The sequence below is a fragment of the Triticum aestivum genome, chromosome 1A (genome assembly GCF_018294505.1).
Source record: "Triticum aestivum cultivar Chinese Spring chromosome 1A, IWGSC CS RefSeq v2.1, whole genome shotgun sequence".
Classification (NCBI taxonomy): Eukaryota; Viridiplantae; Streptophyta; class Magnoliopsida; order Poales; family Poaceae; genus Triticum; species Triticum aestivum.
This window is the reverse complement of record NC_057794.1, coordinates 51,260,311-51,332,399: the sequence shown is the minus strand read 5'-3', so window position 1 is coordinate 51,332,399 and position 72,089 is coordinate 51,260,311. Positions and strand designations below refer to the sequence as shown.

The following is a 72,089-nucleotide window of genomic DNA, read 5'->3' as shown; positions in this document are numbered from 1 at the left end:
ATATGACATTCTTTCTTCGGCATGGCAGGTTCTCACAATGATATCAACGTGCTGCAGCGTTCTCCAGTCTTCGCGAGGCTTGCAGAAGGCCACTCCCCACCTGTCAACTTTGAGATCAACGGCCACCATTACAACAAGGGATACTATCTAGCAGATGGTATATATCCTCAGTGGTCAACTTTTCTGAAGACAGTCTCGAAACCCCAAGGTGAGAAGAGAAAGAGATTTGCCCAAATGCAAGAGAGTGTTAGAAAGGATGTGGAATGTGCTTTTGGTGTGCTTCAATCCCGGTGGGGTATCGTTCGAAACCCTGCACTGTCATGGGATGAAAGGAAGCTTTGGGAGGTGATAACTGCTTGTGTGATCATGCACAACATGATCGTCGAGGACGAGCGTGATGAGAGTATCTTCGACCAAGGATTTGATTATCAAGGTGAAAATATTGAGCCCCTGCACCAAGACCCGGCCACATTTGAACAGTTTGCCCAATTCCACCGTGAGATGCGTGATTGGCACACTCATGTGAATCTTTAAAATGACTTGGTTGAGCACGTGTGGGATCACGTTGGCAACCAATACATGTATTTGTCCATTTTATATTCAGTCAAGACAATTTCGATTTAGTTGTAAAACTATTTTATTAAAGACAATTTCAATTGGGTTGTAAAACTATTTTAATTTTTAGACAAATATTTGGGTTCGAAACTAGTTTTAATGCAAATTTGGGCAATTCTTGGCTCTGACGGACAGGATGGGGCAAAAGGATGCGGCCGCGCGCTGGGTGCACGGCCACTGCATCCCAGAACAGGCCCGGACACGACCCCAAATCCCTACCTAAAGAGACAAAAACAGAACAAAACGGACATCCGTTTGGAGTCGGGCGGTGTAGTTGGCCTTACCACCATGTCTCCGCGACGTACCTGCAAATACAGTGCCAGCCAAGTACGCAACATAGCTGGTAGTACGTACGTGAGACGATCACGTGGGGGATGGATTGATGGGCTGTATTGCTACGACTCTAGCTTGTAGTCCACCCTATACAAGTAGTATACCGTAGAGACTGGAGGTTTGGGTTGTGAGATCCGCGGCGCGTGGGTACAGAGTGGAGGATGCATGTTTGCGTGAACTGCACTTGGAACCATTGGGATAACATACAATACTCCGGCGGGCGAGTGAATAATCTACTCCGGTAGAGTAGACGAGACACCCTTGGATTGGCAAAGGTTGGCTCTGATTACCAGGCCACACGTTACCATCACACCACTAACGACGACGACACTTTCCGCACAAATCCATCATCGATCCCGTGCAGTGTTATACTATATGCCAGCTTTATACGTGTTCTACCACACAGCTGTTATGGTGAGACGGATACGCACAGGGCACACAGGCTAGGGCAGACGGCAGGCATCACAATTGTGAAGGATGATAAACCCATCTTATCTCATTTGTCTCAAAAACCAACAAGGCTACAAAGGCCAGAGCCCAGAGGTAGAATGATTATACTCCATAAATAAGGCTAGAAAATACTGTACTACGTACTCCGGTAGGGGATGTTCCAAGTGACACTCTCCATGTCTGGATATAGTACAGTACTAGTGTATTTTTCAGTACTGGGGTACTTGATTACTCTTCGATCTTAAGCAAGTGCACTTGTTTAACCAGCTAGGGGTAGCTCGGTAGGTTGGTTAGTACCAGTACGTACTCCGTCATCCCGGTCCGTATATCGGTTGCACTGAAGTGAACTACTGTAGTACCTACAGGCTACAGTAGCCTATCATTCCTTGCTATTTCCGAGGGAGATCACGAGAGTGCAATCAGCAAAGTAGCCTACTAAGTTAATCTTCCCGAGATCAAATCTTGAGCACCGCTGGCACGAGCGAGATTGCTACCACCGGCAGGTAAAAAAACATTTCTAGGGTTGTACTCCTACCAGTAAGCAAGCAATGGGCGATGCACTGATGCACACATGCCAGCAGAATAGTAGGACACACACATCATACCAGCAGGGTTGGCATTTCTTGAGAGGTGGAGTAATTAGCAGGAATCATCAGCAAGAAGGCGGGCATATAGTAGTGAGATAATGTGCTGTCGGGTGTCTTTATGCTGCATCTCGATGGCGCCTTGCGAGACACATACACATGCTTGTTGTTATTAACCATAATGTAGTATCAAGTTTTTCCTTAGTCAAAAACCATATATAGCCCTAAAGAAACTATATATACTCTATCATGTTTTTCCTTAGTCGAAACTATATATATATATATATATATATATATATATATATATATATATATATATATATATATATATATATAGGACGGCAGTTTGGGACACCTAGGTGCCCAGGCTCCTAGCCTTTCGACCGCTCGATTGCATTTAGATGCCTGTTCATGTATTACATTACAATTGACTGATTTGGAAATAATTATGACAGAATAACTACCATAAATATGAACCATTAGTAGCATGCAAGGCTATAATTATGTAGTAGTAGCAAATAGGAAAGAGAATTCCACGCATGGCAACATTCCATATTTGACAGCTATTAATAGAAATATGAGAGACACAAATAAGAAATTAATGCGTATGAAGACATTTTTCATATATATATTAGTAAAAGGTACGTTGTACTCATCCGTGGAAATGTTTTTTTTTATAATAGGAATACAATATATTAGGTATATGAGACAATGGGTATGACCCGGTCTTAATTTTTTTTAAATGCCATATACCTTGGAAATTAATTCATTAGAAACAGACATACGAACATCCATTTGGTATAACCATAGGTATATCCAATATATACCTAATAGGTATATATGTACAATTTGGACATTAGGGTATACGATAAATTGGGTAAATAAATAGGAGGTATGTTTCACTCTTATCGCCGTAGGGTATATTATAGCGTGGGTATCATACATTAGTCATATGATATATTGAATATATATTAGAAACATACATACGAACAAAATGTCCAAAAATAAATTATTAAATATATATAGGTATCTGCGTATATATATATATATAGTTTTGTTGGTAGGTATTAGATACCCGTATTAGGAAACAAAAATACACGTATTAGACACCCGCGACAGTTCAAAACAAATCAACATTAATACAATTTATTATATGGCAAGTCTTGCATGTCTAATATTAAAAAAAAACAAAAACAAAATGTAAGCATGGAAAGTCTTGCATGAAGAATAGTTAGGAAACAAATTAAATATACCACGGTTTTCAAAATAATCAAGGTGCCTGGGCACCTAGGTGCCCCATCTATTTTACCTATATATATATATATATATATATATATAACTATATATCAATTTGTATGGCTTATTGGCCCTGCACACGACACGTGGCACTCACTTGATTCATGGGGCACGCTTAGATTGTCATCTTAATCATTGTTAATTATACAAGACAAAGATCGACAGCCACGGTGAGTGAACCTTTAGCGCGCAATTAAATAGCAAGGATACCATTTTTTATTTTGCATCTTGCGATGAACTGATATGAAGAGGAAGTCTGATAGTTTTTTCTTTCATTTGATATACCATGAATTGCATTCATATGCTTCCATTTTGGACTCGGCGGCGGCCTCTGGCGGAAAATAAGGCACGTGAAAGGACACGCGGAGATGGCAAACGGGCTCGCCGGTGGTGGCGTGGCAGTTTCAGGTGGGAAATGCACGTGTAGGGTCTAGAATGGCCTAACTAGGTGCGCGGCGGTAGCTGGAAGAGAAGGAGCTCGAGCGCTGATGTTGGCTCTCATATTCATAGTTGACAACATGGCCAAATGATGGCCAACACATCGAATGGATGTTTCATATGAGTCTCCCCTCCGTTATTGCCAGCATTGAGACTCACAAAAGAAAAGATGGGTCAAATGAGGTGAAAACTTGGTGGCAAACGCACAGGGCTTCTGCCCAATTTATTTGCAATCGTTAGTGCACAACCACAATTTCAAAAGAAAAGTGGCGGGCATCAAATATCAAGTTGGATAGTGGCCAGACCTAATTTCCACATAAAAAATGAGTTGAACCCAATTGCAAAGGAAGAACTCAAGGGCACTCTACAAATCTACATCATCGTTCATTCGTCTTAAGCGCGAATGAGAAATTACTCACCCAACGACCATATTTTTCGAAAAGGGGCGCTTTATTACTTAAAGGATTTAAGCATTACACTCGGCCTCTGCATAATTAAGATGCACACAGCCAAATAAGATCCTCTCACATAAAATAAAAATAAAGAGGTGAATTACAACGAAACATGTAGAGTCCGAATAACGCCTAATGTGGAGGGGGGTCAATCCTTAGATCATGCTGCCACCCATGTTGGGTAAAAGTATCCCTCGCCGTAGCCTCCAATCGTGTACACACCTCCGTAAACAAGTCTCGATTCTTCAGCGTTGTAAAGAGGACCATAAACGAAGAGTCCTGGTACATCTGTAGATAACCTGCAACAGAGAAGTACTTTTATCGTTAAAAACCTTATCATTTCTACATAGCCAAAGCGACCAAATAACGACAAGCGCTCCCACCCTGAGAAGAGTTCTAAACCTGTGATCAATCCCATGTAACCAATTGCCAAATACATTAGCAACACTATAGGGAGGATACAAGCCAGAAGCTATTTGGATGACTGACCATATAGAACGAGCCAATTTGCATTGGAAGAATAAATGTTTTATTGTCTCCCCATGGTGACAAAATACACACTGCGGGCTTTCACGCCAATTCCTCTTAATAAGGTTATCTTTAAAAAGAATGACTCCGCGACGAAGATACCATGCAAAGATTTTATTCTTAAGAGGTATCTTCATCTTTCAGATTTTCTTGTTATTAACAACTGGCACATCGGACTGGATTAATGCTCTTACATAGAATCCACTGAGAATTGTCCATTTCCATGGAGGTTCCATCAGAATACATCAAACCCATGTGACAATTGCACCGTGGACAACCGTTGGAGCAGGATATTCCACGAATGGAGTCTGGGTCCAATTAAGTCTCTTCTGAACATCACATTTGGCGGAAATGATTCCATTACCGTGGCGATAGTATCACCTTTGTGGCGCACAATGTTGTATAGAGCCGGATATTGTTCCCGAAGTGTGGCATTTCCTAGCCACTTGTCCTCCCAGAATCTAATTTTCGAGCCGTCCTTAATTGAGAAGGATCCATAGCAGAAGAAATATTTCTTCGTAGCCATTAGACCTGCCCAAAAGTGGGAATTCCCAGGCTTCCAATATACTTGGGATACCGCCTTGGAACCCACATATTTCCTCCTTAGGAAGGTTTGCCATACACCATCTTCCGTTAGTAATTTAAACAACCATTTGCCGAGGAGGGCCCTATTCTTAACCTCAAGGTCATGAATGCCCAATCCGCCTTGGTCTTTGGGACGGCAAACCACACTCCATTTAGCCAGTCGATATTTCTTTCTCTCGCTATCTCCTTGCCAAAAAATCTTGATCGGAAGTAATCCAATCTATGTAAAACTCCTTTCGGTAACTGGAAGAAGGAAATCATATATAGTACCATATTACTAAGTACTGAATTTATGAGGACCACTCTTCCACCCAGAGACAGCAGTTTACCTTTCCAACTGCTAAGTCTTTTTTGCAGTCTCTCCTCAACGTGTTTCCATTCAGCATTTGCGAGTCTCCGATAATGTATCGGTGTCCCCAAGTATGTGATCGGAAACTGACCCAACCCACATCCGAACAGTTTAGCGTACAGGTGGGCCTCGTCTTGAGCCTCGCCGAAGCAAAACAATTCACTTTTATGAAAATTGATCTTTAGACCCGAGAGTTGCTCGAATGCTGATAAAATCAGTTTCAGATTTCTTGCTTTCTCGAGGTCATGATCCATGAAGAGAATCATATCATCAGCATATTGAAGTATAGAGAGACCACCATCAACTAGATGATTTACTACCCCATCAATTTGGCCATCAACCTTGGCACGCTCAATCATGACCGCTAGCATATCCGCCACTATATTGAATAGCATGGGCGATATCGAGTCACCCTGTCGCAATCCCTTCTTTGTTTGGAAATAGTGTCCAATGTCATCATTGACCTTAATGGCAACACTACCTCCAGAAACGAAGCTATGGATCATCGTGCGCCACTCTGCAGAAAATCCTTTCATTCTGAGAGTCTGTTGGAGAAAAGGCCACTTGACTTTGTCATAAGCCTTTTCAAAGTCTATTTTGAGTACCACCCCATTTAACTTTTTCCGGTGTAATTCATGGACTATTTCATGAAGGATAACAACTCCATCTAGGATGTGTCTGCCTTGCATAAAAGCTGTCTGTGAAGGCCGAACCACATGTTCAGCAACCGAATTCAGCCTAATAGTCGCAACCTTCGTGAATATTTTAAAACTAACATTAAGGAGGCAAATAGGTCTATATTGTTGTATCCTTTCTGCCTCATTAACCTTAGGTAATAAAATAATCTCACCGAAGTTTAAGTGAAACAATTCTAGTTGGCCAGCATGTAGGTCGGTAAACAAAAGTAGGAGATCCGGTTTGATGACTTGCCAGAATTTCTGATAGAACTTAGCGGGAAAACCATCCGACCCGGGGCTTTGTTATGCTCCATTAGGAAAACCGCCTTTCTAAGTTCCTCCTCGGAGTATGGGGCTGTTAGAAGGTTGTTTTCCTCATCAGAGACCCGAGGGATGTCATCTGTTCGGGTCTCATCCATCAAGAAGTTTCCTTCCTCTGGGGCTCCGAACAGATTTTTATAATAATTAGTGATATAAGATTTAAGTTGCTCATGCCCCTCAATCACTCCCTCATCCTGTTGTAGGGAATGAATAATTTTCTTCCGGTGTCTGCCATTGGCGACTCCATGGAAATATCTAGTATTCGAATCACCTTTCAGGATAAATTGAGAGTTAGAATGTTGGTACCATTTGAGTTCCTCTTCACGCAGCATGTTAGCTATCTGTGCATTCGACTGATTCTTGATCTTGATTTCATGCTCAGATAGAGGTCTAACCTCTGCTAAAGCTTCTAATTCATCAATGATATGATTTTTGCAGAAGACAACACAAGTGAAATGGGGCCAATGGCACATAGAAGAATGTATTGAGCTGACCGTAGCCACCACACACTGGTGTTTACTAGGCTTAGTTAGCAAGTGAGTGATGTTTATGTCAGTGCAAACACAAATGAAAAACACATTGGTGTTTATTGCTATGGTGAGAATTTGTATCGCTACAATGAGAAACGAGAACCACTACCACATAGAATAGTAGTACAAATACGATAACATATGCACACTATCTAGATGAAGAATTCGCGAATGCAACTCGCAAAACAAAGTTCATGAAATTTCCAGAAAGGTAAACATATGAAACACAATGGACCTTTGTTGATATCTTATTGAGAAGACCATATATGGAAACATCAAAGTGCTACACACTCAATGATGTGTTTATTTTAGTCCATGAGCTAGTTTTGACATTAGCTCATGCGCTCTTAAGATGACTCTTCTTCGCTGGTAGGAGAACTATGGAAGATACTTTGACTGAATTTAGGAGCGAATACTCCCAGCTCCTCTTCCCTACTAAATTTGAGGCTTCGAGCTTCTGTCCTAGAGATGCCGTATGCATTGGCGATGACATCAACGGGCAAGGCGCCGAGGATTGAGCTCTTTCCCGCGATGTGACTAACCATGGAGTTTGCATTAGTCTTGAATTCAATGTACTTGCTTCCATCATGTTGTGCCTTCTTCATAATAACATAGTTCTGTGGTATGATTAATAGTTGCCCCGGGCTAAGAAGGCCATTGTACACATTTCGACCATGGTCATTGACAACCTGAACCCAGATATGTCCTTGGATCATGTACATCACACTATGAGCATTAATGTTCCATAATGGTGAAATAATGGCATTCTGCGATCGTAAATTATGTAAGGTATAACGTTAGAATTTCATTGTGAAGCTTTGAATATAAAAGAGTATGAAAAAACACAATATCATAATTACCTGATAGAGATGTACTCTTGTAGCACTCATTTGCACGATGTTAAGGATGGGGAACGTTTGGGTGTTGAGACGGGTTATTGTACCGGCACGCGGGTTGTATATGTCAGCACGACTGGGATCGTCGATGTTCACACTTAGCTTATGATCACAAAAGTTCTCCTCCAAACCATTCCAACCACCATAAGTTGATTGTGATGCATGAGATTGCCCTGCACGAGGTTGACATCCCGGATATGGCCCTGCCTGAGATTGTTCTTCTTGAGATTGCCCTTCCTGCCCTTCTTCAGGTTGGTCTCCTTGATAGTGTTTTGCCTGAGACTGCCCCATTTGAGGTTGCTCTCCCTGAATGTGCTTTCCCTGAGACTGCCCCGTTTGAGGTTGCTCTCCCTGAGACTGCCCCATTTGAGGTTGCTCTTCCTGAGAGTGTTTTGCCTGAGATTGCCGTTCCTCATATTGAGTGTGTGGGTAGGATTCTGGCTCTCGTTGTTGTGTAAAAACAGGCTTCAGAAATTTAAGGGTATGATTCACATGAATTATGTCATCATTTTGACTTTGAAGCCTTTGCGCTATTTTTCCACTTGTACCCAAGGCCTCAGCAAGCAATCGAACATCGAAACCACTGAATATGTTTTGACTAGAGTGAAGTTGGGAACTCCTATAGTTGCCAGCGAACAAAAATTCCTACAAGATTGATCAAGAAGAGAAATTAAACAACATGTCACTTTGTAAACTACATTAAATACAACAGGTTAGTTGAATAGACTTATTGACCCCACATAGATTTGTCTCAAAGATCATTTGTTACCTTATGCCTAGGCTCAAGTTGATTAGCATAGTTGTTTACGTCGAAAACATAGATAGCCACAATTGGCGCATCACCGTCATTGTAGAACCAATGTACAATGCCTGCCGGTAGTGCAATGACATCTCCTTGTCTGAAACGGTGAACTTTTTGGTGCTCATCTTTGAACTTTTGGCTTTGGCTTTGACCCTGTACGGATTGTGCTTGCCCATATTTTTGAAACTGCTTTTGGAATGTCTCTGGGCATCCAGGAAAAGACAATCCGGCGAAACCACTTCCTGGGTGACAACATATCTGCATGTTAGTATTAGAAACTTATTGACAAATAAAATACTAAAAATAGTAACCTTTATCTCAAGAAACTATTAGTAATATGAAATGGGAGTAGGGCGTTTTGGTGACCGAGCTCCATGGAGCCCTTTATTTTTGAAAAATTCAAAATTCAAACTTTTTGACTTCAAAAAATTCTGAAAATAAATATGTAACTATACACGGATGAAATGCATGTGTGTGTAAAAATTCAAGATGAAATACTTCGAAATGCGACCTATAGAAAAAAGACAAATTTCTGGACTTTGAGGATGAATAGTAACATGTGTTAAAAGGCCTCAGATTTTTCTTTTTTGCACAGCCTTCATTTCAACGTATTTCGTCCTAAAAATTTACACACATGTGTGTTATGCCTCCATGTATATCTGTAATTTTTTTCAGATTTTTTTGAATTGTAAAAATATGAATTTTCATGATTTTTGTATTTTTCAAAAACCGGCCTCCATGGAGGCCGAGCTCCAAAAGGCATTTTCGATGAAATGGTAACTATATTAATTAAATTACTACACAAACCTTGGATGATGTAGACTAATCCGTGAGTGTTGTGGTATCGTGGTAACAAATAACCACGAGGTTCGATTACACGGCGGATGACAAATACACCAGCACAACGAAATTGCTCATTTTCCTCATCAAAATACTCAGTCAGGCCTGCTTGTGACCTCACTTGACGAAGTGGTGTAGATGCTTGAAGCCTATTGAATGTACACTCTCTGAAACCCCCTTGGCGAGAGCTTTGCCATGGGTTAAAGCTCATGCCAAACAGTTGTGCCATGGAGCTATGGCACAAGAGCAAAATGCAAAAGTAAAAAAAGAGCGAAGCGAAACCAGTGGCTGCCATGGCTGTTTGAAGAGGAGAGAGAAGTTTTCTTGATGTTAGCGTTGGGAGATGTGTGTGGCTTTTATAGCCAAACAAAATCTACCTAGAACTTATGTAGAGACAAGATTTGTTAAGATAAATATGTAGAACATATGATAATTTCGACAATTGGAAAGTTGAGTGGCTCTAACCAACTCTCATGAGTTAAAGTTATATATGACTGCACGCAAACATAGAAAATCCTTTCTGTGTTGACTTTAACGATCATCTACATCATTATTTCTAGAAAGGTTTTCGTACACGTTGGTTAAGTGTTTCTTTTTCACGTAACTTACAAACTTCTTAAACATATCTGTACCAACTTCTGTCTAGTGCTCGCTTTTATGCTTGTTTGTTTACTGCACCGCTAACTGGAAACATCACTTTAGTTGCTGCATAACAAATACATTTGGATAGTTTTGCACTTGTGTGATGATGAGATTTTGCTTCGCCAAAGTAGTGTATACTGGATGACACACATCCACGTAGGCACACACTTAATACGTATCAGGATAAGGAAAAAAAGCAGCTTTCCATGATGATGCATTATCCATCTGGATACAAGGAGTGCAGATATGAAAAGTTCAGATAAGAAGAAAAAACACTTGTTGGAGCAAACTAATCACACCTTTTTTTGAGGGAAAGATTCACACTTGTTTTGTTCCCTTTTAAGAGAGAAGAGGCATCTCCACGCAAATGAGGCCGTATTAGTAATAGGTCCAGTCTTAATTATCTTATGGGCTGTTGACCCAACATTTCTACACTGATGGAGTGCCCTATTTAAGGCCGAACCCTATTCGGCGCCTTAAGCGCCCGTTCCAGGCGTTTTGGCAAACGGGCGCATACCCTCCCTGTCCGATGGGCCGGCCCATTTATACCTATTTTTTCTGTTTCAAACTGCAAAAGCCTGCGCCGCGGAAATTCGAACTCGCGACCTATCAACATCCCTCCAACTACCTAAGCTGCGGTAGCCCACTACGCAAGTACGTTGCTTTAATTTGCAAGATCCTTTTCATTCTTTTATTGCATTTTCCTTTCTTTTTCTTTCCCCTTTTTCCTTTTCTTGTTCCTTTCTTTTTCTTAAATGCATGATTTAACAAAAACTCCAGTGAACATTTTCCCAATTCTTGAACTTTTTCCTCAAAATTAAATGAAGTTTTCGAATTTGTGAACTTTTATCCGTGAACCTTTTTCAAAGAAGTGAACTTTTTAATCGAAATTTGCTGAACTTTTTTCAAACCCATGAACTTTTTTAAAAATTCCGTGAACTCTTTTCAAATTTGTGAACTTTTTTTGAAAATCCGTGAACCTTTTTCAAAGAAGTGAACTTTTTTATCGAAATTTGCTGAACTTTTTTCAAACCCATGATTTTTTTCAAAATTCCGTGGACTCTTTTCAAATTTGTGAACTTTTCTTATCAAAATTGATGAAATATTTTAAATCTATGAACTTTTTGATCGAAATTGATGAACTTTTTAAAAAATTCGGTGAACTCTTTGCAAATTTGTGAACTTTTATGAACTTTTTTCAAAAGTGATGAACTTATTTTTAAAATTGAGTTTTTTCAAATTCGTGAATTCTTTTTCATATTTCAATTTTTTTCAAATAAATTATACTGGGACTGAACCACGGGTCTCGTAGTGTGTGTTTTCGCATTGATATCGTCAAAGACAGTCAGGTGCGGTGGTTGTTGCGTCTACTGCTGCAGCGTTCGCATCCTAGTTTGAATCCCACTACTAGCAGAATATAGTTCCTTTTTGTCCGATTTATTTTAGCGAGCTATGCTGGGCCGGCCCATTACCGCTTGCCTTCGGGCGCCAGGTGGCCTAAGCGGCGCTGAGGGCGCCGAAGAGGAGCTCTCCTATTTAAGAGTACAGATGTCCAAACATTGGCTATACCTCGCCCGACACGAGATAGAAACCCCCCTCGCCTACAGCGAGCGTCTGGTTCGCCCGGCCCAAGTATCCTACTGCAGGTTACTTCAGTTTTATTTGTTTATTCATTCGATTTTATTTACTTTTGCTCATATTTTCGAAAACAATACCATACATTCAAAAAAAATGTTAATACAATATAAAAAATTTGTTAGCGTAAATTTTAAAAAATGTTGATAGCATAAAAAGAAAATGTTGGTAATATTTGAAAAGTGTTCACTCGTTACAAAAAATGTATATGACATTTTTAAAAGTGTTTATTAAATTTAACTAATTTTTAGAGATATTTAAAACTAATGTTTCATATCATTCAAAAAAATGTATGTCACATTTCAAAAAACGTACACACGTTCCCAAATAATGAACTAAAACATTAAAAAATGTTTAACATTACTTTTTTAATGTAAAAAATGTCCACATATGTTTTTACAAACATTTAACAGAAAAATGTTAACATGCTCTAAATAATGTTGAAAGCATGTATTGGGAAAAATGTTACCCATGTATCCAAAATGTTAATACATATAAAAATGTTTTATATGTATTAGAAAAAATGTACACCAAAACATGTAATTAAAAAAACGTTAATCTTGTATTTTAAAATTTAAAACATCTATAAAAAAATGTTACTGACGTATATGGAAAACGTTCAACGTGCATAAAAAAATGTTCCATGCGTACACTAAAAATACACATCTGCACTGAAAAAAGGTGTGTTGAAAAAAAGAAAAATATTAAAAAAAGGTAAAGAGAAAAATAAAAATAATAAACAAAAATGAAATCACAGAAAAACAAAAGAAACTGATTCATAACTGCGAAACATGGTATAAAATAAGAGAAAAATGAAGAAACCCGCTGAAACCCAAGAATGAAATAAAGAAAACCAAAGAAAAAAAGAAAAGGAAAAGGAAAAAAAAAGAACACAACTTTTAGAAAAAAATTGACAGAAACCCACACAGGAAACGCACACAAAAAAACCATACTAAAAACCCGTTGTACAGTTATCTCGCATTGGGCTGGCCCGACACTTTAGCTACCTGAAAACCCTTCGGGCGAGGGTAGCTTCTATCTACAAAATTGAAGTTGGTTGTTGTTGTTGTCCTCTATCCATCTACTATTTGATACGTTTTTTAGATTCTCAAGTGCGGTTACACTTGTGCCCTAAATTGGAGTAGCTAGCTTGCCCTCTACCGCTGGGGGAGTTATCTGCGTTGCAATCTCGCCATTACCTCATATACATTTATAGTGCTATGCAACTTTGTTTGGGAATGGGTAGCTTCGTGAAATCATTGGTTGCTGCGATCCTGGGATAGTCAAGGCGTCAACCTGGCTTAATTAGCATGCCACTGGCTCCTCTTTTATTCCCTCTTTTTTGTTTCACCACAATTATAGGTTGGTGAAATGACCAAACTGCCCCTGTGGCAAATAACCAAATTCTGTTTCGATCGGTGGAGTTGATTCATCTCCCCCGGGTGATGTCATGGATCGCCAGCCCACTATGGCTGATTACTCCGGTGCGCACCTCCTATCCCGGCATGTCCAGCCCCACTGGGCTACTCCTCGCACTCCGGCATGCGCTCCAAAGTTGCTAGGTTGCCACTCGCCCAGCACACCCATTCGCCACCGGGTCACCTCTCACGCACACTCAGTTCGTTAGCCGGCATCATGTTGCAAGTGAATATTTCCATCCGTATGGTTAACTCACTCTTCCTTACAATACATTACGCAGCAATCCAGTCAAATTCTTTTCAGAAGAACCTATTGAATCAGGAAGCACTCTAGGTTTGTATGCTATGTTGACCTGTTGAAGCTAGCGATGTCCTGAACACAGCGCTCCAGTCAATTTCATTTCGCCATGTTATGTTTCTCTCTTCTTTCTTGCCACTAAGTGCTACTGTTAATCCCATTATCCTTACAACATGTTTTCTCTTCTCAATCCTTCAATTATACATTGAATTTACAGCGCTCCAGTCAATTTCATTTCGCCATGTTATGTTTATCTTTTCTTTCTTGCCAATAAGTGCTACTGTTAATCCCATTATCCTTACAACACATTTTCTCTTCTCAATCCTTCAATTATACATTGAATTTCACTTGTAAGGGCTGGTGTTGTTTCAGGATTTTTTGCATCTACTTGCAGTTTACCCTTTGATTGTGTGGAGACACAGTGTCACAAGATGCAACCTGATGCTGCCGGAAGAGGTATACATACACTGGGTCGAATTGTATGCAAAGCACGGGACATTGTTCATGGCCTCCACCACTGTTCCAGACTGGCACCATTAGAGAGATCGCGTGAGTTGGTGCAAGGTTCACCTGGACTGATAACCAGGTGGACCTGATAACAAAGTGTGCTGGATCGGGTTCTAGTGTCCATCGAGTGGGAAGTCGCCTTCACACTTTGCTCTTGAATGAAAACTGAGTAACTCCCATTTTTGTTGTGCACATTCTATATAAACATAATTTAATCTATTTCTAATTGAAGGAACATAGTTATCTTTATGTTTTCCACAATGGGTATTAGTTTACAACTAGCGGAAGACTAGCCTAACCCGTTGATAATCTAACATTGCTAGTGGAAAGAACCAGGTTAAATGTATTACGTACATGTAGGCTGATTCATGTGCTTGACTTGCCAAATGAGCATCTTGAGTTTTTATGTCCACTTCAAATGAAGATCAGCTACAGATAAATCACCAGAAACTAATACCATGGCATGAATGGATTACTAATTTCGGAGCTACTTCTGTGACGTGAGATCAATACGTGCTACTTGGCTGCTGCATCAAGAGGTGGGAAAATTTAAGTAATTAAGTTGGTTGTTGTTATCCTCTGTCCACCTTTTATTTGGTACGACTTTTAGATTCTACAGTGCAGCTACACATGTGCCACTTAATTGACACTTGCATCGGTGCACATATATAAGTATATGCTGGACGTTTTCTAGCTCTTGTGCCCAAAATTGGAGTAGTTAGCTTGTCGTCTATCACTAGTAAACTTGTTTATCAATCTCACTAATTTCTCATATACATGTATGCTGTGCAACTTTGTTTGGAAATGGGTGGTATCGTGAATGAGCGCAACACAATTTCTTGAGTGGTTGCTACCAACCTAGGGCATCTAGCCAATAGCCCATATGACTATATACTTTTGGAGCATTTTAAGGTAGATAATGAGGCCATATAGTGTCCAAATATGAGTTGGCCGCAGTTTAGTTTCATAACAAATTTGGCAGATAAGTCTCCTACTTAATGAAGATTTGGTTGGACATTTGATTGCATGCAGGCACCCAGATGTGAGGCTATAGCTACACGATCTCAGCAACGGTCTCTGAAGGATGATGAATTTAAGAAGGTGATGATCAGTCTATGGGCGATATGGTGGGCTTGGCGCATGGCAATCCAAGAATAAGAATATCAGTCCTTGCCGTCGACCCTCTGTTTTACTTAGAAATATTTAAGTGATCTAGCCTTAATCCTTGAACGTTTTGTGGCTGCGAAGCCAGCTATCTGTATGGCAAGAGCCAAGCACTGGAAGCCACCTTCAGATAGTTTTGCAAAGATCAACATCGATGCTTCAGTCTAGGAAACATGAGAAGGGAGCACTTGCCGATGTGTGTCGAGATGACCAAGGAGGCTAAGGAATTTAAATGATCCAGAAATCCTAAAGGCGATTTTGAAGTGTTCAAGATCGAGCATGAAACTAGGGAGTCGAACTTTGAAGCACATGACCTGGAAAATGCTGCTGCCTCGCTTGAATCCCGCTGGTCCTATTGGATTAGACTGGTTGAAAGATCACATAACTGTATTTTTTAGAATCATCGGGGGAGTTCCGCCACCTGAATATATTACTCAAAGTAGCAGGTCACTCCGCAAGTATTACAAGAATTACATAAGCACGTTTGCACGTGAGGACATGAAGGAACGCCACGAGAAGACGTTTTCCTTACCTCCAGACTTGGAGAGACGATGTGACCATAAGTCTGGATCAGCAATGATCTCTTTTACCAAGAGAGAGGAGTGAACATCCATGTTGCGGAAAGCCATAGCGTTCCCAGCATCCCAAATTTTCCATAGAATCTCGAGAAGGACAAAAGGCCATGACCCCAGAGGAACACCCATAGCCCAAGGTCCCTCCCATAGCCTCTGGGTGTCGCTGTAAGCAGTGGCGGCGCCACGGTAGGGGCGACTATGGTCAGCCGCCCCGGGTAGCCAAATCCCGTATACTAAAATATGATTCGTTTTGTATACATGGGCTGATACATGTGAGGATTTGCACTGGATTGGGTTACACACAAGCCCCGTAGCAGCCCATAGCCCCAATAGTTAGCTCGGCAGCCAGGAAATCCACCGAACACGTACATGCAGTCCAGGAAACCCAAATAGTACTAAAAAAAGGAAATTCCCAAATCGAGCCAGGAAGCCAGCACCCAGCAAGACTAAAACCTAGCCGCCGTCGGCTCGCCGAAACAGACCTCCGCCTCGCCGGGCCGCCAGCCACCAACCGCCGGCCGCTGGGGACCTGATCCAGATCCACCGTACGCGGATGGGCGAACCAAAAGAAGATGTCCCCGGTGTGGGAGGAGGCAGCGACGGCAGAGCATCGAGCTCGTGCAAACGCGGACCTACAGTTTGCAAAAACAGCAAGTGCAATCAGCAGGTTGTCCAACTCCAATACATTTCCTTCTCGTTCTAAGACATATATTGATATTCAACTTGTTCACCTGCTGTAGGCATCTATTAGTCATGTAGTTGGACATTTTGGGCCACCGAATGAATCATTCAAAAACGGGAGTCCATGTTAGTAGTTCTCTATGATGTTCATGTTAGATTTTGTGGTTTTGGGTGGTTACATCACCTACTTGTTGAGTATATTGAACTGTTTAAATCATTGGTTATGTTAATTTTTGAATGCATCTAGCTTAATATTTGAATTTTATGGGATTTGGTTCAGCGGACTTGCATTTGTCAATCAAAAAATCTGTACCTCAAATGTTCCGCCCTGGCTAAGTTTAATTCCTGGATCCGCCACTGGCTGTAAGGGGGACAAAAACCAAGCCACTAACCAATCCTGAGCGCGAGAGGACAGGAGAGGAAGAGATGCACAGTGTCTTCATGAGGAGCGCCACATCTTGGGCATAGGTCATTCAGAATGATGTTTTTGCGGAGCAGATTGGCGCGGGTGTTGAGGCAGTTATTTAAGAGGAGCCAAGCGAAAACCTTCACTTTGTTTGGCACATGTGTGCCCCAGATCGGAGCAGCATTCCTGTCGAAGTTGTCAGTGCGAAGAACAAGTTCATAAGCTGACCAAACCGAGAAGTCCTTGCCGCCAATAAGAAATCTTGAGTCCGGCCCCGGAGATGGCATAAAATCTTGTGACACAGACAAAAGTGAAGCCAATTCCTGGGAGGCTGCGGAGGTTAGGCGATCCTGCATATTAGAGACTATACCGAGATGCAAAACACTAGCTACTATGACTAAGGGATTGAGCGCCAGAATTTTCCCGTTTACAAACATTGTTCCAAGCAATAAGACATTGAGCGCCAGAACAGGTCTCCTCGACAGTCCAAAAGAAAGCACTTCTAAGAGCATCAATTTTCTTCAGAACTTCTTTGGGAATTTTGAAGACCGACATAAAGTGCACCATTATAGAGTCCAGCACAACAGAAATAAGGATGATGCAGTCACCCTTGGAAAGTAACTTAGCATGCTAACCCGATAGAAATTTCTTGCAAGAGTCTAGGATAGGGTGCAATGCATTACCCGTTGGTCGTAGAGGAGATAACGGTAGACAGAGATAGGTTTGGGGGAAGGAAGAAATGGAACAGATAAGTGTGAGTGATATCTGTTTGGCGGCCTATGAGTCAACGTGAATACGAATGATGGTGGTTTTGGAGAAATTTATAAAAAAAATTGAACGTCTTTGGAGAAATTTATAATTAGCCCTGTAGCAAGAGCATAGTCGTCTAGAATTGTTTTGAGCTTAGCAGCCCCGACTATAGAGGCATTAGCAATGATCAGCGTGTCATCGGCGTACTGGAGAGTGACCGGCGGTAGATGGGAAAAGAGCAGGTGATGCAAGTGCGTGTCATCATAGGAGTTGAGGATCATTTGCTGAAGTACATCAGCAACAATGATAAAGAGGCAGGGTGAAAGCGGGTCACCTTGTCGCATGCCATTTTTATAGTTAATCCAACTCGCCAGAACTCCATTAAGGAGCACTGCATTCTCCTACTGGCCAGAATGTTGTTGACCCAAGAGTAGAACCGTTGTGGAAAACCCCGACTGACCAAGATCTTGTTAAGAGAAGCCCAAGCAATTGAGTCAAAGGCTTTCCTAAAGTCCAGTTTTAGGACCATAGTGGGGGCTTTGCAGGAGTGGTAGGTACTAATGATATCGGCGGCAAAGATGATGTTCTAAGCAATATTACGACCCGAAATAAATCCAATTTGATAGTTGTGCACGAGGGAGGGGATGAGAGATTTTAGCCAATTGGTGAGAGATTTGGTGATCGCTTTGACCGGACAGTTTTGCAGGGCAATGGGCCTAAAAGCATCAGGGGAACCAGCCTCATCCTTTTTGGGTAGAACTACAGTAAAGGCCCGGTTGATGCTCTCTAGGTCGGCAAGCCCTAGGTAGGAGTCATGGAAGACACTCAGGCTCGTGGGCTTGGCAAGATGCCAAAATTTCCTATAGAACGCCGGGCTGAAGCCATCTGGACCGGGGCTAGCGAGGGGGTCATATGAATGAAGGACTCTGTGATCTTTGTTTCAGAGAAGGTGTCATCAAGGGCAAAGAGGCCAAAGGTAAGGTTGGGGTAGAGGTTAATTAGATAGCGAAAAGTTCTAGGCAACAATATATGTGAGAGAGTGGGCAGCTTTTTGATCGTGCCAGAAGAATTGTTGTCCATTATGTGAGAGAGTGGATTGTTTTCTTCTGCAGGCGTTGAGAGGCAGAGGTTGCGAAATTCTTGTCCAAGCTCCGCGGATTGTTTACTTAAGCTAATCGTGTACATTATTAGTTAAAGTATTTAGAATTTTCACCCCCTTCCACAGTTGCCCTAACTTTTCCCCGAAGCCTCCAGAAGGTAGTTTTCTCTTTGATCGTGTTTTGGAGAATGGCAATAGCCACTTTCTTGGTTGAGTGCAACCCAAGTCTAAGTTGGTACTTGTAGCTACAAAGCCTGCAGGTGGGCAAACCAAGAACTTCTTTGTACAATACAATTGGAACTTACCAATTTTAATTACGGTGGGAGACAGGAAGCATGTGTTATATATTTTTCTGTCACATATGAGTACATTAGCTTAAGTAGTGCATTTAAACTAGTGTACACGATTCTACAAAAAGAGGTTGTAAAAACATAAACTAGTGTACACAGTTTTTAACTAATAAATGACTAAATTAGAGTGTATATATCCATCCAAAACACCATGCTCATCTCGAAATCACAACTAGCTAGTAAAAAATCAGAACGGTCAAAAGTGCTGAATCGTCTCTACCCCCAACATAGGGGGCCGCATGTGTATATATTGATTGTATGGGTGGAGTACAGGCTAGTTTGGTTGAGGTAACCGAAAGATATTTACATGAGGGAGAGATGGAGGTAAAAAATAGATGTAAACAAAAGAGAATCTATCTCTATCCTAACAAAATGTGACGCACAAGTCATGGTGTGGCTAATGCCAACAACCTGCCTATTTAACACCCTCCCATAATCATAACTTTCCTAAGTTAAGATCATGCTTAAACTCTTCAAATAATTTCATGGATAAGGCCTTTGTAAAGCCATCTGGAACTTGATCCCTTGAGTGAACAAATATGATCTCCAATTCCTTGCTCGCAACTCTTTCCCTTACAAAGTGATAATCAATTTCAATATGCTTGATCCTTGCATAAAAAACAGGATTAGCTGATAAGTATGTGTCACCAAGGTTGTCACACCAGAGACATGGAGTTTGAGTACTAATTATTCCAAGTTCTCTCAACATGGACTTCACCCAAATGATTTCTATTGTTGCATTCGCCAATGCCTTATATTCTGCCTCAGTGCTTGATCATGAAAATGTTGCTGGTTTGCTTCCACACCAAGATATCAAGTTTGACTCAAAGAAAATCACAAACACACCAGTTGACCTTCTATCATCCAGGCAACATGCCAGACAAAATCAGAAAAAGCACTGACAAGAGTGGATGTTGATTTACTAAAGGTTAGGCCAACACTTAATGTGTTTATCACATATCTCAATATGCGTTTGGCAGCAGTTCGGTGAGAAGTAGTTGGTACATGAAGAAACTGCCAGACCTTATTCACAGCAAAAGAAATATTAGGCCTAGTGAATGTCAAGTACTGAAGTTCACCTACCAACTCTTGTATTTGGTACCATCCTCTTGATTTAAAGGTTTTCCTTTTGTAAGGGAAAGTTTCTCTGAATTGGATAGTGGTGTTGATGAAGGTTTGCAGTTTTAATCCAGTTCTACTCAGAAGATCAAGTGCATACTTTTCTTGATATAGGTGAAGACGACCTTTTTTCTTGACCTCAATACCAAGGAAATAATGTAAGTCTCCTAAGTCCTTGAGAGCAAACTCCGACTTCAAATCTTTTAACAGAGCAACCACTGATTCATTGGACGACCTTGTAAAAATGATGTCATCAGCATATATAAGCACAAATATGGATGACTTCAATTTATTGTAAATAAATAGTGATGTATAAGACTTGGATACAACAAAACCAAGAGTTTGCAATTTTGAGCTCAAATGAGAGTACCATGCTCTCGGAGCTTGCTTCAGTTCATAGAGAGATTTATTGGAACATGACTTGTAGGGAAAATGCTTTAGAGTAGAAATCAAGAAACTATAGAGTTAGAGCATCTCTAGTTGACCCCCTCAAAACCACATAACTCCTTTAGTTTTTCGTTCTGAGGAGTTAAATTGAACCTAGCCAAACCCTTATTTGGTTTAATAACTCATGCAAAATTTTAAGCGGTGTGTCGGCTTACACTTATATTTGAGTGACCGCAGTCGTCTCAGTATAAATTTGGCCCTTCTACCCCACACCGGCCCTCCCCCGCCGCCCTCCCTCCGCTCGCACTGCGGCGCTGCTCAAAGCCACCTCGCAGCCCCCGTCGGCTCCCTTCCCACACCCAGACCTCGATTCCCCCACAAGCCTTTTTCCAATCGACCGTCGCCCCAGTGGTCCCGAATGACCGGATCCGGCTGTCGAGGGTCGCTGGTGCCGAATCGACGCGGGGCCATCGTCAGATCGGTGCTGCGACCGAAACAAGACTGCACAACCCCCTAAACATCCACCAGTGTGCCAAACTCCATATCCATGTGTGACCTGCCGCCGCCAAAGAAGAAGAAGAGCCATGGCTTGCGGCAGCGGCCGTTGGCGATGTTGGTGTGGAAGATTAAGGAATAGGACACGTGGAACTGGTACTAGATTGGCTCGGTCCATCAATGGGAGGCAAAATTGAAGTTGGTTGTTGTTGCTGTCCTCCATTCATTTACCATTTGATACATCCTTTAGATTCTCAAATGCGGTTACGCTCGTGCTACTTAATGTGCACATATATAAGTAAATGTTGGGCATCGGGTGGCTCTTGTGCCCAACATTGGAGTATTAGCTAGCTTGCCCTCTGCCGCTGGTAGAGTTGTCGACGTTTCAATCTCGCCATTAACTCATATACATGTATAGTGCTATGCAACTTTGGGAATGGGTGGCATCGTGAAATCATTGGTTGCCGTGATCCTGTGATAGTCAAGGCGTCAACTCGCCTTGATTAGCATGCCACTAGCTCCTCTTTCGTTCCTTTTTTTGTATCACAACAATTACAGGCTGGTGAAACGACCGAACTTCCCCTGTGGCAAATAACAAAATTATGTTTCGATCGACGGAGTTGAATCATCTCCCCGGGCGACGCCATGGATCGTGAGGTCACCGTGGCCGATTGCTCTGGCGCCCCCGCCTATCCCTGCATGTCCAGCCCCACTGGGGTTACTCCTCGCACTCCGGCGCGTGCCCCAAGGTTGCAAGGTTGCCACTCGCCCCGCACACCCATTCGCCATCAAGTCGCCGCTCACGCACGCTTAGTTCGTTAGCCGGCATCATGTTGCAAGTGCATCTTTCCATCCGTATGGTTAACTCACTCTTCCTTACAATACGTTACGCAGCAATCCAGTCAAATTCTTTTCAGAAGAACCTATTGAATGAGGAAGCACTCTAGTTTTGTATGCTATGTTGACCTGTTGAAGCTAGCGATGTCCTGAACACAACACTCCGATCAATTTCATTTCGCCATGTTATGTTTGTCTCTTTCTTTCTTGTCAATAAGCGCTCCCACTACTCCCATTATTCTTACAACACGTTTTCTCTTCTCAATCCTTCAATTATACATTGAATTATACATTGAATTATGTATGCTGTTTCGGGATTTTTTGCATCTCCTTGCAGTTTACCCCTCGATTGTGAGACACAGGGTCAGAAGCTGCAATCTGATGCTGCCGGAAGGTATCCAGGCTTTATAATTGTGAAAAGAACGGAAAAAGAAATGAATAGACTCACACGAGGATAAAAGCTCGGCAAATGGAACCTTCGTTGAATGCGGTTATTCAATGATTGCATTGCCTGGGTGGCCCTTAGAGAGATCCCATGAGTTGGTGCAAGGTTCATCTGGACTAATAATCAGGTTGACCCGATAACAGAGTGTGTTGGATCAAATTCTAGTGTTCATCGAGTGAAAAGTCGTCTTCCCACTTTGCGCTCTGCGGGCCAAAGTTGTTTGGTAAGTTGAACAAAACCGAGTAACTCCCGTGTTTGTTGTACGCTTATATACAAAAGTAATTTAATCTATTTCTAATTGAAGGAACATATTTATCTTTGCGTTTTCCACAATGGGGATTAGTTTATGACTAGCGGAACTGCGGAAGACTAGCTTAACCCGTTGATCATCTAACATTGCTAGTGGAAAGAACCAAGTAAAATGTTTCGCGTACATGTAGGCTGATTCATGTTCTTTACATCCACGGACGTGGATTTTTAGAACATCTGCACCCGGGCCCTGCTATCCTACCTGTCCAATATTGTTTTAAGATCTGTGCAACATAACTAACTTTTTATCTGAAATTTTCTCTTTTTTGTTTCTCTCGCATAAAACATGTTTTGAAATTCAAACATTTGCAGCGTGGCAAAGCTTTCTATCTAAAATCTAGGATAAATCTTTCAGATTTTTTGGTCAAAAATAAATATACAAAAAATGATTTTTAAATCTAAAAAACAGTTTTTGTATATTTATTTTTGACCAAAAAATCTGAAAGATTTATCCTAGATTCTAGATAGAAAGCTTTGCCACGCTGCAAAGGTTTGAACTTCAAAACATGTTTTATGCGAGAGAAACAAAAAAGAGAAATGTGTTTGCACGAATCGCGAAGCGCAGAATGGATGGCTAGATAGAAAGGGCCTGGGTGCATGTGCTCTATTATATATTTTCGTTACGTCCACTTCGAGTGAGGATCAGCTGTAGATAAATCATCAGAAATCTGTACCATGGCTTGAATGGATTACTGCGTGACGGTTTGGGCAGCGGGATGGTGGTCCTGTGTGAGCTCTCGTCGGCAGTCGTGGCAGTGCGGGCGGCGCGGCTGCCGGTCTTCTGGTGGGGGAGGTCCGGCCCCCTCGGCTGCGCAGTGTGGCGGCCTCCCTATGGCTTCCCGGGCGGTGCTTCCGCCGGCGGGCTGCTAGGGCACCCGCCTGCTCGGGGCTGCAGCGCCGACGGGTTGGATGGCTTCGGCTTGGCGTCCTTCCGGCGTGTGAGGGCGGGGTGACAGCCCACCTCCTGGAAGTTTGGTGGTCTCTGTGCAGTGGTGGGCGCTGGAGGTTTGAGGTGGCTCTCATGTGTGGTCGGCGCAGCGACGTCATGGGAGGTCTGCGGGCTAGCGGAGATGCGGTGCGTGTGGGTGTGGTGTTGGGTGGTGCTCTGAGCGAAAGCTCGCTTGGTTTTTACCAGCCGGTAGCGTTGGCGTCCATGGACGTCGTTTCACCTTCTTGGAGGCGCCGCTGTGGAGTTCATCCCCTACACACCTTCGGTCTCAGGTCTGTGGGTGAAAGCCTAAGGCTCAGTCGGGCCGGGTGACGGCGTCGACATCGACGCTTCCTCCTTTGGGGCGTCGTCTTGAAGATCTAGGGGTTCAGTTCGTGCTCCTCATGTGCTAGACGCACACGGTGTTGCGGTCGGCAGGTGCCCGACTGGCAGTGTGGAGGTTCTGGCGCCGCGACTTGTGCGGCAACGATAATGATGGCTAGATGTGCAGGGTTGTGGCTGGTCTTTGTTCCTCGACAGTCGGCTTGCTTCTGAGCATGAAGTCGGAGCTGCGGTGTTGCGGGGCGACACGGCGGCAACGATGCCATGCGATGGGCAATTCGGTCTCTGTTGGCGCCAAGCGTGCTCCTTTTCTCATGTGATGCTCGTCATCAAAGTCGGAGATGTCTGGTCCTCGTCGTCGCCAGCCGATTTTGTGGCTTAGGCCAACATGGTTCCTGTGTGTCGTTCGTTTGGAGAGGCCTTGACGGGTCGTCTGCGACGAAGTCGGAGTCGCTTGCTCGAGGAGAGGTGATGACGATGACATTGCAAGCAACCTCGACGGTGTCCTTGCCTCGGTGGTGTGTGTGGGTCTTGTAGGTGTCAGGTCGGCCGGGGTGCCCTTCTTTGTGGACGTGTTGTAACGGTTTTAATTCGGTTTTCCGTAAATTAACTGGACAACTTTCTTTTGCTTTTTTAAGAAATCGAGATTCTCAGGGGCTGAGTTTCAAAAAAACTCCAGAGCTACTCCCATGATGTGAGATCAATACGAGCTACTTGGCTGTTTACATCAAAGTGGTGGCAAAATTTAAGTTGGTTGTTGTCCTCTGTCCACCTATTATTTGGTACGACTTTTAGATTCTACAGTGCAGCTACACATGTGCCACTTGATGGGCACTTGCATCGGTGCACATATATAAGTATACGCTAGATGTTTTGTAGCTAGCTTGCCCTCTATCACTAGTAGAGTTGTTTGTCAGTCTCACCAATTTCTCATATACATGTGTAGTGTGCTGACTTTGTTTGGGAATGGGTGGTATCGTGAATGAGTGTGACACAATTTCTTCGGTGGTCGCTACCAATCTAGAATGCCAAGCCAATAGCCCATATGACCATATACTTCTGGAGCCTTTTAAGGTAGATGATGAGTCCATCTGGTGTCCAAATATGAGTTGGCCGCAGCTTAGTTTCGCAACAAATTTGTAGGATTTGTCCCTACTTAATGAAGGTTTGGTTGAGAATTTGATTGCCTGCAGGCACCCAGATGCGAAGCTACGGCTACTCGATCTCAGTTGGAGTTTCTCAAGGATGATGAATTTACGGAGGTGTTGGTCAGTCTATGGGCGATATGGTGGGCTTGGCACAACAATCAAGGAACAAGGAACAAGAATATCAGTCCCCAGTGTCGACCATATGTTTTTATTCAGAAATATTTAAGCGATCTAGCCTTAATCCCTGAATGCTCGGTGTCTGCGAAGCCAGCTATTTGTATGGCAAAAGCCAAGCGCTGAAAGCCACCTTCAGATAGTTTCACAAAGATTAACATAGATGCTTCAGTCTCTAGGAACCATGAGAAGGGAGCACTTGCCTATCTGTGCCGAGATGACGAAGGAGCATATATATTTAGGCACATCAGTAGTGCAAATCGTTATTAATTGTTCGATCTATAATGAAGCATCTGAATCCATCCACCGGAGCTCCGTGCAAGACAAGATTTTTTTAACACAATACAGACGCAAGCGCTCATATAAATACGCATACACTCTTTCACTGAAAGCGTATCGCTGAAAATTCTGAAATAAATTCAGGATAAATGCGAGCACCGGGACTTGAACCCTAATGGACCGGGGATATCACTGTCCACTTAACTATCCCAACCACAAGTTGGTTCATGCTCCACAGGAGATTTTTGAAGTGATCAAGATGGAGCATGAAACTAGGAAGTGGAACTTTGAAGCACACAACCTGGAAAAGGTTGCTGCCTCGCTTGATCCTGGCATATATGTGTGGTCGCAAGGTTTACCTGATATTGCTGTAATCTTGAACTCCCTTTTGGTTGAATAAAATGGTTACAACTTACAACCCCTCAATTTTTTTGGCCGATTCCCCTCCACACGACTCACTGGATATGTTCTGTCGGAATCTCTTGACAGGCTGAACCCTGCTGGCCCAATTGGATTAGAAAGGTTGAATGATCAAATAGCTGTTGAGTGAACCCAAATCTAAGCTGGTACTTGTAGCTACAAAAAGCCTGCAAGCCGGCAAACCAAGGTTTTTTTTTGTGAAAAGGCCTAAAGTCAAATATTAATAATCCCATGACCTTACAAACACACCCAAATAGGAAAGTAAAATTACAATCAAAGCCTTGAGCATGCGAAAGTCTTCTCCCCCCGCATCCATCGACAACGCACTGTGAGCAAAGCTCGATGCCACCTTTGGGCCTCCGCCTTGGCGGAGTAAACTTTTTTAAACCCGGGAGCTTATATAATTAGCGGCTGAGAAGTCGTCGATGCAGGTCAGGAAGATATGCGAAGCAAATCGCCACCCCATGGAAGTGAACACAGGTAATGACATGTAGGAATTCTGAAGACGACGAAAGTAGGTCAAATCTAGTTGGATCCACCGGAAATCTAAACCAACCTACAGGGTGCCGTGGCACTAGCTGACTGGAAATATAGGAGGGTGAGGTCGGCCCACACCCTGAAATTCAGGGTGTATAGTTAGAAAATTGGAAGGGGTTCGTAGGATCCCCGTTTTCTTTTCGAAAGTAGGTAGGATCCCCGTAAGTAATCAGGCATAAGTCTAGCCTTTTAGGGAAAATCCCATTGGGAGATTGCTAACCCTAGTGGAAAGAACCTGCTAAAATGTATTGCGTGCATACCAGCAGCTGATTCATGTGCTTGGGTTGGAGATATGTTGGCATTGCCAAATGAACATCTTTAAGTCCACTTTGAGAGAAGACCAGTTGTAGATAGATCACCGCAAACCAGTACCATAGCTTGAATGAATTACTAATAACTCCAGAGCTACTCATGTGACGTGAGTTCCACACGAGCTACTTGGTTGGTTACATGGAGGGGCGGCATAATTTAAGTTGGTTGTTGTTGGACTCTATCCATCTACTATTTAGTATGACTTTTAGATTCTCTAATGCGGTTACACTTGTGCCACTTAATTCACACTTCATTGATCGGTGCATCACATATATAAGTAGTGCTGGATGTTTTCTAGCTCTTGTGCCCAACGTTGGAGTAGCTAGCTTGCCCTCTATCACTAGCTAGTAGAATTGTTTGTCAATCCCACCAATTTCTCATACACGTGTATAGTATGCAACTTTGTTTGGGAATGGGTGGGATCATGAATGAGGGCAACACAATGTATGAACTGGTTGCTACAACCCTGTCATGTCAAGGCAATAGCCCATATGGCCATATACTTCTCGAGCTTTTTAAGGTAGATAATGAGTCCATAAAGTGTCCAAAGATGGGTTGAAGGCAATTTGGTTTCACAACGAATTTGGTGGATTCCCCTATACACCGCTCGTTGGATCTTGTCCGTCGGAATCTCTCGGCAGGGTGAACTCCCCATGGCCCTGTTAGTTTAGACAGGTTAAAAGATCAGATAACAGTTGTGCTGAATCCAAGTGAGCTGCAAAGCCTGTAAGTGGGCAAACAATGTGGGCTAAAACTTCTTTGTGCAATATAATTGGAGTTTACCAAATTTATTTACTGTTGGGGACAGGAAGCATATGTTATTTATTTTTCTGTCACATAGGAATACCATAGCTTAAGAAGTGCATTTGAAACTAGTCCACACGATTCTATGAAAATTCTAAAAAAAAATTAGTATACTCTTAACTAAATGTCTAAATTAGAGTGTATATATCCGTATGAAACACAATGTTTCGTCTTCAAATCACAGACTAGCCAGGAAACGGTATCTCTAAAGTACATAATCATTTGTCTACTACTTTTTTTAACTCAAGCTTAACTCTTAATTAAAAGAGTTCAGGAATCTCATCCGATACAACTCCCAGAATGGATTCTGGAGGAGCTTGGTTCCGTACCATACACAATTTATTAGTGCTCTCTTCTCACTACTGGAATTTCCCTGGCGCCAGGTTTCCGGCTTTTCGTTGTGAGCCAAACCGTGGGCACTCGGCAAACTAATATACTCAAGAGTACCACTCAGTAACCACGGGTTTACCACAACGAGGTAATGTTGTCGACAGTGCTTCGCGGCGAACAAGGCACAATCGGCAAACAAAACAAACCGCTGAGACAAATTTTCCACGCCAATGTACACCAAGTCTGGATCTGAGATCGAACTCATCATCATCCAGGGTCATGCACTGCCACCATCTTCTTCGGTGGCCTAGCTAGGCCGGGTCGCCATAGAAGCTCACCACACTGGATCCGTCTGGTTGTCATCGGATTCACCAACATAACCGCCGAGCACCGCCTGATAGAGGCTCGAAACATAATCTCCTGCTCGGACCGCATCATCCCTCCAAGTCCTCCAAAACTTTCCCAACAAGTTGTCCCTCGACCGGTCCTCCCCACTGCCGTCACGCCTTGGCGGTGGGTGGGAGGCGGCTAGGGTTTACGATTGCCTCAGAGCCTCGTACACACAAAGAACTTCTTTGTGCAATATAATTGGGGCTTATCAATTTTATTTACCGTTGGAGAGGGGAAGCACGTCTCATATATTTTTCTCTCATAGGAGTACAATAGCTCAAGTAGTGCATTTAAAACTAGTGTACACTAAAAAAAGGTTGTAAAACAAATAAACTAGTGTACACAAGTTAGGGCTTATATATCCATCCCAAACACCATGCTCATCTCCGAATCATAAACTATCCAGTAAAAACTCAAAGCGACCTCTCTCATTCCTCTGTGACCACTTTGTCAATCTCGAGATGATGCGTCAGCACAGTCCATCGAAGATGCTCATAGGCGTATGATGTGTATGTGCATTCATAGGAATGAGTGTATGTGTGTATGTATGGGCATCTGCGTCTGTATTGTGTCAAAAAAATTGCTTTCCCGTGGGTGTCTTAACACTTAAAAATCAAAATGATTTACTGCAAAAATAAACAAGACAAAATAAATGTTGAGTAATAAAAAAATATGGTAACCTCTAATCTAAGACTAATATATGGCGTCTGATGAGAAGGTGTCGTGCAAATACACGCACCACACTCAGTGAACACTCCAACTGACACTTTTTCTATGCCCCCACTGACCTAAAACTCAAAAGTTGCCTCATTTCAGAAGTCTGACAACCCTCAGACGTCATGTGCGCATGCTAAAAAATACAACTGTGAACAGTGTCTTCATTTTTTTTTCTGAGTAATCATATGGGAGTCTATCTTTTTGGTTATGCATGTATAGCTTGAATTTTGGTTTGAAGTTAGATTTACTACAGGAAAAATACACATCCATGACAATTCTGCAAAGCAAATGAAATTCTGTCATCACTTCCATTACAAAAAAAAAAGTGAGAATATTGTCATGCATGTGTTGACTTTTTACATCTATGACTAAAAATAATGATAAAATGTTGAAAATCATCCTCGGAGGGCTGCCTGCGTACTTGGATGTCGTTCTTTGTGCCTTTCATGACAAGAATGTTCGTGAGAAGTAAGGGCGAGAATTTTTCGCTGATTGCTCGGATGAGTTGTACCTCACATGTATAAGTTTGGTAGTTTCGACCTGGTCGAGTCCAGATGTCAGCCTCTCTAGAGCCATACAAAAATGCTGATTTCCATCCAAACACAATCCAACACCGTCAATCAACGCAAACAAATTTATTATTATTTTTAGTGTTCGTTGTACTACCACTATTGAAGATGAATAGATTGGAAGTTTTTTCCCGTAAAAACAAACGCAAAAATTTTGCTAGGGCTGCTCGCTATTGTGATCCAAACATGGCCCAGCCTTTTCTTTTTTGAGGAAATCACCGGAGGGACAACCTGCCCTATCTGAATATATTTCTCATTCCACTGAAAAAAGCAACAGAAGAACCCAAAGTACAGGGATACACATGCTACCGCCAAAACATTTTTGCAAGAGCAAAAGTTTGACAGATTACAAGTTCAGAGTAGAGAGGAAGGGGCTCCACGAGAGGTCTCCTCTGGCATCAGGCTTGGCACGGTAAGGCAAAAGGTTCAGGCTTGCTGTCGCTCCTTTATGTCGTGGTTGATTTTTTTTTAGGGTATGTTGTGGTTGATTTTGTGGCGTTTGCCACGGAAGCTATTAATTAAGTCCCAATCTCTGGCGGTCCCACGGGCGGCAGGGGAGGAAACCCTAGCCGCCGCCGAACCGCGACCTTCTCCCCATCCCTCCCCTCGCTGCCGCCAGGGCGTGCCGGCGGGCGAAGCCCGCTCGGCATGGGCGACGGCGGGGCGCTTTATCCTTTTCGCGAGGCTGGATCGCCGTGGGGCGATCTACCCTGGGCGGAACGCGACGCTGTGCGGGGCGCGACGACGCTGGGCTGCCACGGGGGCGGGCGTGGAGGGCTGCACGAGGCGGGTTGCGTGTTGGTGATGGTTACGGCGGCCGGTGGTCGATCTGCCGGATCTGGACGACGCGGGGGCGGTGGCACCTGTGCTAGGCAGAGTCGGGCGAGATCCCCTTTGGGCTGGCATCCGTCATGTATGCGGTTTTGCTGGTTGCTCGCCGGATTCGTCTTGTTGCTTGCGCTCGGCCTTCTGGATCGGCGCCGAGGCAGGTCGGGGTGGCATCCCCGGGGTGCTCGTGATGTGCTATTGGTGGCTGTGCTATTGATGTGCAGCTACTGACGGCAGTGGAGTGCGACGGCCCTTCTCGGCATGGAGGCGGGACATGGCGGTGGTGGTCATCTCCTCCGTCGGAGGTGGTCGGCCTGATGCTGGGTGGTCGGATCTCCAGATCCGTCATCTAGTCCCGGCTACGAGTCGGGGAAACATGGTTGCCTGTGAAAACCGAGCCGACGGTAGGCGATGGCGGCGTTTTCGCCGTTACCTTGATGGAGGCATCGTCGTGTAACTATTGTCGACTTACTCGTGCTGCTCCGGTGGAAACTCTAGTATCTGGTGTGCCAGATCAGACGATGGCGGCACTACGGTGTCGTTTCTCTCTTAGGAGCATCGTTTGTGGAGCAGCGCTGGAAGTCAGAGGCAGGAGGTGGAGCGGTTTCGTCTTGCACGGAGCTTCGGTGGAGATGTCAAGTCATGCCTGACCGACATGTGCTAGTCATGCCTGGTCGGCAGGTGCTACGCACCACAGATCTTCCAAGGACTTCACGCTGTGTCGGCTGGTGGTACTTGGCAGCATGGCGCTGAGGTGTATCAGTGGCAACCGCGACGTGCTCAGCTGTTTGCGCGCAGGGAGGAGGTGCCGTTGGGCGCCGTGGTGGCGTCGACGATAGCTAGACCGAGCAAGGTTGATGCATCAGTACAGGTCTGAAGATGGAGCGGTGGCAGTTGGCGGCGGCGGCCTCTGAGAGCACGCCGGACCTGTGTGTGCCCCAGACTCGGCAAGTGGCTAGGTTGGGGTCTCAGGTCTTAGATGTTAGGCTTGGCTGCGATGTTTGTTTGGTATTAGGCCCAGGCTATCTGCGCCCCTTCATCAACTGGATAGGTGTAGCGACAGTTTGTTGCTTAGAGGGCGTCTTTAGTCTTACTGTTGTATGACTTTATAAAGTCTTGTGAGAATAATTAATAAAGTGGTCGTATGCGTCGCCCAGATGTAGAGGCCGATGTCATCTTCCTTTTCTATTTTTTTTGATAAGATCTGATATGCAACAAATATCTTGGGGCCAAAGTTGTTTCATAAGTTCAATGGAAACCGGTGACTCACATGTTCGTTGTAGACGTTATACATAGAGATGATTTAATCCATTTCTATTTGAAGGAACATAGTTATGTTTATGTTTTTTACAGTGGGTATTAAATCACAAGTAGCGGAAGAGTAGCCTGGCCTCTTGATCATCTAATATTACTCGCCCTAGTGGAAAGAGGCAGGTAAACTGTACCCCTCCCATGCATGCGGATTCATGTGCTTGAGTTGGAGATATCTTTACAAATGCCAAATAATGAGCATCTTTACATCACTGGTGGAAAAACAGGCTTCCGTCCAGCCCCATAAGTCGCGAAGCTGTAGGAACCGCGACTAATGGGATCTTTAGTCGCGGTTCTGGAGGTGAACCGCGACCAAAGGCCTGGGCCCAGGGCGCTCGGTGGCCAGCTGGCGCACGTGAGGGTCTTTAGTCGCGGTTGGCCAGGACAACCGCGACTAAAGGCCTTCGGGCACCTTTAGTCGCGGTTGGCCAGGACAACCGTGACTAATTTGGAGTGATGTAGTCCATGACGCTCTGCAGAGTCCGGCCGTACCACCATAGCCGACGACCGGCCTCTGGTATATTATTTTGAATTGAATTAGTTTTATTTTTCTGAATTTTTTGATATATTATTTGCATTTTTAGAATTTTGAATTGAATTAGTTTTATTTTTCTGAATTTTTTGATATATTATTTGTATTTTTAGAATTTTGAATTGAATTAGTTTTATTTTTCTGAATTTTTTGATATATTATTTGTATTTTTAACATTTTGAATTGAATTAGTTTTATTTTTCTTAATTTTTTGATATATTATTTGTATTTTTAGAATTTTGAATTGAATTAGTTTTATTGTTCTGAATTTTTTGATATATTATTTGTATTTTTAGAATTTTGAATTGAATTAGTTTTATTTTTCTGAATTTTTTGATATATTATTTGTATTTTTAGAATTTTGAATTGAATTAGTTTTATTTTTCTAAATTTTTTGATATATTATTTGTATTTTTAACATATTGAATTGAATTAGTTTTATTTTTCTTAATTTTTTGATATATTATTTGTATTTTTAGAATTTTGAATTGAATTAGTTTTATTTTTCTGAATTTTTTGATATATTATTTGTATTTTTAACATATTGAATTGAATTAGTTTTATTTTTCTTAATTTTTTGATATATTATTTGTATTTTTAGAATTTTGAATTGAATTAGTTTTTTTTTCTGAATTTTTTGATATAATATTTGTGTTTTTAACATATTGAATTGAATTAGTTATTTTTTTCTGAATTTTTTGATATATTATTTGTATTTTTAAGATTTTGAAAAAGAAAAAGTATTTGGAAAATACCTTTAGTCGCGGTTGGCCTGCCCAACCGCGACTAAAGGTGGTTGCTCGCGGGCCCGCCAAAAAAGTCCTTTAGTCGCGGGTCGCCTCCCCAACCGCGACTAAAGGTTACCCTTTAGTCGCGGGTCGCCTCCCCAACCGCGACTAAAGGTTACCTTTAGTCGCGGCTCGCCTCCCCAACCGCGACTAAAGGTGGGGGGCTATAAATACAACCGCCCGACCCGTCGCCTCCATTTCTCTGCTCGTTCTCTGCCGCGCCGAAGGCCTGCCGCCCTCGCCCTCGACGCCGCCCGCCGTCGACCTCGCCCTCGACGCCGCCCGCCGTCGCCCGCGCCCTCGACGCCGCCCGCCGTCGCCCGCCGCCCCCTCTCGCCCACGTACGGCGCTCGCCGCCCCCTTTCGCCCTAGTACGCCGCCCGCCGACCTCCCTCGCCCACCGCGCCGCCTCGCTGCCCTCAACGCCGGCGGTCGGCCTCGCCGCCCTCAACGCCGCCCCTCCATCCTCGGGCCGCCGGCGTTGATCGAGAGAGAGAGAGAGAGCAGAGAGAGAGCAGAGAGAGAGAGAGCAGAGAGCAGAGAGAAAGAGCGATGATCGAGAAAGAGAGAGAGAGAGAGCAGAGAGAGAGAGAGAGCAGAGAGCAGAGAGAGAGAGAGAGAGAGAGAGCAGAGAGAGAGAGAGAGAGAGAGCAGAGAGAGAGAGAGAGAGAATTTTTTAACTAGTTAATTAACAAAAAAACGGTAAAATTTGATAATTAACAAAAACGGTAAATAACTTAGTTTAACAAAAACGGTAAATAACTTAAAACTTGATAATTAACAAAAGTGATATTGGGTTCATTGACCCACACATCGTTAATGGACATGTGTTGGAGCGTCACCCCGCCGACGTGGAGGCAGACCTGTGGCAGTTTCTTACAAAGCAGGAACTCAAAAGTGATATTCTATTTCCTTACCATTTTGGGTGAGTGTTTCTGTCTTGAGCACATTCTCTTTTGTTTACTCCATGCATGGTATGTGGCCGGCTAATCGATGAGTTATGCATGACGTACTGTGCATGTATCGTGTCCGCAGGTTCCACTGGATTCTGCTAGTAATTAAAGTTAACACCTCAGAATGTCTCGTCCACGACTCTGTGAATATGGATCCAAAGCTTTGGGGCGGCATGAGAAGAATGCTGCAGAAGTAATTATTTTCATTCATTTGCGCTCTATATCGATCGGCCTATTTCGTTCATTTCCTAATATCAAGTAACTAATAACTCTCTTGTTCATTTAATTTTCTTTGCCTCGTAGGGTTTGGAGACGGTTCGTAGATACAAAGGTCGGTGAATTCAAAAAAGAGCTAGAATTCAAAAGGTCAGTGGCTAAGAATGCTGGGGATATTCAGCCACCGGAGACCAATCTATGTGGATACTATGTCTGTGAGATGATCCGGAGATACACCTCTGAGCGGGTTCCGAGTGATACCAATGCTCAGAGGAATAACCTCCGGTGGATGCTTAGTCCAGAAGCTCGCTTCCGACCACTTCAAGAGGAACTAGCTGGATGGTTCAGCAGGGAAGTCCTCCATCCTAAAGGAGAACACTATTACGAGGACGTAGAACTTTATATGCATTAAATCATGTATGGAAACTTGTTCAAAATTGTATATGGTCATCCGATGATATTGAATATATATTGTATATTCCTCTTGAATTCTTTTTGGTTCTAATTTCAAATTTATTTGAAATTGTACATTCATATGCATGTATGTAGTACCGTAGAATATATGAAACTCCTTCAAAATTAAAATAAAGCACAAAAGAAATAAAACAATACAAATTAAACAGAAAACAGGTTTAGGGGGGGGCTAAAACCCTAAACCTGTGGCGGCCTTTAGTCGCGGTTGGCCAGAAAAACCGCGACTAAAGGTCCTCCGCCCCGACGGCCGCCTGGCGCCCACGTGGACGGGCCGTTAGTCGCGGTTCTTAAGCAGCCGCGACTAAAGGTGGGGGGCTTTAGTCGCGCTTATTTGGTCGCGGTTGCGCAACCGCGACTAATGGCAGTTGCGAACCGCGACCATAGGCCTTTTTTCCACCAGTGCATACTGTCCAGAGAAGACCAGCTGCAGAAAAAACCAGTACCATGGTATGAATGATTACTAGTTCCAGAGCTACTCTCGTGACACGAGATCGGTACGAGCTACTTGGCTGGTTAAATCAAGAGGCGGTAGAATTTAAGTTGGTTGTTGTTGGTATCTATCCATATCTACTATTTTGTACGACTTTTATATTCTCTCCGGTGCGATTACACTTGTGCCACCCAATTGACACTTCATCAGCGCACATATATAGGTAAATGCTGGGCGTTTGCTAGTATCTCTTGAGGCCAACAATGGATAGCTAGCTTGCCCTCTATCACTAGTAGTTGTTTGCATCAATATAGCCAATTTCTCCTATACATATAGCTTGGGAACGGGAATGGGAATGGGTGGTATCATGAATGAGTGCAACACAGTTTGTCCATCTACTGCTCTGACTCGGGGATATCTGACCTATAGCCCATACATCCATATACTTGTAAAGTTTTTGAAGGTACTCATACAACATCCAAGGATGAGTTAGCCACAATTTAGTCTCGCGGCGATTTTCACAGAAACCCTCTGCACTACTCGTGTGACCTATTCCATCGGGATCTCTCGGCAGGCTGAACCCTTCATGGCCCAACTGGGTTGGATCTCTCGGCAGGCTGAAGACTGTCGCGTGTGGTCGGAATCTAACCTGCGCCAGTAGCAGTAAGCCTGCAAGCGGTCAAACCAAGTAAGATACCAATTCTTTGGGCAATACAGTTGGAACTTAGCCATTTTATTTACCGCGGGAGACGGTAACCATGCATTGTATTTTCTTCTGTCTCATAGCTTAAGTAGTGCATTTGAAACAAGTGTACACAAGTTTTAACTAAAATATCTAAACCGTAGTGTGTAAATTTATCCGAAATACCATGCTTTGTCTTCAAATAATAAACTAGCATGTAAATGATATCCCTAGTTGTACATAATCATTCTCCTATACAAGACCCTGAATCTATTCAAATCCATGGCTTCTACTGCAAAAAACGGTAGTTAGAGGGAGAAGAACAATGCACCATGGACAATACAAGTACACATGGAATAATTTATGACTTCTAATGGAGCAAAACATTGTGATAGGAGGAAACCAAATTTAGTGCTTATGAAACAACATTAAAGATTAAACGATTTCAATTCCACGAGAAATTAAACCAAGAAAAACAGCAAAAAGTTTGTTCACGTATCACCAAGTAAGGATTCCAATTCCACAAAAATTAAACCAAGAATAACAACATGCCACACCCATATAAACTCAACAGATCCAAAAAGTTGGTCCTAAGAGAACACAAACTCTATCCAAACAGATGGAGAGAAGTCCATATTACAACGTTGAATTGTCACTAAAGTCTAGGAAACAACCCTGAACTTCAACCGCCTAGATTTCAACCCTAAACTATCAAAACCGTGTAACATTCAACCTTTACCCTAGTTTTGATCCCGTTGACTGGGTTTGAAACCTCTGGTGAACTGATGAAGAGACAATTGCCATCCAATCTACTCATCTCAGTGGATATGTGAGGTTTTGTGCTGAAGTCCATGGAAAACACTCCAACTTTAAGAACATTTAACCAGTCATGGTGACCACTGATGTATCTGATGACCACCAGTAATGTTTTACGCCATTCCACCAAGTTGCACATCTTTGCCGGACAATCCTTAACCGTCGGACGAAACTCTATCAGACACTTCCGAAACACAGTGGGCCTCACTCTCTCGCAATCCTCTTCAAATTCATAGGAGAAAATGTCTGTAGCGTTATGCAAGACCAAATAGAGCTTTCCCTGGTAGAAGGCAATATCAGCGGAACAAGATTTCCATAGACATACCATGATGTCATCCCAGGCCGCCAGAACCAAAGAGCAAGGCACAATTACAGCCAGAATGCACTTGGAGCTGGAATCGCGAAGAAAACACGGCCACCTTGATAAATAACCTCCCCTAATCATGCACTCGGAGAAGATGTTCAACATGAATTACCCATTTCAACGGTAGTATCCGCATCTGTGTTGGCAACGACACCGCTAGCCAGCCATCAAAAGAGCCCCACGCAATGGGCTTACTCGGTCGGCATGGTTCATGTGCTTGAGTTGGAGATTACTTTACTCTACCAAATGTGCTTCTTTACATCCAATGTCCAGAGAAAACCAACTGTAGGTAAATTGGGTCAAATGTTTAGCATTATGAACGAATGACTAATTCGAGAGCTACTCTTGTGATGTGAGAGTACTACTTGGTTGGCAGCACTAAAAGGCCGCAAAATTGAAGTTAGATGTTGTTGGCCTCCTATCCATCTACTATTTTGTACGGCTTGTAGATTTCCCAGTGTAGCTACACATGTGCCACTTAATTATATCGATGCATATATAAAAGTAAGTTGGATATTTGTTATAGCTCTTACGCAACATTGGAGTAGCTACTAGCTTGCCCTCTAGCACCGGTTGTCATTTGCAAATTGCAACGTTGTTCGGGGAATGGGTGGTATCGTGAATAAGCGCAACACTGATCTGTTCTTTTGTGCTGCTTCTCGCACATGTCGAGCCCATATCTCATACAACTCATAGACTTTGGAACTTGTTGCTGCTAGATATAATGAGCCCATACAATCCATATACGAGTTGATTGGGATTTCGGTTTTGCTCGGCAGGGCTGGCAGTCATGGATTTTCAGTGGGAGCCCAAGAAACTGACGAGAATGCCTCTAGGTCTTCTCATTTGCTCCAATCGAATTTCAAAGGGAGGAAAATCAAAAGGACTTCTCCCATTTCTCTAAAAAGGATTGCTTTCCTGTGCTTTTCACATGATGTAAATAATCCAACAGGAGCTCTTGTTTGAGCGGACGCTTGAGGCATGGTGACGGGTGTTTAACACTTGAAAACAAGTCAAAATGATTTACAAGAAAGAAAAAGAAGAAAGACGGAAAAATAAAAATAGACTGACAAAAAATATAGTCAACCTCTACCACCAATATATAGTGTCTAAGGTGTACTACAAACACGTGCATAGAGACATATGGAGTATACGTATACCACATCCAATACACAATCTAAGTCACACTTCACTTCTTCTATACACCCACTATCGTAAAACTGAAAAGTCGCCTAATTTCAGGAAGACTGTCAACCCTCAGACTTCATGTGTGCACACTACAATCCAAATGTGAGCATTGTCTGTCATTTTTTTTCCTTTTTCTGAGTAATCATGTGGGAGTTTATCTTTTTTGCTTCTGCGTGCATAGCTCGATTTTTGGTCTGAAACTACAAGGAAAAGCTCAGCCACAAAAAAAGAGAGAGGAAAAACACATATGGGAAAATTCTGCAAAAATGAAATGAATCTCTGTCATAGTAGTACCATTTCCATGATAAAAAAAGTGGGATTATTGTCATGCATGTGTTGAATGTTTACATCTATGACTTAAAAAAATGATAAAATGTCAAAAAATCAGCCTCAGCGGCCACCCACGTACTTGGATTGTGTTCTTTAATTTGGTCCTTGCAAGACGAGAATGTTCATGAGAAGCAAGGGCAATATTTTTTCGTTGATTCTTCGGGCACCTTGCTTGCTATATGTTGGGTTGTTTCAACATGGTCGAGCCCGTATGTCAGCCTCTCATACAGGAGCCATACAAAAAAAACCTTGTTATCATCAAAACGTAAGCCAACACCATCAATCAATGCCAAAAAAATTGGTAAGGCTGCTCCCTACTGTGATCCAAACATGCCCTTAAGCTATTAACTGAGCATGGTATTTATAGGATCCGATATGCGACGAATATCTCAGGGCCAAAGTTGTTTCGTAAGTTCAATGCAAACCGGGTGACTCCCATATTTGTTGCAGACATTGTATATAGAAATGATTTAATGCATTTCTATCTGAAAGAACATAGTTATCTTTACGTTTTTTATGGTGGGCATTATTTACAAGTACTACCTCTGTACCAAAAGTAAAACGTTTTGGTAGGCTATTTTAGCCTACAAAAACGTCTATTTTGCTATGGAGATAGTAGCGAAAGACCACTGGATAGAAGAACTGTACCGCTCGCATGCATGCAGATTCATGTGCTTGAGCTGGGAGATATCTTTACAATGCCAAATAAGCATCTTTACGTCCACTGTGCAGAGAAAATCAGCTGCAAAGAAACCAGTACCACGGCATGAATGATTACTAATTCCAGAGCTACTCTCGTGACATGAGATCAGTAGGAGCTACTTGGCTGGTTAAATCAAGAGGGGGCAGAATTTAAGTTGGTTGTTCTTGGCCTCTATCCATCTACTATTTGGTACGACTTTTAGATTCTCTCCGGTGTGATTACGCTTGTCCACCCAATTGACACTTCATCGGCGCACATATATAGGTAAATGTTGGGCGTTTGCTAGTATCTCCTGCGGCCAACAGTGGAGTAGCTAGCTTGCCCACTATCACTAGTATTGTTTGCATCAATATAGCCAATTTCTCGGATACATATAGTATGCAACTTCGCTCGGGAATGGGAATGGGTGGCATCGTGAATGAGTGCAACACAGTTTGTCCATCTATTGCTCCGACTCAGGGATATCTGACCCATAGCCCATACATCAATATACTTGTAAAGCTTTTTAAGGTACTCATACAGCGTCCAAGGATGAGTCAACCACAATTTAGTCTCGCAGCGAACTTCACTGAAACCCTCCGCACTACTCGCGTGCCCTATTCCATCAGATCTCTTGGCAGGTTGAACCCTTCATGCCCAACTGGGTTGGTTAGACATTCTGGAGAATCAAATAATTACTGCGTGTCTTCGGAGTCTAACCTGCGCCAGTAGCCGCGAGCCTGCTGTTGGGGATATACATAACAGGTAGGCCCACGAAGGGTCGAAATATCATGAAGCATGGGGTCCACACAACATGTGGGTCCAGGTCAATTTCATACAGACACACTGTCCACTCGGACAAGTAGCATACTATCCACTCGACCAAGCAACATACCATCCACTCGGATGACAGTTCACCACTCGACCGTACGACTCACTCGGATATACGAAGACCAGCAGGCAGCAAAGCAGTCGGCATCTTTCTAATAGTGAAGGCTTAATAGTGGGCTGTCATTATAGCATTCATACCCCACTTTGTAACATAGGAGGTGAGGAGGTGGCGCACTCTATATAAGCCACCCCCCACCACTAGACAATGGGGGGTCTTTTCTTCCACCTCTCTCTCTTTTCACCATTAGTCTCAGGACTTAGCTCAGGCATGGGGATCCGTTCCTCGCTTACACACACATTGTAATCTCCGGATATATACTCAGATAAAACAAAGCCTCTCCGGAGCACGAGACGTAGGGTTGTTATCTCCACCGTGAGAGGCCCGAACTCGCTAAAACCACTGTGTCACCCATATGCATCTCGATAGATCATGCTCCGTTATACTACCCCTATTCTACTGTCAGACTTAGAACCACGACAGTTGGCGCCCACCGTGGGGCATGGCGTCTATCGAGCCATGATGCAATGGTTTGTTATTCTTCTGTGTTTAATTTTCTTTGATATATCACATGTTGTTCATCTCCACAGCGAGCTTCTGAAGCATCACAAAAAGAGGGTATAGATACATCTTTTACTCGACACTGTGGGCATGCCGGATCGATCATGGATCGAGAGTAAGAAGAAGAGAGGGCACCAGGCGTGGAGGAAGACCGCCTCATCTTCCCGATGCCGGACGCGGCATGCTGCAGCGACTCCCTTCGGAACGACCTGCTCTTCTTCTTGCATGAAGTCTCGATCGACGATCTGGCTCCCGCATGAATATTCGGTGAAGTCTACGTCCGCTGCAACCGCTCCATCGACTCCATCATCGTCGGCCCGCTCCTTCCTCCGGTCGTCCGCTTGGCCATGGTCTCTGCGACCAACTGACCGGCTTCCCGCACGGCAGGGCGCCGCATGGACGGTGCCCCCCACACGGCGCATCTGTCGGAGGCCGGTCACACTACCCGCACAAGGCGAGTCCTCCTACAGGCGTCGCGGCCCCGCCGTGGCTTCCGCGGAGGTGGCACTGGCCCGACGCGGTGCAGGTCAGGGCTGGCCTCACCCCCCATGTGCGGCGACTCCTCCCGCCGGCGTCCGCTACCCTGCTACCCTGCTGCAACGTCCGCAGTCGAGGCACAAGCACACGATCTGGCAATAAACCGGCAGGGAGATAAATGGCCCGTGGAAGAAGGAAAATTCCTTCACATGCACGAACGGTAACACATCTTACTTAATTACCGCTAACTAACGCCTCCTGCATGCAGATCCTGGTCGGGAGTAATTCCCTTCTTCAATGCGTTGGTTAGCTAGGCAATCAATTCTAATTACTAGGCATTTACTGCTAATTTTGATCCGTTTTGGAGCAAGAGTCCGTCTCTCTGCTCGGCCTTGATCTGCAGGTCAGACGCTCGCTGGATCCGGTCTGCCTGCAAGCAGGATAGAGCCAACCGCCTCCAGCAAACGGGTCAACGCTCATGCGCTCATGGGCACATCTACACCGAACATCACCAACATCTCTCAGCCCAGCACTCCGCGTCGGCCTGCTCAACTAGCTCCACACCGACTGGATCACAACCCAGCTTGGGTTCCCTCGGACCAGCAGATGCACTTGGATGAGGCGTCCGCTCGGACGGCGCTCACTCGATCGTGCAGCCCCTGGGTCCACCTGGCCGGTCCACCTTTTTTCACTCGGCCAGCTAACATTCAGAATATCATCGACATCAGCACTCGGCCATGGGCCGGGCGTCCTCAAATTGGCAGGCGGCCTGGCTCCCCCGAGCAACAAAGCATGATGGTCGGCAGTGTTGCTGCTCCCTTCGGCGTGAACTGCCGGATGCACTGCAGCTGCTGCACCCTTTCGCTTACCTCTGGGCACAAGCTATTCTTTTTTAAGTTTCTTACTCTGTTTATCTTGGCTCCACAGGCCCGACGCGGCAGAAATCTAGAGGCTGGCTACGCCCCGATCGCGCGGCGGCACCTCCCTTTGCGAGCTGGTGGCATCCGTTTCCATGACGATAAACTCGAGGGAACAAGTCCCCAGCTACTCGGCACATGATTGAGGACCTTATCCTCTCCGATCATTTTTACAATTTAGCTCATAAATTACTCGACAGTCGCTTAACAGTCCCTTTTCTGTTCGAATCCAGATTCACTCGGATGGGACTTAAGCTCACTGGAACGCATGTTCGGATGAATTTGCTTGGATGGTTAACAGATCGCTGTGGTAATCAGACACAGACGTTTTGTTCCAGCAATCACTCGGATGGGCTAGTTCACTCGGACCGAACAGGATCACTGATGCTCAGCCGCGCGTGCGTCGCCACTCGGTTGGTCACCTCATCACCACTCGGCCGCTCCGCGCGTCGCCACTCGGTTGGTCACCTCATCACCACTCGGTCGCCCCGCGCGTCGCCACTCGGTTGGTCACCTCATCACCACTCGGCCGCGCCGCGCGTCGCCACAGGTTGGTCACCTCATAACCACTCGGCCGCCCCGCGCGTCGCCACTCGGTTGGTCACCTCATCACCACTCGGCCGCGCCGCGCGTCGCCACAGGTTGGTCACCTCATAACCACTCGGCCGCGCCGCGCGTCGCCATTGGTTGGTCACCTCATAACACTCGGCCGCTTCGCGCGTCGCCACTCGGTTGGTCACCTCATCACCACTCGGCCGCCCCGCACGTCGCCACTCGGTTGGTCACCTCATCACCACTCGGCCGCTCCGCGCGTCGCCACTCGGTTGGTCACCTCATCACCATTCGGCCGCTCCGCGCGTCGCCACTCGGTTGGTCACCTCATCACCACTCGGCCGCCCGCGCGTCGCCGCTCGGTTGGTCACATCATCACCACTCGGCCGCGCCGCGCGTCGCCACAGGTTGGTCATCTCATAACTACTTCGGCCACCCCTGCCATGCGTCGCCACTCGGTTGGTTCCACCTCATCACCACTCGGCCGCGCCGCGGCGATCGCCACTCGGTTGGTCACCTTCAATCACCACTCGGCCGACCCCCGCGCGTCGCCACTCGTTGGCAACCTCATCACCACTCGGGCCGCCGCGCGTCGCCACTCGGTGCGTCACCTCATCACCACTCGCCGCGGGGCGCGCGTTCGCCACAGGTTGGTTACCTCATAAACCACGTCGGCCGCGCCGCGCGTCGCCATTGGTTGTCACCTCATAACCACTCGGCCGCTCCGCGCGTCGCCACTCGGTGAGTCCACCTCATCACACTCGGCCGCCCGCGCTGTCGCCACTCGGTTTGGTCACCTCATCACCACTCGGCCGCCCGCGCGTCGCCACTCGGTTGGTCACCTCATCACCAACTCGGCCGCCCCGGGCGTCGCCACTCGGTTGGTCACCTCATCACCACTCGGCCGCCCCGCGCCGTCGCCACTCGGTGGTCACCTCATCACCACTCCGGCCCGCCTCCGCCCGTCGCCACACGGTTGGTCCACCTCATCATCACTCGGCCGCTCGGCCGCGGGTCGCCACTCGGTTGGGTCACCTCATCACACTCGGCCGCTCGGCGCGTCGCCACTCGGTTGGTTCACCTCATCACCACTCGGCCGCCTCGCGCGTCGCCACTCGGTTGGTCACCTCATCACCACTCGACCGCCCCGCGCGTCGCCACTCGGTTGGTCACCTCATCACCACTCGGCCGCCCCGCGCGTCGCCACTCGGTTGGTCACCTCATCACCACTCGGCCGCGTCCGCGCGTCGCCACTCGGTTGTCACCTCATCACCACTCGGCCGCCCCGCGCGTCGCCACTCGGTTGGTCACCTCATCACCACTCGACCGCCTCCGCGCGTCGCCACTCGGTTGGTCACCTCATCACCACTCGGCCGCTCGCGCGTCGCCACTCGGTTGGTCACCTCATCACCACTCGGGCCGCCCCGCGCGTCGCCACTTGGTTGGTCACCTCATCACCACTCGGCCGCCCCGCGCGTCGCCACTCGGTTGGTCACCTCATCACCACTCGACCGCGCCGCGCGTCGCCACAGGTTGGTCACCTGATAACCACTCGGCCGCGCCGCGCGTCGCCATTGGTTGGTCACCTCATAACCACTCGGCCGCCCCGCGCGTCGCCACTCAGTTGGTCACCTCATCACCACTCGGCCGCCCCGCGCGTCGCCACTCGGTTGGTCACCTCATCGCCACTCGGCCGCTCCGCGCGTCGCCACTCGGTTGGTCACCTCATCACCACTCGGCCGCGCCGCGCGTCGCCACTCGGTTGGTCACCTCATCACCACTCGGCCGCCCCGCGCGTCGCCACTCGGTTGGTCACCTCATCACCACTCGGCCGCGCCGCGCGTCGCCACAGTTTGGTCACCTCATAACTACTCGGCCGCCCGCGCGTCGCCATCGGTTGGTCACCTCATAACCACTCGGCCGCCCCGCGCGTCGCCATCGGTTGATCACCTCATCAGCACTCGGCCGCCCCGCGCGTCGCCAATCGGTTGGTCACCTCATCACCACTCGACCGCCCTGCGCGCCTTCAGACAGCTAAGTCATTTTACATTCTGTTATTTTCCGTCTTCCCGAGTATTCCATAATTCACACATCAGGTTCACTCGGAGGCCACACCACCGAGTGTACCTCTACGCTCGACTGCTTATTTTCACATACTTGCTTAGTACTGGTTATGTGACTCCGAAGTCCAACTTCCTTTTTTTCGCATATATCATTCACGAACACCATGTGTCGTTCTTCATTTCGAGTTTGCATCGGTCCTCCGGGGCTGCAACTCAGTCAAAACACTACACTTCCGTTTTATTTTAGCCAGTATTCCAACAAGTTCAGTAGGATTTCTCGCTTCGACAAGTGCGAACGAATCCTTCGCTCTTTTAAACTTTTGTTGGTCAACCAGCAAGCCCCTTGCACTCCCAGCGGGTGTCTATGGGTGTTATTCACACAAATCATTTCAGCACACATCAAATTTCCTCAAGAAATTATTGTGTTGACTTGTGCCATTTTTTACACAAGTTACCGCGATCACTCGACGGCCCTACGCGCCAACTTCATCGCTGCTCGGACTCGGTCTCCATACTGGTCCTAGCGCACCACAACACTGACTTTGTCGCCCTGTTGATTTCAAACACGTCCGGCCAACCCCTCTATGGAATTCTCTTCATCGTATCAATGATATAGACCTCGTCGGGCATGAGACAGATAAGTCCCTTTCATAATTAAACTTCACACTTCACTCTTTTGCGAATTTGCTTCTTCGAGCATCACTCGGAAGCTTCTCCTCATCTTTACCCAAATCCGACTCGATGAATTACAAATCATCCATTCAAAACTATATTTCTCATATTCCGACATGTCCGTTGTCGAAGCCTGTAGTATGCTCGGGGGCTACGCCGCACTCGGGGGCTGCATCTCATTTGGAATGACACTCTCCTAAGTGGTCGAGTACTTCATCACCAATCAGACCCTTCACTTCAACAAGTACATTCGATCCGTCACTTTGACAAATTTCATAATCACCCAGACACTCTGCGTGCCATCTTCGTTCCTACTCAAATTCAGTTGTCGCACCGGTCTTGTTGCGCCACAGCCACACTACACCGACCTTGTCGCTACATCAGCTTCAAAAGCATTTGGCTAACTCCTTCAAGGATCATTTTTGCCACTCAGCTGGACACTTAGTCCTTCACTCGGCCGCCCCGTGCGTCGCCACTCGGTTGTGCGCGTCTTCACCACTCGGCCGCCCCGCGCGGCGCCACTCGGTTTTTCACGTCTTCACCACTCGGCCGCCCCGCGCGTCGCCACTCGGTTATACACGTCCTCGCCCCTCGGCCGCCCCGCACGTCACCATCAGTTGGACATGTCTTTACCTCTACACCCCCAGCACGGGAACGGCTAAGTTACTCATATGGTCAAACCTCATATCACACTCTGTAGCAAGCTTACCTCCTTCGAGCATCACTCGGGGGCTACGCGCGGCAGTTGGCCATGTCACCCTCAGGGGTTACGCCCATTTGGTCAACCTGTTGATCACATCAAGATATTCTTCTGACCATACATGCTCGGTTCGCCGAAGATCTATAAGTGAAGCACGTCCACTTGGATAAATACCCCTTTTCATGCAAAAGGGTAAAAATGAAGCGCCATCGCTGAATCGTACAGGCGACCTTACTCATCGTTCGTACAACCACCTCGTTACGCATCCATCCGATTGATTCAATTCCAGACAAAGATATTTGCCATGCCAACTGCATGGAGGTTTACCGAGAGACTTAAACCCTCTGCCAGACTCATCTAGTCCGACAGAGGCTCGGGGACTACACCCAGTGGGTGCACTCAGCGTGCCCCCACTGGAAGAGGACTCAGAAAGAAACATTTTGCTCGATGCAAACCCATCTCCAGTATTACTCGACCTCCGAGTCAGAGAAGAACAAGTTCGATCAGTACCAGCTAAGAAGAGTTTTAGTTCTCTCATACTCCCGCCGACTGCCCGCAGTCGACAGCAGTCTCGGGGACTACACCCAGTGGGTGCACTCAGCGTGCCCCCACTGGAATGGTATCCACTCGGAACGGTCCGCCCAACCCGAGTGACGGCCAAACAACAACAAAAAGACAGGCTCTAAGACTCCCGCCGACTGCCCGCAGTCGACAGCAGTCTCGGGGACTACACCCAGTGGGTGCACTCAGCGTGCCCCCACTGGAATGGTATCCACTCGGAACGGTCCGCCCAACCCGAGTGACGGCCAAACAACAACAAAAAGACAGGCTCTAAGACTCCCACCGACTGCCCGCAGTCGACAGCAGTCTCGGGGACTACACCCAATGGGTGCACTCAGCGTGCCCCCACTGGAATGGTATCCACTCGGAGCGGTCCGCCCAACCCGAGTGACGGCCAAACAACAAAAAAGACACGTTCCAGGCGTGAAGAAATTCCGAGTAATCAGTTACTCGATGCAGGCCCAGCTCCAAATCACTCCAAAAAATATTCTATAAGGCAAGTTTAACGCTCCTTCGTGGACCTGTTTTGAGCCTTCTTCTAGGACTCAAAGTGTGAAACTCACAAGTGTGGATCTAAAACCGACTCGTATTGACGTTCCTCCGGGATAAGAATGGCATCTCTCTAAGAGAACAGTCCATGTGTCAATCTGGTCGCACAGATTTAATGACACACCCATACTCAGATCACGAGTTAAACCTCTCCCGAGAGATGAACGAATGTCACCAAGTTGCTCCTCACAGACACATACCTCGATCAGTCGGGAAGCATGGTACCGGAATCCATTGAGATTTTGTTCAAACCTTGGTTGTCTGAAAGCGCGACGACATGTACCGAGTATTTCTGTAATCACTCGGACCAAACTGTGTCTTACACCAACTCGTTTTGCAAAATCGCAATCGATTCGGGGGCTAATGTTGGGGATATACATAACAGGTAGGCCCACGAAGGGTCGAAATATCATGAAGCGTGGGGTCCACACAACATGTGGGTCCAGGTCAATTTCATACAGACACACTGTCCACTCGGACAAGTAGCATACTATCCACTCGACCAAGCAACATACCATCCACTCGGATGACAGTTCACCACTCGACCGTACGACTCACTCGGATATACGAAGACCAGCAGGCAGCAAAGCAGTCGGCATCTTTCTAATAGTGAAGGCTTAATAGTGGGCTGTCATTATAGCATTCATACCCCACTTTGTAACATAGGAGGTGAGGAGGTGGCGCACTCTATATAAGCCACCCCCCACCACTAGACAATGGGGGGTCTTTTCTTCCACCTCTCTCTCTTTTCACCATTAGTCTCAGGACTTAGCTCAGGCATGGGGATCCGTTCCTCGCTTACACACACATTGTAATCTCCGGATATATACTCAGATAAAACAAAGCCTCTCCGGAGCACGAGACGTAGGGTTGTTATCTCCACCGTGAGAGGCCCGAACTCGCTAAAACCACTGTGTCACCCATATGCATCTCGATAGATCATGCTCCGTTACACTACCCCTATTCTACTGTCAGATTTAGAACCACGACACCTGCAAGCGGTCAAACCAAGTGAGCTATCACTTCTTTGTGCAATATAACACGCGAGACGGGAACCATGTGTTGTACTTTTCTTCGGTCTCATAGCTTAAGTAGTGCATTTGAAACTAGTGTACACAAGTTTTAACTAATAAAATGTCTAAATCATAGTGCATATGTTTATTCGAAACACCATGCTCTGTCTCCAAATAATAAACTAGCATGTAAATGTTACCCCTAGTCATACATAATCATTCTCCTATACAAGACCCCGTGCTATTAAAATCCATGGCTTATACCGGCAAAAAACTGCTGTTGGAGGGAGGAGAGAACAGTGCACCATGGACAATATAAGTACATATGGAACAATTCATGACTTCTAATGGAACAAAACATTGTGAGAGGAGGAAACCAAATTTAGTGCTCATGAAACAACATTAAAGATTGAAGGATTCCAATTCCACAAAAAATTAAACCAAGAAAAAACAACAAAAAGTTTGTTCACCATATCACCAAGTAAGGATTCCATTTCCACAAAAAGGTTAAACCAAGAAAAAACAACACGCCACACCGATAAAAACTCAATAGATTCAAAAAGTCGGTCCTACGAGAACACAAACTGTACAAAATCAAGATGGAGAGAAGTCCATATTACAACCTCTAGTTGTCACTAAGTCTAGGAAACAACCCAAAACTTCAAAACCATCCAAATTTCAACCCTGAAACTATCAAAACTGTGCAATATTCAACCTTGACCCTGGTTTTGACCCCGTGGACCAGGTTTGATACTGTTGACCACCCGGTCCACAATCCCACTTAGCCCAGGTGAAAGAACTCACAACCAGTCACTTACATGCAGGACCTATTAAAAAGTGTCATGAATCCCCTCCCAGGCCGCCAGTACCAAAGAGCAAGGCTGTGGCGAGCAATTGCAGCAAGAATGCACTTGGAGCCGGAGTCGTGAAGCAAACACGACCACCTTGGTAAATAACCATTCCTGATTATGCACTGGGGGAAGATATTCAATAGGAAGTACCCATTCGAAAGGTAGTATTCGCATATGCATTGGGTGCGACACCGCGAGCCAACCATAAACGGAGCCCCACACAAGGACTTTCTCGGCCGGCCAACATGGCGTTGGGAAGAAGGATGTGGCGGCTGGCAGTCATGGACTTGAACGGGGTGAAGCTAACGAAGACGGACTTGAAGAGGAAGAGAAGCAGGAGTGATGGGGCGAGCGGAGTCCAGTCACGAGCGGTAGATGGAGCAAAGGCTCGTGCGATCGCTAGCAAGGGAGCCGACAAAGTACGGAGCCTAGGATGTCATGCGAGATGCTCGCCCATCGAGCCCACCGAAGCTCAAAGCACTCTGCGAGAAGCTGTAGGGGTTGTTTGGTTTGAGCCCCAGCTAGCCACACCAAAAATTTGGTATGACCAATGCAAGAGCATAACCAAAATTTTGGTAAACTAGCATCGTTTGGATTGTAGCCGTCATCGTCTCGTCAGGCCAAATTTACATATGCGCACGCCGTCTGTGGTTGGCACATCAATTTCTTAGGACAGTGACACTAGCTACTTCGGGTAATTTTATTGTGAGCACCAGCGGCGAGTAATAAAAAAAAGTACCTAGCTGACCCATTGAGACAGGGGGACAAAACGCGACGCCAATTTTTTGGTCGAGCTTTTCCGGGCCATCGTCTCGCCAACGTGTTAGGCCAAATTTACATATGCATACGCCGTGTGAGGTTGGCGCGCCAATTTCCTGGCAATAGTCCAAACGGCAACCAAATCCTATGGGCGAGCCAAAATATTGATATGGTAAGTTTTTGCTGTAATCCAAACACGCCCTAATTTTTCTTAGTACTCATATTGAGCGAGAGAGAGAATCTCCACCTGAGATGTCGGACTCCATGGTTGGGTGGTACCCTGGAGGCGGGGGTGGGTTCCTCTAAGACATGCATATAAACATACAGAATATATCACACAACACTCAATGCATACTTCAACTCGCATGGATGCACCCGCCAGCCAATGGTACGCGCTGGCCGGCCCAAATTTTGGCCTGCCACCTTAAATTTCAGCCGGCCACCTCCCTTCTCATCGCTTTCTTCCCACCGCGACGAGATCAGAGAAAATACACGCGCACATGGCGGCCGCCCCTCGCGTGCTCCGACATCCCCTGTTTGCCCTCGCCATCGATAATTGTCGTCGTGCTCACCGTCGACAGTTGTCGCCGTGTACTTGACGTCGACGCTCGCCGCCGATGCTTGCAACCAAGACAGACTATAGTGATAGCAAAAGTGGTTGAAAAAAATGCTCGCCTTCTTCCTCGCCGCCGATGCTCACAACAAACTTACCCCAAGTAGCTAGTGTCACCGTCCTGTTAGATCCTTCGAAAATGCTGGTTCCATCACTCTGTGAGGGCCAAAACGGTTGTAAGTAAGCTACTTGCCTAAAGTTAGTTCAATAAATTAGAAGACTCCAATTGGCAAGTCCAAGAAAATCTTACTATATTTTCTGAGTGTGACAAAAAACATCTTACCTAAGATAAGACTTAAATCAAACACCCCACTAAATTGATCAAACTCACCAAACTTAGACGTGGTAATCTAACCCCAAATCTTTTGGTTTGCGCTCTCTTTCGCCGCCTACGTGGATGTGGCTCTCTCCCTCCCAAAATTTCCCCAAATCCGTCGACCTCCCTCCGTCCCATTTCAAACCCCAACAGAAGATCTCACCCCACATCCGCAATGCCGCCCGTGCGCCGCCGCCGCCGCACCACCCCAGCCGCCGCCGCCGCCGACGGGTCAGCCCCCTCCTCTTCCGCCGACCTCCTCGCCCTGGCCGCCACCCTCCTCCCCACTCCCACCGCCGCCGCAGCTCTCAAGACCCCTCCCCACCTCAAGCACACCGTCCACTCCCTCCCCGACTCCCACCCGGTCCTCCTCTCCCTCCCGCAAACCCTAGCCCAAGCCCTCTCCCCCGACCCGGACCCCGGCGCCGTCTCCCCCCGCGCCGCCGCCGCCGTCCTCCTCCACCTCCTCCTCACCCACCCCTCCCACCCGCCGCGATGGGACGACCTCCTCCGCCCGCTCGCGCTGCTCCACGACCGCCTGGCGCTCCTCGCCACCGAGGACCCGCCCGTCGCCGCGCTCGCCGCCTCCTGCTTCGAGCTCGCCTGGCGCGCCGGGGCCCCGGGGCGCGACGCGCTCGTCGCCCAGACCCTGCCGTACCTCTTCTCCCAGGCGCTCACCTCCGGCTCCAATGCCAGGCCGCTCCTCCGCCGCCTCTTCGCCCTCCGCGAAGCGTTGCATCTGCTCGACTACACCGATGAGAGCATTTCGGACTTCAAGGTGCTCCTGCTGCGCTGCTTCGTGTCCCCCCACTTCCTCAAGGCCGAGGAAGGGAGGAAGCTCCTCGCGCTGGTGCTCGGGGTCAGCGAGGGGCTCGCCAGGGAGGGGCTGGAGTTCATAAGGGCCCAGGTGGGGATGATGCGAGGGAGGCGGGCGGCCGTGGTCGCCTACGGCGAGGTGGTGTTCAGAGCGTGGAAGGACGGAGGGTGGGTCAGAGGGGAGATTGGGGAAGGGTTTCTGCAGGGGATGGTCGAGGCAGCAGTCCATGCCGCTGACAAGGAGGTGGCCAAGGCTGCCAGGAGGATACTTTGGGCGTTCGTCGAGCAGAAGGCAGTGGCTGGAGTTGAAAAGTTGGTGTTCAGGCTGTCCGAGCCTGTGCTGTTCCGGTCATTGCAGGTGCGTGCATTGTCTTGCTCTTCTCTGATGGGTGGTGGAACTATATGTGGCTAGTGTTGATACAAACTCGAATTGGTACCTGAGGGAAGCGAGTATGTATAATACTAATAATCACTTGAAAAATGCTTGCTCTGCTGTTGATGAAATCACAATTCAAGTGATTTGGTGATGAATTATAATACTACAATTACAATGATTCGCTTAGGAAAGGTGCAAGAATGTCAAGAGTCAGGCAGTGGGCTATACTAAAATGCCTGGTCCTAGTAGTATTAGCAGAGCTTCAAAGTACTTGCTGACATAACAAACAAATAAACAAAAAGGTTTAACTCACATGACTGTAAACTTGAAAAACATCCACAATTTCACACAACTTTATAACATGATATCTTAGCCTCTTAGTGTTTGTATCTCATGTTAGCTTGTTAATCTTCTCACAAGGGAGAGTCTACACAATGATCAGGTTTTTTGACAAAATGAAATTTGTCAGTACTGTGATACTCTAGCTAACAGTATGAGAGAAACATTAATGCATACTTAACAGTATCTGACTCTATATAGGTAGAATATCATGTATACTGTTGCCTTCAAATAACTCATCCACACTCCAAAAGCTGCATAGCTGGTCATCACTGTTGGTGCTCTACGTATGAGAGAAACATTACAACCTGTCATCTTATTAGAACATTGGCCAAGTTTACTAAATTCAATGGATTACTTCAAGTTTAGTTTGTACTCAGGAAGTTGTAATCACTTCCCCCGTTTCACTTTTAACATGTATCTTGTACAAGAAAATAGTAGGTATGGAACACTTTAAGTTTAGACATTCTTATGGTTATATCAAGCGTCTACTTTGTGACAGGTTGCAAACTCTAATGTTCGCCGTAATGCTTTACATCTTCTACTGGATTTATTTCCCCTTGAAGACCCAGATGTGACAAAGGATGTCAATGATCCTCTGTTAGAGAAGCAGTTCTTCCTTCTAGACAAACTTCTCATGGATGACTGCCCAGAAATACGGGCAGTCACAGTTGAAGGAATTTGCCGTATTCTTAACCAGTTTTGGGAAGTTATTCCATCGCCAACCATTTCAAAAAAATTGAGTAAAATTGTTGATGACATGTCCAAAGATTCTTGCAACGAAGTTCGTCTATCAACACTGAATGGTCTGATATACTTGCTTGACAATCCACAAAGTCATGACATACTGAAAGTGCTACTTCCAAGATTAAGCGATATGGTTTCTGATCCTGCTTTATCTGTCAGAGCTGCTGCTGTAGATCTCCTGTTAGCTGTTCGTGATCTTCGATCTTTCCAGTACAATAAGGTACGGTACATAGTTATCGCATGCATATCTTGGTTTACACTGTAGCCCAACTGACCTTTGCATTTACAGAATTTTCAATTTGAGCACATAGGCCAGTGTATATTTGGATATTTCTGGGTAGGATTTTAATACACACTTTTCTGTTCAGGTTGTTGGTTTGGGTACTCTATTATCTTCACTTGCGGATGATCATCCCCGTGTTGCTAAAAAAATCACAGAGCTTCTCATCCCTTCTTACTTTCCATCTAAGTTGCCTTTGAAAGAAGCATGTGCTCGCTGCATTGCACTCATAAAGAGATCACCGGCAGCTGGGGCAAGGTTCTGTGAATTTGCTCTGTCTGAAGGATCATCCCCGCGGTCTCTTGTTGAGTTTATCAAAGTCTCTATTACTCTGGCATTGTCACCATCAGGATTGAACTCAGCGCAGACTGATGGTCTTGTTATTGCTTCCGCCAAACTAATAAAAAGCTTATCTGATGAAGGCTCTAGTTTGGTTGCTTTGAGAGAGTACTTTACAAATGCTAAACTGAAGCTGCTCTTTAAAACTGCAGTTTCTGGTGGTGCCCAGGCTGCTCTTCTCAGCATGGTGCCAGCGATATCACCTGATCTATGTGTGTTACATATCGAATGCATGAACATAATTGTGAATGCTGCTGTGACTTCCAAGCAGGAAGAATGTCAAGAAGCATTGCTGGCAGCACATAAGCTAGTACATTTGAGTGGCCGTTCTGATGAAATGTTTGAAGAATTGACTAATATTTTGCAATCTAAAGCCTCTTATTTTTCTGGGATGCATGGACTTGAACCTCCATCGTGCCCTGTGGCATCTACAAAGAGGAAGAAAGGGAAGTCGCTTAAGAAAACACCAGCAAGATATGACGATGTGGATGGAAATAGGTCATCCACATCAGTAATCCTGAGTAATGAAGAACTTACTGCTGTAGGGGGAGCAGCATGGCAGCTCAATGAAATACTAAAAGCAGAGGAAATGAGAGCTGCTTTTCTGCATTCTTATGCAGAAATTGCATTTTCTTCTCTGAAGGTCATTTCTCAAGTGTACATTGAGCAATGCCTACATTTTGAATCTCTAGACCTCTCTCCAGTGTTTGCTTATTTGAGTTTGGCTACATATAGTGCTCTTCAGGATGTTGATCAAACAGACATGAGCTGCTCTGAGGTGAGTCCATTCGCACAGTGCCACCACACCTATTATCTTGTTGATAAACCGTACTTATCTGGTAGGCATCAATAGGAACAAAACCATGATTCGTTGATTGCACTACTGTTATCTTAGATAGCTTTTCATAGATCTATGTGTATCTAATATTTTGCCAGTCTAATTGTAACTTTCATCTTGTGTCAGTCGACAGTTGTCAACCAGTCACTGGACCATCTGCTGAGATGCTATGACAGATTTGTAAATGGATCTGTTACTGTTTCCACTGACTCAACGTCAACATTGAACAAGAATAAGAAATCTGCAGAACATGAACATCAGCAGCATGTCACCCCTGAAGGTACGGCTACACCAAACCCATACAAACTTGTTATGTGGTAACCCTCTTTAAATTGAATCGTTTATTCGTCAACTCAACCGATTATCTGATGTTCTGATAGCATTTTGTACAGGAAGTCCAGCAGAAGGCACAATAAATGTGATTATGCTTGGCACTTCAATTCTTAAGTTCATTGTCGATACGACAACCATCAAGCTGGTCAATGAGAGTAAAGTAAGATGTGTGGGATTTGCATCATCTTACACAAAATATGCAGTATCAGCCATGAAAAGGCACAGTGAGGGCTCATCTTTCAATGGGGACGATCTGAAAGACATACTGATCCTTACACGAAGCTCCTTCACTTACGCAGCCAAGCTGCTTCATTTGGTGCTAGCAAGCTCAACCGAGTCGTCGAGTCCCCCAGAGGAGGCCTTCCTCCTTGCCAATAATCTTCTTGATCTTGTACCTGCTGTCGAATCATTTGCAGGCCCGAGATTTGCTCTCACATTAGTTTCAGTCGTAAAACAGTGGCTGCCAGTCCTGATATTGGGCCTTGGATGCCGCTGGTTGATCGGGCCAGAAAGTGAGATGGCTAACAAGACGTGCAACTTGGGTGACTCCGACTTACCACTGTGGGTTGCTGCTCTGGCCAAAAACGAGCTGTTTGAGGCTGAGGAACCCAGGGAGGATGATCAGAGCGAGCAGGGGAACGAGCACGAGGAGTCGCCGTCGTCCAGAAAGCTAGCAGAAACGATGGTGACCCTGCTGAGGAAAGGAAGCCCTAAAATCCTGGATTCTGTGGGTGGCATTTTGCTTTCCAACCTCCAGTTGGCGCTGCAGAGAGCGGAGCATGGCATCGTCTTAGGCTTGGCACGCTTTGTTTGTGACAAGCTGCTTGGGAGCAGCAGCAGCAGCTCGTCAGCCTCTCAGAACCTGCAGCTCACTCGTGATTCTCTGCGCGAGAGCTTCTTTGAGATCGACAGGCATTGCAAGGAGGATGGCAGAGTTGACGATGAATGTTCAAGGCAGCAGCTGGAGAGTGCAAAAGTATTGATATCCTCAGTCCTCCCCTATGATGCATGCAGTCAGACGAGCTGACTGATACCGTGAGAAGTTAGTTGACCTGGCAAGCACGTATGTACTCCCTCCGTTCGGAATTACTTGCCTTGGATATGGATGTATCTAGAACTAAAATACATCTAGATACATCCATTTTTGCGACAAGTAATTCCGAACGGAGGGAGTGCCACCTAGAAATCGGTGTTTCTGAGAGAATTTCTGTGTACATATATGGCAGTTGGTTTCTTTATTCGAGACCCAGCTATCCTTTCACTTAGCCTCAGTTCACCTCCTCCATCTTTGAAAAGTGCTATGATAATTTCTTGCACTTAGAGATTATCAAGGGTCAAAACAGGAAGGAACCTGGCGGGCCAACACCAGCTATAAATAAGCAATAATCCTAGACGCACGGATTATTACGGAGTTGTTACGAACTTTTCTCTCTAACTAATCTATCTCCTTGATTTTCAGGCGGATGGGGCACATCCTCCCCCTTCTCCAATCCCAAGCTCCCCCTTCTCCAATCCCAAGCTCCCACGTTTGCATAGTCTGTGAATCATGTAATCCTTCTCTCCATGTGTCTAGCATTACTCTACTCATAAATAAGCCTCGAGACCAAAGGAAGAGGGGCAGCTTTGTAACACCCTTGATGCGGCTATATCTCCCACGTGTCGAAGCACGACTTAGAGGCATAACCGCATTGAAAGCAATATCGCAAGTGAGGTAATCTTTACATAACCCATGTAATAAAATAGGGGAAGAAGTTACATAGTTGGCTTATAATCGCCATTTCACACAATTACATGAATAAAGCATTACATCATCCAAATACATCAAGGTCCGACCACGGAACCAAAATAAAAGAAGAACCCCAAATGCGACAAGGTCCCCGATCGACCCCAACTGGGCTCCACTATTGATCAACTAGAACAAAACACCATAAAGGACAAGATCTTCAACGAGCTCCTCCTGAGCTTGGTTGCGTCAACTGCACGGACTCATCGGCACCTGCAAGCCGGTTTTTGGAAGTATCTGTGAGCCACGGGGACTCAGCAATCTCGCACCCTCGCGATCAAGACTATTTAAGCTTATGGGTAAGGTAAAGGTATGAGGTGGAGCTGCAGCAAGCGACTAGCATATATGGTGGCTAACCTGTTCGCAAAAGAGAGCGAGAAGAGAAGGCAAAGCACGGTCGATAAAAATATGATCAAGAAGTGATCCTAGAACAACCTACGTCAAGCATAACTCCAACACCGTGTTCACTTCCCAGACTCCGCCGGAAAGAGACCATCACGGTTACACACGCGGTTGACTCATTTTAATTAAGTTAAGGTTCAAGTTTTCTGCAACCGGATGTTAAAAATTCCCATCTGCCCATAACCGCGGGCACGACTTTCGAAAGTTCAAATCCCTGCAGGGGTGTCCCAACTTAGCCCATCACAAGCTCTCACGGTCAACGAAGGAATGGACCTCCTCCCGAGACATTCCGATCAGACTCGGTATCCCGGTTCTACAAGACATCCTCAACAATGGTAAAACAAGTCCAGCAAGACCGCCCGATGCGCCGACATCCTGATGGGAGCTGCACATATCTCGTTCTCAGGGCAACACCGGATAAGCAGTCCGTACCACTAAAACCAGCCCTCGAGTTTCCCCGAGGTGGCGCTGCAAGGGGCTCTAGTTTGGACCAACACTTAGACAAGCACTGGCCCGGGGGGGGGGGGGGGTTAAAATAAAGATGACCCTTGAGCTGGCCTAACCCAAGGGAAAAAAGGCTAGGTGACAAATGGTAAAACCAATGTTGGGCCTTGCTGGAGGAGTTTTATTCAAAGGGAACTGTCAAGGGGTTCCCATTATAACCCAACCGCGTAAGGAATGCAAAATCCGGGAACATAACACCGATATGACGGAAACTAGGACGGCAAGAGTGGAACAAAACACTAGGCATAAGGCCGAGCCTTCCACCCTTTACCAAGTATATAGATGCATTAATTAAATAAGAGATATTGTGATATCCCAACAAGTAAACATGTTCCAACAAGGAACAACATCTCCATGTTCCAACAAGGAACAAGCTTCAATCTTTACCTGCAACTAACAACGCTATAAGAGGGGCTGAGCAAAGCGGTAACATAGCCAAACAACGGTTTGCTAGGACAAGGTGGGTTAGAGGCTTGGTTCAACAATATAGGAGGCATGATAAGCAAGTGGTAGGTATTGCAGCATAGGCATAGCAAAAGAGCGAGCAACTAGCAAGCAAAGATAGAAGTGATTTCAAGGGTATGGTCATCTTGCCTGAAATCCCGCAAGGAAGAAGAACGAGTCCCTGAAGAAGACAAACGGACGTAGTCGAACGGTTCCTCACAAACGCGACGTTATCGGAACTAGCCCGAAGAAGCAACACCGGAAAGGAGCAAACAACATAGTAAACAACCATCACATAAGCATGACACGATGCGCAAACAAGTATGATGCATGTCCGGTTTAATGAGGCATGGCATGGCAAAGTGCACAAACAGCCCTACAAATTAAGTGGAGCTCAATATGCAACTCCGTTGCACATTAACGAAACACCACATTCAAGTTATTTAGTTCGATCTCGTTTATGTACCCCACAATATTAAATGTTGTTAAGCATGTCAAGAGGTGAAACATAAAGGGATTGTCTATCTAAACAATTTAAATGGGGCCGGATATAGCAAACAACAAATCCGGTAAATCCCCATATGCATTAGTAAATTAATGCAAACAACAATTTTAAACATTCAAAAGTTGTTAACATGATGCGGATGACATGTTCAAGTTTTATGCAAGTTTTATTAAAAGTTGACAGGATAAGAGATGAGGCATTTGACATCGTGGCGGAAACAAAAGGGGTGCCACGGCGACGATAACGAAAACGGTGCCACTGCAACGTTCCAGTTCCAGTAATTCGATTGAGATACCGATGCAAAGGAGAAGTGTGCGGATGCATGCAAAAGATGGTGGGGCACTCTCGGATACCGGGTGTCCCATGAGTCGACGACGGTGATAAGGCAAAAGAGGGGCAACGTGCACCGACAATTCAGGCACGGAGCAAGCATGGGCATCTCAAACAACATGCATTCATTCTCGGAAGGTCGTCTCGGCGGTTATACCTTTGAAGCGTGCAAACGAGACGGTTCAAGTTCGTCGAGGGATGTAGTCGTTCCGCGATGGTAGAAGAAGTAGTGGTACAATTGGTCCTCGACGGTAGTGGTACACGTTCGTTTTAAAGAGGTACTTGACGCATCCGAGGTTTCCGAAGGCGACGGTAGTGGAACTTGGTGAATCCGAGTTCTTCGAAGGTCGTCATCGAACTTGGTCAAAAAAACACGGCGTGGGTAGACGTTCACTCGACGGTCCTTGGCAACGGTCACCGTACATGGTTCGTAGACGTTCGGGTCTTCCGTAGAGGTACTCAACGCACTCCGGGTGTGTAGTCGATACGGTTCGTAGATGAACTTGGCGGGTCCTCAACGTCCTGGTACTTGGCGTTCGGAGCGGTGGTCGTTCATGTGCCGTAAGTCGTGGTACTTGCCGATCTTGGTGAATCCAAGTGGCTCGATGGCGGCCATGGTACTCATTGATTTGGAGGGTCTTGACAACGACAAGAGGGGCCAGAGGTTGTGCACGACGGCAGCGAGAGCTTCAGTGGCATGCAGCGCACGGCGGCGATGCTTGGGTTCCATGGAGGGGCACAGAGGCAAGCAGGAAACGAGGCAGGGGCGACGTGGGAGGAAGCAGGGGTGCCGGACGCATGTGGAGAGGCTCGAGGTCGAGCTCCTGGTTCCAGCGAACTCCGAATGGAGCAGCAGGGACCTGTTGGCTTGCTCCGACGTGGTGGCGAGGACGTGGTGGCGGCGTCGAGGTACGAGGCCCCGCTGGAAGAAGGAGTGGAGGGGCTCAGGCATGAGCTCCTGCTCGAGGAAGACGACGGGGAGGCAGCAGAGCAGGGTGAGGTCAGCCTGATTCGGAGCTGAATGGCAGCAGGACGGCGGCGGCTGCACGCATCCATGGCCTTGACGAGGAAGCAGACGATGCAGCGGGGCGACGAGGATGGACGGCGCCGGCGTAGAAGAGGAAGGAGGGCGGCGCTTGGCGTCCCCGGCGATGCGGCGGCCTCCTGGCGATGCAGCGGACTCCTGGTCGCCGTAGAGGAAGCAGAGGGCGGTGCTCGTCGAAGACGGGGAGGCGGCAGCGAGGCGGCGACACGGGGGCCTGCTGGACGGGCGCGAGGAAGGAGGCGCGCGGGGGAGTTTCTTTCCCTGGAGCAAGATGGGGCGCGAGCGTCATGGCCCGAGAGAGAGGCTGCTGGGGAGAGGAGAGCAGCGCGTGTGGGGAGGAGATGGGATCGGGATCCCTGGTACGATGCGTGTGTGTGGCGGCACAGGGAGAACGAGGGAGAGGGAGATGGGATCGGGCGATGCTGGTCTCTGGCGGCGCGAGCAGGGAGACGAGAGAGATGGGGGTCGGGCCAGGGGGAGGGTTAGGTTAGGAATAGGTGGGCTTTGGCCTTGGGCCGGCCCAGTAGAGAGGGAGGGGCTGCCCTAGAGAGGCCGGCGGCTGGACCTCTCTCTTCCCTCTCCAACTCTCTTTCCTTCATAATTTTTATAGAATAGGAAAAAAAACTTAGAAGAAAAGAATGGAAGGGTAGGAGTGGAATACCCACACGTGACATATTTTCCTCGAGACAGAAAAATACAGAGAATTAAAGAAAAAAAGGACAGAGAGAGTTTAGAATAAAAAAATTCAAATAAGTTTGAATAACCCTCAAACTATTTGAATTTGGAAGCAATTTAAATGGAGACCAAAAGAGATGAGATAACAAAGGCATTGGGAATTTATGTTGCATGTGTGTTAAAGGTAATTCCAAATTATTGGAATATTTTATTATAGCTCCCTAATATTGGGAGGATATGTTATGAAGAGAATCACCACGTGAATTCCCTCGATTTAAAAGGACCGAAGATCCATGCAATTTATTTAGTGAGTTTTATAACGGGTTGCATGATGACAATGCACATGATGCAATGATGAATGCAAAGAACCAAACAAATCACACGACAAAACCTGGAAACCCTGGAAGGCAACTGAAGCTCCAGTCTTGGGGCGTTACAACACTCCACCACTACGAGAGGATCTCGTCTCGAGATCTAGGATGGCACCGGAGGGAAAAGGAAGAGGAAGAGAAGAGGTAAAACTAAGTTGCTTCTTTGACAAACGAGTGAAACCAAACCAAAGAACCTTGAAAAGGTTAAGACATTTCAAGAAAAGAATACAACGAAGATGAACGAAGTTGAAAACACTCCGTTAGAAAAAGAGGGACAAGGAAGAAGAACTTTGGGCAGCACTCCGATTGAAAAGAAAAGGAATTGTAAGAACTTGATAAGATGAGAAGACACTTGATGAAATCACAACATACAGCCTCCGGAAGTATTGAATGAAAGGAACAAGGGGTAAGAAAGATCTCAGACAGCACTCCGGTTGAAAAGAGACGCAAGGCTTGATAAGGCGAAAAGAACTTGAGCAAAAGGGCACAACACTCCGGTTAAATGGATACACATGAAAAGAACATGATATTTGACAAAATGAAAAGATGGGTGAAAAGAACAACATCGCAATGCCTCCGGAACGACTGTAATAATGGATTCAAGAGAACGGAGAGGAAAGCAACATCTTTAGGAGAAGGGTCGAACGGAGTTGTTGGAACACCAACAACGAAAGGATAAGCTTGATAAGGTCTTGTAGTAAACATTATGAGGTGACAACTTGCCACTCACGAAAAAAAGATTTGATTGGATTGATATTACAAGGAGACGAGAAACTATATCACCGGGAGGATAAATGAAGAACTTGGGTCATTTATAAGCACCACAATTAGCAATGATCCTTAGGGAAGGCTTTAGGTGAAGTATAGCCCAAGATAACTCCAATGACGAGATTGCTGGATTTAAAATATCTCATTCTTGACAACATGTGAATCATGACAACAAGAACTCAATTATTAAGAATGACATAATACCACCTCCAATAATCCGGAAGAAAGAATTGCACTCCGGATAGCAAGATGATGAAAGCTTGAGTTTCTTAGAAAAGAATCTCGATGAACACTTCGAGAAGGAATTAATTCCTTGATGAAACACCATGTCAAACCTTCATGAAGAACTCCGGTAAACGAAAATGAAGAGAAGTTGGAAACACAAGGTGAAAACTTGCAATGATTAGATGTCTCTTCACGATGAAACAAATTGAGATAGCTTGGAACTCTGGAAAAGAAAAGATGAAACAATTGAAACCGAGAATTTGGTGAGCCTCCGGAATAAGGAATTGAATTTAGTCGATGAAATAAGAATAAGAATTACATTATGCGTATCCTTCAACAATTTAACTGCTGACAAGCAACGGATTTGGCATACTACTTATTCCCGTAGCAAGGATTAAGAGAGATATAGCATAAACTTGGGAAGGTCTTCAAGAAATCACCGGTCGGGATTGGAAAGAACGAATGAATTGATACGGAAGAGAGATCTTGAACGAACCACCGTAAGAATTAAAAATGAACAAAGAAAAGATAAGGTAGACATCGGGAAGAATTTAGCAAATGAACGAAGATGCTTGAGAGAATTTAGTTACATGAGAACGAAGAGATCAAGAACCGATTAGAGGATAATTGATCGATGCACCGGTAAGATTAGGAGAATGATAACTGAAAGCTGGGAAAGAATAATTATGAGATGATGGGCTCCGGAGAATCAAACTGAAAATACTCTGAATTACTCCGGATGGTTGAAAAGAATATCTCACAATCGCAAATAATTATGAGAGGATGGCAACAAGCTAGAATCACGAATCTTGAAGAGAATGGAGCAAGATTGAGAGAAAAATCTTCTTCGGTCTTCCAATCTGAGAATGACGATGAGAAACACCACCGTGAATTATTGAGGTACTCCGAAATTAAAATTGGAAAGGTTGAACCAACGATGAAAAGAATTTTGAAAGATCTTGGAGAAAGACATTTGACTGATGAAAAATTCATTCTTACATCAAACTTGGAAAAAGAATTTGAGAGTAACGCCGGGAAAAGAGAAGAGTCCGGTAAGATCCTGGGGAAAGACCTGTGGGTTAGGGCCCACTCAAAAGATACACCGTTGAACAATTTAAAAGAGAGAAAACCCCGGTTGAATTAAAAAACTTGAATGAGATAAACATTCTCAAAATAGGATTAACGGATCTTGAATGACAAGACGATCCTTCTGAGATATCTTCAGCACTCCGGAACAATTGAACAACGAGAGGTGAATGATTAGGGATTGCACCGGCATGAGAAAACATTGAAACGAGGAAAAGATATGATCAACAAAGCTTGACTTGAAACCACCGGAGAAGAAAAAGAACGAAGAACGATGAACTTGAAGCTCCCTTAGCATCTTCGTGAGAATCACCGGATAAGAACATTGACGGAAAAGAATGGAAAGACTTCACATCAATAAGATGGATACTTGATTAAGAAATCTGAATCCTTGAAGGAAAAGGGTGGGTGGGCGGGAAAAACAAAGGCAACTTGGAGACAGATGAAACAAACACCGTTGAGAAAGCTGAGATTGGATCTTGCGGATGTTGAAATGTTCGGATCCACTAGAAGAGAAGCACACCGGTTGAAAAGGATTGACATGACAGACTCGATTATCATGAAGGTTTAGTATTCACATAGGAGTATGAGAACACCATTTGGGGAAGGTATGGAATCAACACTTGACATTGAAGCAACTTGAATACCACAACTCAAAACAAAACAAAGGATTGGCTTGCGGAATAAGCCGGAACAAACATATGATAGAGATTTCGTCCGAAGTTTTCGTGGTGGGGCCTACACGGGCTCGATCGTACAGCACCATCATGTACAAGGCAGTGCACATGACATATGAAGCGTCCCTGAGTCGGCATAGCCAAGGACTCTTTAAGACACAACGAGACCACTGTAAAACCAACCGTGAATAGGAGGACCACTAGACGTCGAACCCCAATTTCATATCATACATCTGTCGGAAAGATATCCTAAGAGCTACTTGAATTCCCACTTATAAACTCCCGAAACTTTCCGGTTATGCAATCAGGTGTTAGGGATACAGGAGAAGCATAATATCTCACCCAAAACTAGCAAATCCTACATCCAGCTGTATCCATCCTTCAACATATAACCAAGAAACCTTCGGAAATCGTCTACCTCAACCTTCAAAAAGCATCCGTTATATGAGTTATGGCAATACTCCCGAACTCCCGCCCCAGTACTGGGTGGCGTCGAGGTTATCTCACCAACAAACTGCATAAAAGAGATTTTCGATGTCGGCGTACTAAACTCAGGTATTCCAGAACTGCAACGATAAAATTGTGATGACAATACCTCAGAGCTCAACTCCCCGGGACACTTCCACAAAACCCCTGATAGGAGGCACCAACACAATGTTCTCGTCACAAAACCATCGGAACGATTCCAAGATACCCGCGTGAACCTAAATTTTTTTTAGTGAAATTTGAGAAGAGAAGAGTCAAAACTCTACGTCAGGATGCCTTACCAGAGCGATGAGGAGACTGGGGAGTAAAAAGAATTCCTAAACTCTCCGATATATAATTCCTAAATGACTCAAAACATTTTTCTAGACACAACTCGACCGCTAAAAATGATCAAGCAATGGGGCTCCTAAGGTCGGGGAAGGCTCTGATACCAACTTGTAACGCCCTCGATGCGGCTATATCTCCCACGTGTCGAAGCACGACTTAGAGGCATAACCGCATTGAAAGCAATGTCGCAAGTGAGGTAATCTTCACACAACCCATGCAATAAAATAGGGGAAGAAGTTACATAGTTGGCTTACAATCGCCACTTCACATAATTACATGAATAAAGCATTACATCATCCAAATACAATCAAGGTCCGACTACGGAACCAAAATAAAAGAAGAACCCCAAATGCGACAAGGTCCCCGATCGACCCCAACTGGGCTCCACTACTGATCAACTAGAACGAAACACCACAAAGGACAAGATCTTCAAAGAGCTCCTCCTGAGCTTGGTTGCGTCAACTGCACGGTCTCATCGGCACCTGCAAGCTGGTTTTTGGAAGTATCTGTGAGCCACGGGGACTCAGCAATCTCGCACCCTCGCGATCAAGACTATTTAAGCTTATGGGTAAGGTAAAGGTATGAGGTGGAGCTGCAGCAAGCGACTAGCATATATGGTGGCTAACCTGTTCGCAAAAGAGAGCGAGAAGAGAAGGCAAAGCACGGTCGATAAAAATATGATCAAGAAGTGATCCTAGAACAACCTACGTCAAGCATAACTCCAACACCGTGTTCACTTGCCAGACTCCGCCGGAAAGAGACCATCACGGTTACACACGCGGTTGACTCATTTTAATTAAGTTAAGGTTCAAGTTTTCTGCAACCGGACGTTAACAAATTCCCATATGCCCATAACCGCGGGCACGACTTTCAAAAGTTCAAATCCCTGCAGGGGTGTCCCAACTTAGCCCATCACAAGCTCTCACGGTCAACGAAGGAATGGACCTCCTCCCGAGACATTCCGATCAGACTCGATATCCCGGTTCTACAAGACATCCTCGACAATGGTAAAACAAGTCCAGCAAGACCGCCCGATGCGCCGACATCCTGATGGGAGCTGCACATATCTCGTTCTCAGGGCAACACCGGATAAGCAATCCGTACCACTAAAACCAGCCCTCGAGTTTCCCCGAGGTGGCGCTGCAAGGGGCTCTAGTTTGGACCAACACTTAGACAAGCACTGGCCCGGGGGGGTTAAAATAAAGATGACCCTTGGGCTGGCCTAAACCAAGGGACAAAAGGCTAGGTGACAAATGGTAAAACCAATGTTGGGCCTTGCTGGAGGAGTTTTATTCAAAGCGAACTGTCAAGGGGTTCCCATTATAAACCAACCGTGTAAGGAACGCAAAATCCGGGAACATAACACCGATATGACGGAAACTAGGGCGGCAAGAGTGGAACAAAACACTAGGCATAAGGCCGAGCCTTCCACCCTTTACCAAGTATATAGATGCATTAATTAAATAAGAGATATTGTGATATCCCAACAAGTAAACATGTTCCAACAAGGAACAACATCTCCATGTTCCAACAAGGAACAAGCTTCAATCTTTACCTGCAACTAACAATGCTATAAGAGGGGCTGAGCAAAGCGGTAACATAGCCAAACAACGGTTTGCTAGGACACGGTGGGTTAGAGGCTTGGTTCAACAATATGGGAGGCATGATAAGCAAGTGGTAGGTATCGCAGCATAGGCATAGAAAAAGAGCGAGCAACTAGCAAGCAAAGATAGAAGTGATTTCAAGGGTATGGTCATCTTGCCTGAAATCCCGCAAGGAAGAAGAACGAGTCCCTGAAGAAGACAAACGGACGTAGTCGAACGGTTCCTCACAAACGCGACGTTATCGGAACTAGCCCGAAGAAGCAACACCGGAAAGGAGAAAACAACATAGTAAACAACCATCACATAAGCATGACACGATGCGCAAACAAGTATGATGCATGTCCGGTTTAATGAGGCATGGCATGGCAAAGTGCACAGACAGCCCTACAAATTAAGTGGAGCTCAATATGCAACTCCGTTGCACATTAACGAAACACCACATTCAAGTTATTTAGTCGATCTCGTTTATGTACCCCACAATATTAAATGTTGTTAAGCATGTCAAGAGGTGAAACATAAAGGGATTGTCTATCTAAACAATTTAAATGGGGCCGGATATAGCAAACAACAAATCCGGTAAATCCCCATATGCATTAGTAAATTAATGCAAACAACAATTTTAAACATTCAAAAGTTGTTAACATGATGCGGATGACATGTTCAAGTTTTATGCAAGTTTTATTAAAAGTTGACAGGATAAGAGATGAGGCATTTGACATCGTGGCGGAAACAAAAGGGGTGCCACGGCGACGATAACGAAAACGGTGCCACTGCAACGTTCCAGTTCCAGTAACTCGATTGAGATACCGATGCAAAGGAGAAGTGTGCGGATGCATGCAAAAGATGGTGGGGCACTCCCGGATACCGGGTGTCCCATGAGTCGACGACGGTGATAAGGCAAAAGAGGGGCAACGTGCACCAACAATTCGGGCACGGAGCAAGCATGGGCATCTCAAACAACATGCATTCATTCTCGGAAGGTCGTCTCGGCGGTTATACCTTCGAAGCGTGCAAACGAGACGGTTCGAGTTCGTCGAGGGATGTAGTCGTTCCGCGATGGTAGAAGAAGTAGTGGTACAATTGCTCCTCGGCGGTAGTGGTACACGTTCGTTTAAGAGGTACTTGACGCATCCGAGGTTTCCGAAGGCGACGGTAGTGGAACTTGGCGAATCCGAGTTCTTTGAAGGTCGTTATCAAACTTGGTCAAAAAAACACGGCGTGGGTAGACGTTCACTCGACGGTCCTTGGCAACGGTCACCGTACATGGTTCATAGACGTTCGGGTCTTCCGTAGAGGTACTCCACGCACTCCGGGTGTGTAGTCGACACGGTTCGTAGATGAACTTGGTGGGTCCTCAACGTCCTGGTACTTGGCGTTCGGAGCGGTGGTCGTTCATGTGCCGTAAGTCGTGGTACTTGCCGATCTTGGTGAATCCAAGTGTCTCGATGGCGGCCATGGTACTCCTTGATTTGGAGGGTCTTGACAACGACAAGAGGGGCCAGAGGTTGTGCACGACGGCAGTGAGAGCTTCAGTGGCATGCGGCGCACGGCGGCGATGCTTGGGTTCCATGGAGGGGCACAGAGGCAAGCAGGAAACGAGGCAGGGGCGACGTGGGAGGAAGCAGGGGTGCCGGACGCGCGTGGAGAGGCTTGAGGTCGAGCTCCTAGTTCCGGCGAACTCCGAACGGAGCGGCAGGGACCTGTTGGCTTGCTCCGGCGTGGTGGCGAGGACGTGGTGGCGGCGTCGAGGTACGGGGCCCCGCTGGAAGAAGGAGTGGAGGGGCTCAGGCATGAGCTCCTGCTCGAGGAAGACGACGGGGAGGCAGCAGAGCAGGGTGAGGTCAGCCTGATTCGGAGCTGAATGGCAGCAAGACAGCGGCGGCTGCAGGCATCCATGGCCTTGACGAGGAAGCAGACGATGCAGCGGGGCGACGAGGATGGACGGCGCTGGCGTAGAAGAGGAAGAAGGGCGGCGCTTGGCGTCCCCGGCGATGCGGTGGCCTCCTGGCGATGCAGCGGACTCCTGGTCGCCGTAGAGGAAGCAGAGGGCGGCGCTCGTCGAAGACGGGGAGGCGGCAGCGAGGCGGCGACACGGGGGCCTACTGGACGGGCGCGAGGAAGGAGGCGCGCGGGGGAGTTTCTTTCCCTGGAGCAAGATGGGGCGCGAGCGTCATGGCCCGAGAGAGAGGCTGCTGGGGAGAGGAGAGCAGCGCGTGTGGGGAGGAGATGGGATCGGGATCCCTGGTACGATGCGTGTGTGTGGCGGCACAGGGAGAACGAGGGAGAGGGAGATGGGATCGGGCGATGCTGGTCTCTGGCGGCGCGAGCAGGGAGACGAGAGAGATGGGGGTCGGGCCAGGGGGAGGGTTAGGTTAGGAATAGGTGGGCTTTGGCCTTGGGCCGGCCCAGTAGAGAGGGAGGGGCTGCCCTAGAGAGGCCGGCGGCTGGACCTCTCTCTTCCCTCTCCAACTCTCTTTCCTTCATAATTTTTATAGAATAGGAAAAAAAACTTAGAAGAAAAGAATGGAAGGGTAGGAGTGGAATACCCACACGTGACATATTTTCCTCGAGACAGAAAAATACAGAGAATTAAAGAAAAAAGGACAGAGAGAGTTTAGAATAAACAAATTCAAATAAGTTTGAATAACCCTCAAACTATTTGAATTTGGAAGCAATTTAAATGGAGACCAAAAGAGATGAGATAACAAAGGCATTGGGAATTTATGTTGCATGTGTGTTAAAGGTAATTCCAAATTATTGGAATATTTTATTATAGCTCCCTAATATTGGGAGGATATGTTATGAAGAGAATCACCACGTGAATTCCCTCGATTTAAAAGGACCGAAGATCCATGCAATTTATTTAGTGAGTTTTAAAACGGGTTGCATGATGACAATGCACATGATGCAATGATGAATGCAAAGAATCAAACAAATCACACGACGAAACCTGAAAACCCTGGAAGGCAACTGAAGCTCCGGTCTTAAGGCGTTACAAGCTTCTACTTCAAGCGCCAATACAATGGAATCGAACCCTAGTCTTAGCCTACATTAGATTGGATCTAAGACATCCCATCTAGACCAACCACCTTAAACCCAGCGACTCCACCTCAAAGTCGTTGGACCATTATATTGTACTTGCTGATATATTACCGATATAATTTCAAACAAGCAGGATTAGGGTTCTTAATTGCATTGCAAGGACCCAAACCTGGGTTAAACGGCAACCTCTTTGTCCATTTGATAACTTGAGATCATGTCCCACTGTCATACAAATCGAATCGATGTACATTATTGCACAGTTGTTCGGGTACTTTGCGAAACACCATCGACTAAGGGGACCTTGCTTTCATGCTTCCTTGTATGTTGAAATGTGGTCGTTTTTGTTGTGCCGATTGAGCAATACATTGATAACCATGCAACTTTATTGAGAAGCTTCGGTGTGGCCACGAGCCCTGAGACAACTTTGCACAAAAGTTTAGTTGTGTTTATTCGATGTGTGGACATTGATCTTCCTATGATCATGGAGTTGTTACCAGCTATAACTACAACCTTTCCGATGCGATACCCGGGGCTACTGCTTATGATTTACAGGTTGCATGGAGTGTACTTTCATTTCGTCATTGAAAAAATTGCGAAGAAGTTTATTGGGTGGTTGATGAAGTATTTTATACTTCCTCCGTCCCATAATATAAGAGCGTTTTTGACACTACATTAGTGTAAAAACACTCTTATATTATGGAACGGAGGGAGTAGTTATCAGGTGTTGCACTCTTGTGGAATCCATCCTCATTGGGCGATATTTTACCACCTAACTATGCTCGTCCTTCCTAAGAGCATCTCCAGCCGCGTCCCCAACAGGTCCTCCTCAGGCGTTTTTGCCGCGCTGGCGCCAAAAAAATGGCCCAGTCGCGTCCCCAGAAGCCCGTTTTTTGCCGGCTCGGGCCAAAACTGGTGCCGGCGGACCCAGGCCGAACCCGGCGCCCTGGGGCGCTTGGGGAGCCGGCACACGCGAAAAAGGCGCGTGGGTCCGCCCTGGCGGCGACCCGAGGGCCTTTTCCCGCCGTTTCTTGACGCTTTTCCCTCGTATCCCTCCCGCTCGCTCGCCTTCCTCCCGCCATTCCCTCCCTTTCTCCCGCCAAACCCCCTCCCGCTCGTCTTCCAGTCGCCGCCATGCCGCCGAAGAAGTACGCCATGCCGCGCGCGGCGGCAACCACGACTGGCACCGTGGCCCAGCCGAAGCAGAGGAAGCCGAGGGCGCCGCCATTGAAGCCACCGGGCATGTTGAACGCCGAGTGGAGGGTGGAAGTTCAGCGACGCGACGCAGTCACCGCCGACCGGCGGAACAGGGCCATCGCCAAGAAGGCCCGCGACAACGCGGCGCGCGCGGCTCATCGGTCGACCATGCGGGGATGATGAATCCACCCGTCGTCAGCCACGCCCAGTACGCGCCCTGGGGACAGCAAGGCGTCGGATCTCCATGGGGATCGTCGTCGCCCGGCTACGCCGACGGCGACGCGCACGGTGGGTTCAACCCAAACATGACCTTCCTCCATGGCCACCCCGCGACGCGCACACCCTCGCCCGCCTTCGTCGGCGTGCAGTACCCTCCGTACAACTACTCGCCGCCCGCCTACGCGTCCACACCGACGCCCCATGTCCGCCGTGGACCGCTGCCCTTCTCGCACCTCGGGGACACCGACGACACAGGAGCCGACATGGACGACATCATCGCGACAGGATCGACCGCGGCCGCCGCGTCTCCCAGGTTCACCACCCAGGACGAGGTAGTGGATCTCAGCGGCGACATGGAGGCCGAGCTCGGCTACATCTACAACGAGGACGCGCACGAAGCGCAGGAACCCGAGGAGGAGGAGGAGGACGAGGAGAAGGAGGAGGAGGAGGAGGAGCCGGCTCCTGATCCGACGAAGGGGCGCCAGAAGAAGAAGCGGGCGGCTAGGCCAGGCGAACCGCGCATCAAGTGGACGTCCAAGGAGGAGGAATGCCTCGCCGAAGCATGGAAAGTTGTCTACCTCGACCCGACCACCGGCACGAACCAGAGCTTCGAGACGTATTGGGACCGCATCAAGGCCGAGTTCGACGAGCGGAAGCTCGTCGACCCCTACTTCAAAGGCGTCTACATGCAGCGCGGCTCCAAGGCGATGGCGAAACATTGGGGGCGTATCCAGGGGGCGTGCAACAAATGACATGGAATCGTGGAGGAGGTCGCGGCTCGCCCGGAGAGCGGTGCCAGCGTTGAGGATCAGGTACGCACACCGTTCGCCCGCATCTCTTCGTCATCTACGCCCGCCGCCCGCCAACTGTTTGTTCCTCCGCGCAGTTGCTGCGCATGTTCACCATGTATCGGCGCGACAACCTCGACGCCGACTTCAAGTACCTCCACGTCTACAAGCGCATTGACAAGTGCGAGAAGTGGGCGGAAGTCCGACGTACCCTCGACAAGGCCAAGAAGACATACAAGCCGGACGCGACGACTCCGGGCGCGTCAGAGGGGCGGCCGGACGGTCACAAATTGGCAAAGAAGGGGAAAAACGCCGACTCGGCAACCACGCGAGTGCAGGAGTCCATCGAGCATTGCCTCGCCGACGCCCAGGCCCGGGCCGTCCTACGTGAAGAGAAGACCGAGGCGCGGTGGTCGTCGCTGATGACGAACAACGCCATCAAGCTCGACCTGCTCCGGACCAACGTCGCCGCGAAGAAGAGGAACACCCACATGGCTTTTCTGATGGGCGGGGCGGACATGCTCCAGAGCAACGACGAGCAGCTCAGGGCGTGGTACATGGCGGAGCGCGGCCTCATCCTGAACCAGATGCAGACGGCAACGCCGACGACGCCGACGACGCTAGCTCCCGCGCCCATGGCCACACGGATGCCAAGCCCGAACGACGCCTCTACATCGCCGCCCAGCAGTACCGAGG

The 72,089-nt window shown here is 46.4% G+C and overlaps 1 protein-coding gene, 1 long non-coding RNA gene and 1 pseudogene across 4 annotated transcripts; 2 read left to right on the top strand and 1 right to left on the bottom strand.

Moving 5' to 3' along the window:
- Nucleotides 1-7,378: 7,378 nt before the first annotated feature.
- LOC123189207 (glutelin type-B 1-like) lies at nucleotides 7,379-10,033 on the bottom strand (annotated as a pseudogene). Its single transcript, XR_006495638.1, has 4 exons — nucleotides 9,664-10,033; nucleotides 8,824-9,098; nucleotides 8,019-8,699; nucleotides 7,379-7,925 (listed from the first exon to the last, which is right to left on the bottom strand). The product of XR_006495638.1 is annotated as a glutelin type-B 1-like (transcript).
- Nucleotides 10,034-24,994: 14,961 nt separating this feature from the next.
- LOC123089880 (uncharacterized) lies at nucleotides 24,995-25,422 on the top strand. The gene is made up of 2 exons (XR_006442411.1): nucleotides 24,995-25,157; nucleotides 25,277-25,422. It is a non-coding gene; the product is annotated as an uncharacterized lncRNA (long non-coding RNA).
- A 25,547-nt stretch (nucleotides 25,423-50,969) lies between these two features.
- Nucleotides 50,970-56,194, top strand: LOC123189199 (uncharacterized). Of its 2 annotated transcripts, none has more exons than XM_044601554.1 (5): nucleotides 50,970-52,024; nucleotides 52,884-53,348; nucleotides 53,497-54,525; nucleotides 54,712-54,865; nucleotides 54,966-56,194. In XM_044601554.1, the coding sequence occupies exons 1-5, from the start codon at nucleotides 51,026-51,028 to the stop codon at nucleotides 55,943-55,945; spliced, it is 3,627 nt and encodes a 1,208-aa protein (XP_044457489.1). In that variant the 5' UTR covers nucleotides 50,970-51,025; the 3' UTR covers nucleotides 55,946-56,194. The 2 variants fall into 2 exon arrangements, with proteins under 2 accessions (XP_044457489.1, XP_044457498.1); XM_044601563.1 differs by having other exon boundaries at nucleotides 50,971-52,024; nucleotides 54,978-56,194.
- The last annotated feature ends 15,895 nt before the right edge of the window (nucleotides 56,195-72,089 follow it).

Bases quoted from the DNA above. Each gene is read 5' to 3' on its own strand.
- LOC123189199 (XM_044601554.1), top strand. From the start codon at position 51,026: ATGCCGCCCGTGCGCCGCCGCCGCCGCACCACCCCAGCCGCCGCCGCC. The intron at 52,025-52,883 runs GTGCGTGCATTG...ACTTTGTGACAG, and splicing joins TGCTGTTCCGGTCATTGCAG to GTTGCAAACTCTAATGTTCG. The intron at 54,526-54,711 runs GTGAGTCCATTC...ATCTTGTGTCAG, and splicing joins CAGACATGAGCTGCTCTGAG to TCGACAGTTGTCAACCAGTC.